The sequence below is a fragment of the Nicotiana tabacum genome, chromosome 17 (assembly GCF_000715075.1).
Source record: "Nicotiana tabacum cultivar K326 chromosome 17, ASM71507v2, whole genome shotgun sequence".
NCBI classification, from domain to species: domain Eukaryota; kingdom Viridiplantae; phylum Streptophyta; class Magnoliopsida; order Solanales; family Solanaceae; genus Nicotiana; species Nicotiana tabacum.
This window is the reverse complement of record NC_134096.1, coordinates 96560141-96632229: the sequence shown is the minus strand read 5'-3', so window position 1 is coordinate 96632229 and position 72089 is coordinate 96560141. Positions and strand designations below refer to the sequence as shown.

The window sequence follows — 72089 nt, the reverse complement described above, 5'->3', positions numbered from 1 at the left end:
CTCTCGCAGATGGTGAGAACACGTAATACCTCTACCGATGGACAGGGACCAGAACCCCTGGTGGCAACTACGGCCAGGGGTAGAGGTCGAGGCCGAGGTCATGTTAGAGGCCGAGGCAGAGGCCGAGGTAGAGCTCAGTCTAGAGCTCGAGCAGCTGCACCTGTTGAAGAACCTCAGGTGGACCTTCAGGAGGAGGTTCCAGTTCAGAATGTACCAGTTGGACCAGTTCAGGTCCCAGAAGGATTCATAGCCACTCCAGTACTTCAGGACGTTCTAGTCCGTTTGGTAAGTCTTATAGAGGGCGTGGTCCAGAATGGTACATTTCCAGTGGCACCAGCCATCTCACAGGTTGGGGGAGGAGCACAAACTCCCACTACTCCCGCTCCGGAGCAGATAGCTCCCCAGAATCAGGCTCCAGCAGCCCCGCCAGTTGGGGTAGTTCAGCCAGTTGTTGCGGCACGGATCGGTGATAGGCCCACCATGTCTTTTGAGGCCTTATTGAGACTGGATAAGTTTACCAAGCTCTTTCCAGTTCACTTCAGTGGTACACCTTCTGAGGACCCACAGGATTATCTTGAACGCTGCCATGAGGTGCTGCGGAACATGGGTATAGTTGAGACCAATGGGGTTGATTTTGCTGTATTCCAGATGACGGGTTCCGCCAAGAGGTAGTGGAGAGATTATATATTGACCAGACCAGTTGGATCGCCTGTACTTACCTGGGAGCAGTTCTCTCAGCTATTCCTGGAGAAGTTCCTTCCTATCACACTAAGAGAGGAATTCCGCAAGCAATTTGAGCGTCTACAGCAGGGCAGTATGACTGTTACTCAGTATGAGTCCTGTTTTGTGGATTTGGCCCGTCATGCTCTCCTTTTACTACCTACGGAGGGAGAGAGAGTGAGGAGGTTCATTGAGGGACTCACACACCCTATCAGACTTCAGATGACCAAGGAGACCGGAGGTGATATTTCTTTTCAGGCGGCTGCTAATGTCGCAAGGAGGATCGCGATGGTTCTTGCACAGGAGAGAGGGCAGAGGTCCGATAAGAGTCCTTGTCAGTTCGGTGATTTTAGTGGTGCCTCGTCTGGAGGAAGGGGTAATTTTGGTAGGCGTCATCCTCCCAGACCGTTTCATTCAGCACTTCATGCATCTCCCGGTGCTTCAGGGAGTCACGGTCCAATTATGCATTACTCTGGGCAGCCAGCATTTAGTGCACCTTAAGGTGGTATCAGTGCACCACCACTCCAGAGTTACTACAGTGGTTATCCGAACCATCTGGGTCGGCTTCATTGGTCACATCAGGAGGTATTGTCCTAGATTGGCGAGTAACAAATCTCGGCAGGATTCGCGTGCCATCACATCGGCACCGGTTGCTTCACCGCCTGGTCATCCAGCTGGAGGTAGGGGTCAGGCAGCTAGAGGTGGAGGTCAAGCCATTAGAGGTGGAGGTCAGACCGTTAGAGGTGGAGGCTAGTCAGTTAGAGGCCGTCCCAGGGACGCAGTTCAGAGAGGTGGGGCCCAACCTTGATTTTATGCTTTTCCAGCTAGGCCTGAGGCCGAGTCATCTAATGCTGTGATCACAGGTATTATTTCAGTTTGCCATAGAGATGCTTCAGTTCTATTTGATCCAGGATCTACTTATTCCTATGTGTCCTCCTAGTTTGCTTCATATTTGGTTGTGCCTTGTGATTCTCTGAGTGCTTCTGTGTGTGTATCTACACTGGTGGGAGACTCTGTTGTAGTAGATCATGTTTATCATTCGTGTGTGGTTACTATTGGTAATCTTGAGACTAGTGTGGATCTTCTACTTCTTGATATGGTAGATTTTGATGTCATCTTGGGTATGGATTGGTTGTCCCCTTATCATGCTATATTGGATTGTCATGCCAATATAGTGACTCTAGCCATGCCGGGGTTACCTCGGTTAGAGTGGAAAGGAACTCCTGGTCATTCTGCCAGCAGGGTTATTTCTTATATGAAATCTCGGCGTATGGTAGAGAAAGGGTGTCTAGCCTATTTGGCTTATATTCGTTATCCGACTGCGGATGTTCCTTCTATCGACTCAGTACCAGTTGTTCGTGAATTTTCAGAAGTATTTCCTGCAGATTTGTCGGGGATGCCACCCGGCAGAGATATTAACTTCTGTATAGATTTGGCTCCGGGCACTCAACCCATTTCTATATAGCGCGTGAGTATGGCCCCGCCAGAGTTGAACGAATTGAAAGAGCAGTTACAAGACTTGCTTGATCAGGGATTCAATAGACCTAGTGTCTCGCCATGGGGTGCACCAGTATTATTTGTAAAGAAGAAAGATGGCTCTATGCGGATGTGTATAGACTATCGGCAGTTGAACAAGGCCACTATCAAAAACAAATATCCGCTGCCAAGAATTAATGACTTATTTGATCAGCTTCAGGGTGCCAAGGTATTTTCGAAGATCGATTTGAGGTCTGGTTACCATCAGTTGAAGATTAGGGCATCTGATATCCCTAAAACAGCTTTTCGAACTCGGTATGGGCATTACGAATTCCTAGTGATGTCATTTGGGTTGACAAATGCCCCAGCAACATTTATGGATTTGATGAATCGGGTGTTCAAGCCTTATTTAGACTCTTTTGTGGTTGTATTCATTGATGATATCTTAATTTAATCCAGCTGTCAAGAGGAGCATGGGCAGCATCTTCGAAGTGTGCTTCACACTTTGAAGAATAATCAGTTATATGCCAATTTTTCAAAATGTGAGTTTTGGTTAGACTCAGTTGCCTTTTTGGGGCATGTGGTATCGACAGAAGGCATAAAGGTGGATCCTAAGAAGATAGAGGCTGTTCAGAATTGTCCTAGACCTACTTCATTACAGAGATCCGGAGTTTCCTAGGTTTGACAGGCAATTATCATCGGTTCGTGGAAGGGTTTTCATCTATAGCAAGCATATTGACCAGACTAACCCAGAAGGGTGTCCCATTCAGATGGTCAGACGAGTGTGAGTTGAGCTTTCAGAAGCTCAAGACCACTTTGACTATGGCGCCAGTGTTGGTATTACCCACAAGTTCAGGATCGTATACGGTATATTATGATGTATCTCACATTGGTCTTGGTGCAGTATTAATGCAAGATGGCAAGGTAATTGCATATGCATCGCGACAGTTGAAAGTTCATGAGAAGAATTATCATGTTCATGACTTAGAATTGGCAGCCATTGTTCATGCGCTGAAGATTTGGAGGCATTACCTCTACGGTGTCTCGTGTGAGGTATTTACTGATCATCATAGCCTTCAGTATCTGTTCAAACAAAAGGATCTTAATTTGAGGCAGAGAAGATGGTTGGAGTTGTTGAAAGACTATGATATCACCATTTTGTATCACCCCGGAAAGGCCAATGTGGTGGCCGATGCTTTGAGTAGAAAGGTTGTGAGTATGGGAAGTCTTGCGTATATTCTGGTGGGTGAGAGGCCATTAGCTGCAGATGTTCAGACTTTGGCTAATCAGTTCGTGAGGTTAGATGTTTCAGAACCCAGTCAGTTTCTAGCTTGCACAGTCGCTCGGTCTTCTTTATATGAGCGCATCAGAGAGAGGTAGTATGATGATCCTCACTTACTTGTCCTTAAGGATATGGTGCGGCACGGTGATGCCAAACAGGTTGCTGTAGGGGAAGATGGGGTTCTACGAATGCAGGGTCATATTTTTGTGCCTAATGTGGATGGGCTTCGTGAATTAATTCTTGAAGAAGCACACATTTCCAGGTATTCTATTCTTCCAGGTACCGCCAAAATGTATCAAGATTTGCGGCAACATTATTGGCGAAGGAGAATGAAAAAGGATATAGTTGCATATGTAGCTCGGTGTCTGAATTATCAGCAAGTTAAGTACGAGCATCAGAGACCTGGTGGTTTGCTTCAGAAGTTAGAAATTCCTGAGTGGAAGTGGGAGCGTATCACTATGGATTTTGTTGTTGGGTTCCCACAGACTCAGAGAAAATTTGACGCAGTTTGGGTCATTGTGGACAGGTTGATCAAGTCAGCACATTTCATTCTAGTGGCAGTTACCTATTCTTTAGAGAGGTTAGCTGAAATTTACATTCGTGAGATTGTCTGCCTTCATGGTGTGCCCGTGTCTATTATTTCGGATCAAGGTATGCAGTTTACCTCACATTTCTGGAGGGCTGTACAGCATGAGTTAGGCACGCGGGTGGAGTTGAGCACAACCTTTCATCCACAGACAGACGGACAGTCAGAGCGCACTATTCAGATATTGGAAGATATGCTCCGCGCTTGTGTTATAGACTTTGGAGGTTCTTGGGATCATTTCTTGCCACTTGCGGAGTTTGCTTATAATAATAGCTATCAGTCGAGCATTCAGATGGCTCCATATGAGGCATTATACGGAAGGCGATACCGATCGCCACTTGGTTGGTTTGAACCGGGAGAGGCTCGATTGTTGGGTACCAATTTAGTACAGGATGCCTTGGTAATATCAAGATTATTCAGGATCGACTTCGCACAGCTCAGTCAGGGCAAAAAAGTTATGCCGACTGAAAAGTTCGTGATATTGCATTCATTGTTGGAGAAAGAATATTGCTCCGGGTTTCATCTATGAAAGGTGTAATGAGGTTCGGAAAGAAGGGCAAGCTGAGCCCTAGGTATATCGGACCCTTTGAAATTCTTGAAAGGGTGGGTGAAGTAGCCTACAGGCTTGCATTACCACCTTGTTTATCAGCGGTTCATCTGGTGTTCCATGTGTGTATGCTCCGGAAATATCATGGTGATCCGTCTCATGTGTTGGATTTCAGCTAAGTCCAATTGGACAAAGATTTGACTTACGAGGAGGAGCTGGTGGCTATTCTAGCCCGGCAGGTCCGACAGTTGAGGTCTAAGAGTTATTCTTCAGTTCGGGTGCAATGGAGAGGTCAGCTGGTAGAGGCATCTACATTGGAGTCCGAGTCGGACATGCGGAGTAAATATCCACACTTATTCACCAGCTCAAGTACTTTTTTTCTAACTCCGTTCGAGGACGAACGTTTGTTTTAGAGGTGGAGAATGTGATGAACCAAAATGTCATCTTTGAATTTAATAAGTAATTCTGTATTTTAAGTCCCCGAAAAGCACCACTTATCATTTCTCAACTTGCGTGCGCAGTCCGTACAATGTTCCGAAAAGTTTTCATGTGAAAAATGGATTAAAATGTGAAATAGAGCCTTAAAACTGAACTGAGTTGACTTTGGTCAACATTTTTAGTAAACGGACCCGAATAAGTGTTTTGACAGTTTCGGTAGCTCCGTATCGTGATTTGGGACTTGGGCGTATGCCCGGAATTTAATTTGGAGGTTCCTATCTCAAGTTATGACCATTTAACGCAAATAGCAATTTAAATGCTAAAGATTTCCAAGTTTGACCACGGGGTTGACTTTTTGATATCGAAGCCAGAATCTGATTCTGGAAATTTGAACATCTCCGTTATGTCATTTATGACTTGTGTGCCAAATTTGAAGTCATTCCGGATTTATTTAATATGTTTTGGCACAAGATTTGCAAATTGAAAAGTTTAAAACTCAAAGTTTGAATGGGGGTGTGAATTATAATTTCAGCGTTGTTTGACGTGATACGAGACCCCGAGTAAGTCTGTATTATGTTATTGGACTTGTTGGTATATTCGTACGGGGTCCCGAGTAGCCCGTGGGTGATACAGATTGAAATCAGATTAAGAATTGGACTTAAGCAAAATCTAAGTTTTTCCTTCTGTTGTAATCGCACCTGCGGATTTTTGACCGCAGGTGCGAGCTCGCAAAAGCGAGCCTTCCATCGCAGATGCGCCCAGGCATGTCCAGGCTTCGAACACAGAAGCGGACAGCTTCTGGCAGAAGCGTGTCCGCAGATGCGCACCAAATCACGCAAATGCGGGACTGGGCTGGCCTGGGGTCTTCGCAGGTGCGGCCATTTTGCGCAGAAGCGGATGTCGCATGTACGACAGGAGTGTCCGCAGATGCGGAACTTCACCTGGCAGCCTGGCATCGCAAATGCGAGCTTTGTCTCGCAAATGCGAGTCTGCAAATACAGAACTTTTATCCGCAGATGCGAAAATAACTGGGCAGAGCCCATAAATTCGGAAGTCGCCATTTTAACTCATTTTTGAGTTTCAAGTCTCGGATTTGGGCGATTTCAAGGGGAATTTTCACAACTTTGAATTAAGTAAGTGTTATTTAACCAAAAGTGATTATATTTCACAAATCCATGTCTATATTCATCATTTATTTCTGATTTAGATGGAAGAAATTGGAATTTTTGTAAAACTTTCCTAAAAACGAAAATTTAGATTTGAAGGTCCATTTGACATCGAAATTGGATAATTTTTGTATGGTTGAACTCGTAGCGGAACGGGTGTTCGAATTTCGTGAGTTTTTCCGGGATTTGAGACGTGGGTCCCACTATCGAATATTTTAATGAATTTCAGATTTTATCCGAAAAATTATTAAATTCATATGGAATTAATTCCTATGATTCGTATTGAGTATATTGAATTATTTATGAATAGATTTGAAGCTTTTGGAGACGAATTTAAAAGAAAAAGTTGTGGTTGAGTAATTGATTGAAATTTGCAAAGCGAGGTAAGTGTCGTGGTTAACCTTGACTTGAGGGAATAGAACCCTTAAATTATTTGTTATGTGAAATGCATATGAGCGACGTATAGGCGAGGTGATGAGTGTCTATACGTCGTGAAATTAATTGTTTGTCTGCTTATTTGAAAATTCATACATTATTTTAAATCATAAATTAATTATTATAATAGTTATTTCTCTCTTATTCTTTGTCAAATATTAATTCTTGAATTCCTGCATTAATTGTTACATGCTATTTGAATTATGTGTTTTAATTGTTATTTGACATTTAGCATATTAAATATTAAAGTGCCTATTTTCTCCCTGATTTCCATAATAATTTGCTATTTGTCATTGTTTGTTTCGTAATTAAATCATAATTATTGTATATTTGTTGTCTTATAATTTTATATTAATTGTTGCATTTATTGGGAAAATTTCTTCTATAAGAATTGATTGAAATGGCTATATTGGAGGATCGGGTTGTACGCCGCAATAGACTTATTAAAAAGTCCATATTGGAGGATCGGGTTGCATGCCGTAACAGACTTATTAAAAAGTCCATATTGGAGGATCGGGTTGCACGCCGCAACAGACTTATTAAAAGTCAATATTGGGGGATCGGATTGCATGCCGCAACAGACTTATTAAAAGTCAATATTGGGGGATCGGATTGCACGCCGCAACAGACTTATTAAAAAGTCTATATATACTTGATTGAAATAAATATATGAGAGACTTGATTAAAAGGAATATATTGGGCGAGCGGGTTGCATGCTGCAACAGAATTGAATGTGAATATGTTGTAAGAGCGGGTTGCACGCTTCAACAGATTTGATGGAAATGATAATTGGTTACGACTGCTGAATTGGCTTCAATTATTATAAATGAGTTACCTAATTTATTTCTATTATTAATTGTTGTTACTAATATTGCGTACAGGTTAATGTACGTGACCCGCCTTAGCCTCGTCACTAGTTCGTCGAGGTTAAGCTCAGCACTTACCAGTACATGGGGTCGGTTGTACTAATACTACACTCTGCACTTCTTATGCAGATTTCGGAGTTGGTCCCAGCGGCGTACTATAGGCTTGCTCGGATTTCAGCTACCAGAGGAGACTTGAGGTATAACTGCATGGCGTCTGCAGTTCTGAAGTCCCCGTCTATTTTACTTTAGCTGTGTGTTTATTTCCAAATAGCTTTATTTTATTCAGACCTTTATTTGTATTTATTCTAGAAGCTCGTGCACTTGTGACACCAATTCTGGGATGGTATTTAGACATCGTGGTTATTATGGATTATTTCACTATATTTCAAACTTTGCTTCCGCATTTGTTTCTTTGATTATTAATAATTTAAAGATTGTTTAAAAATTGATTAATATTATTCTAACGTTCGCTTGCCTCGCAAGTGAAATGTTAGACGCCATCACGGTCCGAAGGTGGGAATTTCGGGTCGTGACAACCTTCACGAACGCGAAGAAGGATATGCCAGACACCAGAATCTGCAAAAAACCAGATTTTTCCAAAGTCCAAAACATCCCATGGCCTATCCGAAACTCACACGAGCCCTTAGGGCTCCAAACCAAACATTCACGCAAGTCTAAAAACATCATACGAACTTGCTCGGGCAATCAAATTGCCAAAATAACACATAGAACTACGAATTTAGTACCAAATCAAATAAAATTTTCAAGAACACTTTAAAATTCCTATCTTCTCAACTGGACGTCCGAATCACGTCAAATCAACTCCGTTTCTCACCAAATTTCACAGACAAGTCTTAATTATCATAATGAACCTGTACCAGGCTCCGGAACCAAAATACGGAGCCGGTACTCACAATGCCAATCATCAATCAATTCATAGAAATAATTAATTTTCAGACTTTTAATTTTCATCAAAAATTCATAACTTGAGCTAGGGACCTCCGAATTCGATTCCGGGCATACGCCTAGGTCTCATAATTCGATACGGATCCACCGGGACCGTCAAAACACGGATCCGGGCCTGTTTACCAAAAATGTTGACCGAAGTCAACTAAAATCAACTTTTAAGGCAAAAATTCTTATTTTTATTAGTTTTTAACATAAAAGCTTTTCGGAAACATGCCCGGACTGCGCACACAATGTGAGGAGTGTAAAAATGAGATTTTTAAGGCTTAAGAGCATAGATTCGAGTTCTAAAACATAATATGACCTTTTGGATCATCACATTCTCTACCTCTAAAATAACCGTTCGTCCTCGAACGGACATAGAAAAGTACTTGGAATGGTGAAAAGGTGGGGATATCTACTCCGCATATTGGACTCGGACTCCCAAGTAGCTGCCTCAATAGGCTGACCTCTCCACTGCACTCGAACTGAAGGTCAACTCTTTGATCTCAACCAGCGAACTTGTCGGGCTAGAATAGCCATCGGCTCCTCCTCGTAAGTCAAATCCTTGTCCAACTGGACAGAGCTGAAATCTAATACATAGGACGGATCGTCGTGACACTTTCGAAGCATGGACACATGGAATACCGAATGAACAACTGCTAAATTAGGTGGCAACGCAAGCCTGTAAGCCACCTCTCCCACTCTCTCCAGAATCTCAAAAGGTCCAATATACCTCGGGCTCAACTTGCCCTTCTTTCCGAACCTCATTAAAACCTTTATGGGTGATACCCGAAGCAACACTCTCTCTCCAACCATGAATGCAACATCACGAACTCTGCGGTCGGCATAACTTTTCTACTTGGACTGAGCTATGCGAAGTCGATCCTGAATAATCTTGACCTTATCCAAGGCATCATGTACTAAGTCTATGCCCGACACCGCCTCTCCTGGCTCAAACCACCCTACTAGCGACCGGCACTGCCTACCATATAATGCCTCATAAGGAGCCATTTGAATGATCGACTGGTAGCTGTTGTTGTAGGCAAACTCTGTAAGGGGCGAGAACTAATCCCACAATCATCCAAAGTCTAACACATGCGCGGAGGATGAAATGATGTGCTCAACTCAACCCGCGTACCCAACTCACGCTGTACTGTCCTCCAGAAGTGTGAGGTGAACTGCGTACCTCGATCAGAAATAATAGACACGGGCACACCATGAAGAAGGACGATCTCACGAATGTAAATCTCTACCAACCGCTCCGAGGAATAGGTAACTGCCATAGGAATGAAATGCACTGACTTGGTCAGCCTGTCCACAATGACCCAAACTGTATCGAACTTCCTCTGAGTCCGTGGAAGTCCAATGACAAAATCCATAGTGATACGCTCCCACTTCCATTCAGGAATCTCTAACCTCTGAAGTAAACCATCAGGTCTCTGATGCTCACACTTTACCTGCTGGCAATTTAGGCACCGAGCTACATATGCAACTATGTCTTTCTTCATCCTCCTCCACCAATAATGCTACCGCAAGTCCTGATACATCTGGGCGGCACTCGGATGAATAGAATACCGGGAACGGTGGGCCTCCTCAAGAATCAACTCACAAAGTCCATCCACATTAGGCACACAAATACGACCATGCATCCTCAAAACTTCGTCATCTCTGACAGTAACTTGCTTGGCAACACCGTTCCGCACTGTGTCTCTAAGGACAAGTAAATGAGGGTCGTCATCCTGCCGATCTCTGATGCGCTCAAACAAAGAAGACTAAGCAACTGTACAAGCTAGAACACGGCTAGACTCAGAAATATCCAACCTCAAGAACTGGTTGGCCAGGGCCTGAACATCTAATGCAAGCGGTCTCTCACCAACTGGAATACATGCAAGACTACCCATACTAGCTGATTTTCTACTCAAAGCATCGGCCACCATATTGGCCTTCCCGGGATGATACAATTTGGTGATATCATAGTATTTCAATAGTTCCAACCACCTTCTCTGCCTCAAATTGAGTTCCTTCTGCTTGAACAAATACTTCAAGCTCCGATGATCCGTGAATACCTCACACGGCACGCCGTAAAGATAGTGCCTCCAAATCTTCAGTGCATGAACAATGGTTGCCAACTCTAGATCATGAACAGGGTAATTCTTCTCGTGAATCTTCAGCTGCCGTGAAGCATATGCAATAACCTTGCCACCCTGCATCAATACCGCACCCAGACCAATACGGGATGCGTCACAATATACCGTATAAGATCCTGAACTTGTGGGTAACACCAATATCGGTGTCGTAGTCAAAGCTATCTTGAGCTTCTGGAAGCTTGCCTCACACTCGTCTGACCACCTGAACGGGGCACCCTTCTGGGTCAACCTGGTCAACGGGGCTGCTATGGATGAAAATCCCTCCACAAACCGACGATAATAACGTGCCAATCCCAAAAAACTACGGATCTCTGTAGCTGATGTGGGTCTAGGCCAGTTCTGAACTGCCTCAATCTTCTTAGGATCCACCTGAATACCCTCTGCCGATACAACATGACCCAAGAAAGAACCTAAACTCAACCAAAACTCGCATTTTGAGAAATTAGAATATAACTGGCTGTCTCTCAGAGTCTGAAGAACGATCCGAAGGTCCTGATCATAATCCTCTCGGCTGTGGGAGTAAACCAAGATATCATCAATAAACACAATCACAAAGGAATCCAAATAGGTCTTGAACACTCGGTTCATCAAATCCATGAATGCTGCTGGGGCATTTGTCAGCCCAAATGACATCACTAGAAACTCATAATGCCCATACCGAGTCCGAAAAACTATCTTAGGAACATCGGATGCCCTAATCCTCAACTAATGGTAGCCAGATCTCAAATCAATCTTCGAAAATACCTTGGCACCCTGAAGCTGATCAAATAAATCATCAATCCTCGGCAATGGATACTTGTTCTTGATGGTGACTTTGTTCAAATGTCGATAATCTATACACATCCTCATCGATCCGTCTTTCTTCTTTACAAACAACACAGGTGCACCCCAGGGCGAAACGCTAGGTCTAATGAAGCCCTTATCAAGCAAATCTTGTAACTGTTCTTTCAATTCTTTCAACTATGGCGGGGCCATGCAGTATGGCGGAATAGAAATGGGTTGAGTGCCCGGAGCCAAGTCAATATAGAAATTAATATCCCTGTCGGGTGGCATCCCCGACAGATCTGCAGGAAACACCTCTGGAAACTCACGAATAACCGGCACTGAATCCATGGAAGGAACCTCCGCATTGGAATCACGGACATAAGCCAAATAAGCTAGACACCCCTTCTCGACCATATGCTGAGCCTTCACATAAGAGATAACCCTGCTGGTAGAATGGCCAAGAGTCCCTCTCCACTTTAATCGAGGCAACCCCTGTAAGGGTAAGGTCACCATCTTGGCATGGAAATCTAATATAGCATGATAAGGTGACAGCCAATCCATACCCAGTATGACATCAAAATCAACCATATCAAGAAGTAGAAGGTCTACACAAGTGGTGACCACACACGAACGATAAACACGATCTACAACAATAACATCTCCCCACTGGTGTAGACACATACACAAGAGCACTCGAAGAATCACGGGGCACAACCAAATAGGAAGCAAAATGGGATGACACATAGGAGTAAGTAGACCCCGGATCAAATAGAACTGAAGCATCTCTACTGCAAACTGAAACAGTACCTGTGATAACAGCGTCAGATAACTTGGCCTCAGGCCTGGCTAGGAAAGCATAACACCGGGGCTGGGCCTCACCACCCTGAACTACGTCCTTGGGATGACCTCTAACTGGCTGGTCTCCACCTCTAACTGCTTGACCTCCACCTCTAACAGTCCGACCCCTACCTCTGGCTGTATGACCCCTGCCTCTGGCTGGCTGAGTAGGTGGTGCAGCAACTGGCACCGGAACCATGGCACGAGAACTCTGATGCTGTGAGCTGCCCGTTGCCCGAGGGCAAAATCTAGCAATGTGCCTCGGGTCACCACAAGTATAACATAACCTTGGCTGCTGTGACTGCTGACCCTGAAACTGACCCTGTCGACCTGAATAGCCACCCTGATAGCTCTAGGGTGGAGGTGCACTAATAGAAGCTGGTGGTGCACTGTAGGCTAGCTGGTCAAAACAAGGCATATAAGGACCACGACCACCTGAGGCACCGTGGGATGCCTAGAGTGCTGAATGAAACGGCCTAGGAGGATGGCCTTTACCAAAAGTACCCCTGCCTCAAGATGGGGCACCGTTGAACTCACCGGAATAACGAGGTCTCTTGTCAGACCCCTGACCTCCCTGAGTAAGAACCATCTCAACTTGTCTGGTGACATTAGCAGCCGCCTGAAAAGAAATCTCACTCCCAGTCTCCTTAGCAATCTGCAATATGATAGGCTGAGCAAGTCCATCAATAAACCTCCTCACCCTCTCTCTCACGATGGGAAGCAGAAGAATAGCATGACGGGCCAAGTCCACAAAACAGGTCTCGTACTGAGTAACAGTCATACTGCCCTGCTGGAGACGCTCAAACTGATGGCGACGCTCCTCTCTCAATGTGATAGGCAGAAACTTCTCTATGAAGATCTGAAAGAACTGGTCCCAAGTAAGATCAGGCGACCCAGCTGGTCTGGTCAGCAAATAATCTCTCCATCATTTCTTGGCAGGACCAGTCATCTGGAATGCAGCAAAGTCAAGCCCATTGGTCTCCACTATACTCATGTTCCGTAAAACCTCGTGACAGCTGTCGAGATACTCATGGGGATCCTCTGAAGTAACACCACTGAAGTGAACAGGAAAGAGCGTGGTAAACCTGTCCAATCTCCACAAAGCCTCAGAAGACATAGCTGACCCATCACAAGTCTGCGCCGCAACAACCGGCTGAACTACTCCGATTGGCTGAGCTGCTGGAGCATGATACTGGGAGCTATCTGCTTCGGAGCGGGAGTAGTGGGAGTCTGGGCTCCTCCTCCAGCCTGAGAGACGGCTGGTGCCATGGGAAATGCGCCAGTCTGGGCCACACTCTCCATAAGGCCCACCAAACAGACCAAAGCATCCTGTAGTACTGGGGTGGCAATGAACCCCTCCGGAACCTGAGCTGGTCCGGCAGGAATAGTCTGGGCTGGAATCTCCTCATCAAGATCTATCTGAGGCTCCATTGTTGGGGCTGCTGCTCAGGCTCTAGGCTGAGCCCTGCCCCTGCCTCGGCCCCTGGCACGGCCTCAGCCTCGACCTCTGCCCCGCGTAGGAGCTGCCACTGGAGGCTCTGGTTGATGCTCAGCAGAGGAAGCAGTACGTGTTCTCGCCATCTGCGAGAGAATAAGAGCAGAAGAGTTCAATCAGTATTGAAAAAACAACATCTCACGATAGAGGAGAATAGAAGTGAAATATATTCCTAAACTTTATAGCCTCTGGAAGATAAGCACAGACGTCTCTGTACCGATCCTCCAGACTCTACTAAGCTTGCTCGTGAATCGTGATACCTAGGCAACCTAGGGCTCTGATACCAACTTGTCACGACCCGAAATTCCCACCATCGGGACCGTGATGGCGCCTAATATTTCACTTGCTAGGCAAGCCAACGTTAGAGAATCATTAAACCAAATCCTTATTTTCATTCAGTAAATAACAATAATTAGCTAAGATAAAATATAATAAGTGCGAAATAATATAAGAACTGCCTTAATGACTACCACCTGGATCTGGAGTCACAATTCACGAGCATTCTAGAATTCACTACAAGTAATAGTCTGAAAGAAATACAATTGTCTGATTGAAAGAAATAGTAAAATTGAAAAGATAGATGGGGACTTCAAGGTCTGTGAATGCCGACATATCTACCTTGAGTCTCCAGATAACGGGTCCAACAGCTAAAATCTCGATCAACCCGAGCCGGTACCAAAATCTGCACGAAAAGTGCAGAGTGCAGTATTAGTACAACCGACCCAATGTACTGGTAAGTGTCGAGCCTAACCCCGACGAAGTAGTGACGAGGCTAAGGCAAGGCACCTACAAATCAATCTGTACAATTTAACAGTGTATATACAAATAATAGTAATGAAAAATCAGACAAGAATTATCGGGAGGGGATACATGCTGGGGGAAAATACGAAGTAAAGAGCTATAGCAGAATGAGAACTGAAACAACCAACATAATATGAATTGACAGGAACACGAATACAGTAAAGGAAAAATGTACGGCATCACCTTTCGTGCTTTTACTCTCAATCTCACCATAAAATTAATAAAGACGGCACGGCATCACCCATCGTGCATTAACTCTCATATCATGGCACGGCATCACCCTTCGTGCGTTACCACTCACAATATGGCACGACATCACCCTTCGTGCATTTACACTCATAATATGAAACGGCATTACCATTCGTGCATTAACACTTTCCCTTACCATAATGCAATGAATAAATAATAACAGGGAGATAGAATAACAAGTACAAACCTTACTTCAAGATTTGGTTCCACAATATCAATCTCAACTTTGAAATAAATACTCAATTATCACCAGAAAATCCGTAAACATGATAAGAACGATCAATTTAACAACACTAGTATAAACACTTAGCAATTAGACATAGAAAAGAGACAATGTAAGGGAAAAAAATGGTAGAAACATGAAAAAACAGGTAATTTGGCGGCGCATAAGTACTCGTCACCTCAAATATATTCCTACATTTACAAATACTTTTTCAAATGTTTGGCAGCAGTCCGACAATTTTGGCTAGCACATTTGCTCGAACAAAATGGATTGCATGTCCGCATTACTGAAAAGAGAGAAAACTAATTATTAACTACATACCTACTAATTAATCACAATTTAATGCGTTCAAAAAACAAATATCATCAACTTGCAAAAGTGCAAAACACTTGTTCTCACGAGGACAAGCTCACATTTTAAAACATAAATATTTTGTTATGCATTTCATAAAATACTTTAAATTCATACGTTTGGAAGAAAATAGGTGTTACTATGTAGGGGATTGGACAATATTTGGTTTAATTAAAAAAAAAGTATTTGAAGTTGACATTGAAAAGAGAGTATTATGTCACTTGAATATTCTTCAAATCAATTTTTCAAACTTTAAATTCACTATTTTAAGTGGAAATTGAAATGATAAACCAAATCAAAAAACAAAACATTGATTTGCAAATCATACTAGTATTACTCATTCTGATCACACAGTTTGAAAAACTCTGTTGAACTTCAATCCAATACAAAGCAAGATGAACTTAAAACTCAAATCCATAAGTACTAAGTAAATACAAGCTTTTCTAATAATCCACAAGATTTAATCATAATCAAGGGCGAAGCTAGAATTCTAGTTACACATTCGGTATAACTTAGTAATTTTGGCCAAAATCATGTATTTGTGTCAACAAATTCACAAAATATGTAAACATAATTTATTTAGTTTTTTAGAATCCAAAGCTCGTAAACTCAAAATTCTGGATCCGCCTTTGAATAGGATGAGCTAAGAGTGTGTTATTAATTTCTAAAGGATACTGATTAATGCTACTGCTAACTAATTCCGGTATCTCCACGGGCATCTTATACCTACAAACTGGACATGATCCATGTATCTCCAACCACTTGTTAATACAACTCGAATGATAACGATGTTTACATGGCATCTCTTTAGCTTTTTCCCCAACTTGAAACTCCAACAAACAAACAGCACATTCTTCTTCATGTTTTACAATATGAATAATTGGCAGTGCCTCTATTGAAGCCTTTATCGCTGGTGGTGAAGGCCTCTCATTCTGTGCGGCTTCGAAATTTGGCGGTGATGGTCTTCTCGGAACCACATCGATTATTCTAGTTCTGGTGAATCCATTCTGACGAAGCCGTTGATCTGATATACCCACACCTGATAAATCCGATCTAATGACTGTGACCGTCGGCGTCGCCATAGTCTATAGTTGCAGATATGTAATGAAGGGCAAAGGTAGTAAGTATTTTGGAAGGCAACTTGAGAAGGTAGGCCGTTTGTGTATATATAATGTAATGAAGAACCTAGTTTTGGTTGGATTTGGTATAAGTAATTCTAAACCAACATGTAATAGGAGAAACTTTATATGGAATTCTAAACCAACGTTGTAATTGGAGAACCTTTTAAACACTCCGAAGAACGTCTCTGTTTTTTTTATTTTTAGCAGAATGCTCTTTTTATTTCCTAGTACCTTGTAATGGAATTTTAATAAATAGATACATAAGGGAGGATGGTCAAATCTTGTAAAATTCGAAATAGCACAATCTTAATGAAGCTCCAACTTGAGGAATAACTAGTCACGTAGAGGGTTAAATTTGAACTTTTTTTCTCAAAAAGTGGCAAGCTAATAAATGCCAAAAGTATATGGTAACTTTATTCCATATTTGACTATATTAGTCAAATATATATTTATTCTATATTTAACTATGTTAGTCAAATACATATATATCTAAAAAAAACTGAATATGAATTAAAGGATATTTTGAATTTATAGATAAAGTTTTTAAATTTGAATTAAAATAAAAAAGAAATTTATCTTTTATTATCATGTTATCATACTTAATTCGGTTAATGATCATATGCAATCATGTTAGGAACTTTTGTTATCTTATCTATGCAATCATGTTAGGAACTTTTTTTTATCTTATCTAATTATTTAAATACTACTTCGGCTATGGCAAAAAAGAAAAAAAAAACTACTCCATATAACTATAAAACTCTTTCACATTTAAAATCCTATACTTATAGTTCTTTAAAACAATATAGCTAGATTTGAATAAAGCGAATTTCTTTTAAAATAAATGTAATATATAGGGTACACGTCTATGTTTATCCAGATAACAAAAAGAAGTTTAAAAATCGAATAAAAATTTACTTACATATATAATGAAGTAAACCTACATGCTGGAGAAAGAAACATCACAAAAATTAGTCAATATTAATTTTTTTTTTCCTTTTCTTTTTGAAGAATGTTACTTTGAAGAGTCAATTTTTATAAATGGACATCAAACAAATTGTAACGACCCAACCGGCCGTTTCGACTTTTAGAACCCCATTCCCTTAAATAAAACTCTCCGAATATATTTTTAATAATTTATGACTTGCGGGGATGATTGGTTCGGGATTTCGACGCGTTTGGGTTGAAATCCGAACACTTGGTTCCTTAAGTTAACCTTAAAAGGCAAAGTTCGGTCAACATTTTGAGAAAACGACCTCGGAATCGTGATTTGACGGTTCCAATAGGTCCGTATGATGATTTCGGACTTGGGCGTATGTTCGAATCGGATTTTAGATAACTCGGGAGCGTTTTGGCGCTTAATAGTAAAAATTAACTATTTGAAGGTTTAAAGTTCTTTAAAATTGGTTTGGAGTAGGTTTTTGAGTAATTGAAGTCCGTTTGGAATTTTGAATTTGGGAATAGTTCTGTATAGTGATTTAAGACTTATATGCAAATTTCCGTGTGATTGTGAGTAGTTAAGTATATTTCGGCGCATTGGACGTAAATTGAAAAACTTGAAATTCCTAAGTTTAAATCAATTTGGTTTAGGGTATAATTCTTAGATTTGATATTATTTTACGCATTTCGAGAGTTCGAGCGAGTCCGTTTTATGATTTCAAACTTGTTGGTATGTTCGAACGGGGCCCCGGGGGTCCCGAGTGTTAACCGAACGAGGCTCAGACCAATTTCGGACTTGGGAGAAAAATGCTGAAGCTTTTTGCTTCTGGTACGTTCGCACCTGCGGTTGGACAGCCGCAGGTGCAACCCTCGCAGATGCGAGCTTCAATCGCAAAAGCGGAAGGGGGAAAGAGGGCCTGACATTGCAGGTGCGGAACATTGGGCGCACCTGCGAACGCGCAGGTGCGAGAATTTTGCGCAGATGCGACCTTGGCCCAGGCGAGTGGAACTCGTACCTGCGAGGAATTTCCGCAGGTGCGAAAGCCGCATGTGCGGTAACCCTCCATAGGTGCGAAAAAGTTGTTCGGGCAGAATGTTAAAAAAGGACGAGGCTGAGCCATTTTTGTCCGTGTTTCCTCCATTTTTGGGCGATTTTGGAGCTGTTCGAGAGAGGATTTCAACTATCAACTTGGAGGTAAGTTAATTCTACACCCTTTGAGTTAAATACATAGATTATAAATAGATTATAACTAGTAAATCTTAAAAATCAAAGAGTTAGATGAAAACCTTAAATTTTTATAAAAATGAGATTTTGACCACGAAAATAGTTATGAAATTGGGTAAAAATTATATATTCAAATTCTTAAGATTATGGGTAACGTTTTCATCTGAAAATTTCCAGAATCCGAGCATGTAGGCCCGCGATGAATTTTAGAAATTTTATCATTTTGGATAGGGTAATTAATTTAATAGATAGATTTCGAATCATTTAGCATATATTAATAATTTATTTATAATATTTGGATAGTTTCGGATTTTCGGCGTCAAATCGAGAATTCAACGCAACGTGGTAATCGGAAAGTGGACTTTGAAACGAGGTAAGTCTCTTGTCTAATCTTGTGAGGGGAAAATTACCCCATAGGGATTAAATTATATAATTATTGCTAATTGCGGGGGGTACATATGCACGAGGTGACGAGAGTCCGTGCGTAGCTACTATAAATGCTAAAGTCCGGATAATTTAGGACTCAAAGCATGAATTACTTGTGTAAATTGTATTCCTTGATTAATTAATATTAATTGATATATATGAATATATTGTGAATTGTTAGATAAAGATATCAAATGATGGAAATCTCATATGCTTGATTTTCTGTTTAAATCAATTAATTGTTAAAAAAAATTATTTTTCTCCCGAATTTATCTCATAATAAATATACTCTCCTTCCGGAGGTACATAAGAAAATGTCCTCCTTTCTTATGGAGGGGGCCGAACGCCTCGGCAGGATAGATGCATCTATGGATCGTGCCGCACGTCCCTCAGCAATGTACACGACACTCTGGATCGGGTCGTACGTCCTCGACAGAAATCGTGCTTAATAATAATAATTACATGATACCTTAATAGTTTATTTCAATTTGCGAAGCTAATTGATAAATTAAAAATCTTTGAAATTTAATAAATTATTATTCCTGCTTGTTAAGAAATTATTGTTATTCCTGTAAATGAGACTAATTGATAAATTGAAAAATTTATTGAAATTGAATTGCAGCTTGTAAAGCTATTGGTTAAATTGAAAGTTTTATTGAAATTTCATGATTTAATTAATAAATTGGAAAATTATTGCATTTGAAGGATTCTTATTATTTCTCCTAATTGAATAAAATTATTGTTAACTCTGTGAACTATGCTGATTTGAATAATTATAATTTATTCTAATTTTTATTATTGACCCATAGTGAGTGTCAAAGTCGGCTATCTCGTCTCTACCACTTCGAGATTAGGCTTGATACTTACTGGGTACACGTTGTTTTCGTACTCATATTGCACTTGTTGCATATTTTATTATGCAGGTACATATATGTATAGCGGCCTTGTGAGTGCAGAGGTGTGGTTAATAATTATGGGGATATAGGTGAGTTGCATTCTATATTACGATCCGCAGCTAAGAGAGTCTCCTTTAGAGTTATTATATTTTCCTGTCTAATTTGTATTCTGGACAGATGCTGTATTTTATTTTTAATTCCCTAGAAAATGATCATGCACTTGTGACATCGGGTTTTGAAAATGGTTGTGAATTATTTAAAAATTTAGTTGCTAAAAATATTTATCATTTACTCTATGAGTTTTATCTTTACAATTTCATTGAAGAAATTTTTATTTCAAAAATACTAAAATGGGTAATTAAGTTAATTGATTATGGTTGGCTTGCCTGACAGTGGTGTCCGGCGCCATCACGGCCTTTAATTGGATTTTGGGTCGTGATAACATGGTATCAGAGCACTAGGTTCACGTAGGTCTCACGAGTCATGAGCAAGTCTAGTAGAGTCTTGCGGATCGGTACGGAGACGTCTGTGCTTATCTTCGAGAGGCTACAGGGATGTTAGGAATACTTTTCTTTTTGATTCATCATCGTGCGATTCGATTCCTTTGAGGCTTATGCCTACATTTCCTTCCTATTCAATCTTATGCAACGTGAAGCGCTTGTTATAAATTGGGGATCGAGGAAATTTTTAATGGTACTACAGATGTAGTGCGGGGTGCTTCTCCCTGTGTAATTAATTGGGCTATTGTCGTCGCCTTGCGGAAGGCCGCTCTATCGTTTCAGTTCAGTACCAATACTACCTAAGGTTTTGAAATTTGGCATTGATTGTTACGACGATTCGTGCGTTATTATCGCACAGTGTTTATGTAATGGTAGAATGCTTGTCTATGTGTCAGGGCAGTAAACGACTTGAAAGAAGGTTTTCTCAGTACATGATTCAGAGGTTCCATGTTTTAATTTCAGCGGAGAAAAGGCAATCGGACTATGAATGTTCAGGTTTGGGGTTGATGGAGTAACGAAGTTTGATATTTTCAAGTGTGGTAGAGTTCTCAATTTTGATGTGGTGTCATAGCCTTGTAAAATGCGTTAAGGTTCGCCGGTGTTATGGTTTTATTCAACTCGCCTTCACGACGGGGTGTTAGGAATTTGTATATGGGAAGCAGTCGTTAGAGATCGCGGTGTATAGTGATTCAGGATCGAATCAGCGTTTCTAGTGTTGATGTCTCAAGAAGGATGATCGTCAGAAAGGTTTAAAGCTGGTAACGAGCTATTGGTTCAAGTGCTATAGAGACGGATTTTGAGTTAAGACAACAACTGGGCAGCGAAGGATGAGGAAGGACATGTGGTAGGTGCCTTGCGGTGGTTAGGCTCCGAAAAGGCCAAGTATAAGAAAACAGAAGTAGAGTAGTTGCTTAAAGGAGATGGTTGACCAAAGTGGGAGAGTGCCAAGGTAGCACATGGGTTATGTGGTAGGATGATTACACGTCTTGAGGAACGTTTGGAGTAATTTGGGATGTAGAATGGACAATGACTAGGTCTACGGACTTAAGTTGTAATATTAGCTGCTATATTGAGGAAGATTGGATACAACAGGAGGGAGTTGCTTGATATGAAGAAGGATACAACATGACTTTGGATTGGAATGTATTGTCGCACCTCTAGTTGACGTCCATGAGGAGTGAACGGACTGGTGCAGCTGGTGAATGAGCTCGGACTCAGGATGATCTACTGATTTCGTGGTAAGTGCACCCAGTGCACCAATGTTGGAATATGTCAACATGTAATTTCCACAGGTGGGTTATCTCCTGTAAGCATTAGCGGTCGCGTGGTGTTGACGAAGCTTCTGCAAAGAATTCTACTGGCTACCCGGTAAGAGATTTAATATGTAAATGTGGCTAGTGGTTCAGAGTGTTTATTAAAGGTTAGTAGAAGGATTTCGAGAAAATTTGGCGAGTTGCGTGTGCAGGATCATATCAACAATAAAGAAAGAATCTCGGTGGATTCCAAAATTTTGTAATTGTAGCTTCAAGCTAAGTGGGAGAGCCCTACCGTCTATGATTGGATTAGGTAGTGTCAACTTGTGTGGTTTCTGGTTATCGGTGTATGGGTGGGTCATTGCAACTAAGGAAAGAAAACATCAGTGGTAATTTTGAGCAAAGTATTTGGGGAATGTGTGCCATATTTGGCCTTATTAATCCATATTCAGATTTTTGGAAGACTCAGAGTTTATGCTTCGTGTAGATGTAATGCACATGAAAGTGAAATAGTCGGATGTTTCCTTGATAAAGTATCCATGTGCTAGCAGGGCCTTGGAATTGATCATGTTTGGGAACAAGTCAGAGCAAGTGGCTCTCAATAACGGTCCTAGTGGATTCAAAATTTTAAAGTGTGGTGTCTAAGGATCTCGAGTCTATAGTATGGTTGAGTATCGAGCTTTTGCAGCAGATTATGAAACGGGGCTTGGAGTACTCTGCGTTATCTTCAGGTTGTGGTGTAGCATTAGAAAAATGGAAGAAAATAACTTCGGATTCATAAAAAAAGTACTAGAATGGGTGTACCAGTTGAAGATGTGAAAAGTGCGCACAAGAAGGGATATAAGATAATTAGTGGGTTTTGAAATAGCGTGGTCTCGTGAAATAAGGTCACTCGGGATGAGTGTGGATTTGAGTTCATGATGTAATGAATGGAGCTATTATTATTTCTAAGGCAAGTTGAGAATAAATTGAGAAAAGACGGATCGACTAACAATGGTTGAATCGGCACGATGGTGGAAATGATCAGTTCCTTCAGCGCATTGAATTATGCATGTGATTTGTGGCGGTACATGCGAGGCTTGACGACCGCCGTAATTAATTTTATTTGGAGGAATTCAAGTATTATGACATGTTATGTACAGAGGGATCCCGGAAGAGTTATGGTGGTTTAGACCACTACTTGAGGCCGGTATTTTCTACGGATATGGGAATTCAGTCACGTGTTGCAATGGTTATCTTGAAATGAGTTAAGAAGAAGGTTTCTATATGATGAAGTATTTACCCTATAAGTGGTTCGGGAGTTATGATGGAATTCTTGTACTCCTGCGCATTGGCGTGGTTAAGTGCACTAAGTAGCATGGGATTTGAAAGTTGAGGATTTAAGATTTCTGTTCGGTGTTGACAAGGATGTCAGGAGCTCGGATGAGCAGGAAAGGGATTTAGATGTTTAAAGTAAGATGGTATTGCTTTTGGCATCATCTAAGGTCGATGTCAGGTGTAAGAGACCTTGTGTATTGATTTGTGGATTCTTGATATGCTTTACAATATTAGTGTAACCGGTAGAATGGATGTGCAGACTTGTTACCTGGTGCGGAAGGTCGTGGGAGCGTGTCTCACGGAAAGATTGTGTAATAGTGACATGTAGTCACTTGATTAAGTGAAGATTGAAACCAAGTATGAAGATTGGGGTAATATCGTTGATTCGAGAATTTATGGCTGAAGGGCGCTCGGTTTATTTGGTTGTGGATTGTGGAAGTTTGTTCCAATTATGATGGCTATTCTCGTGTGTTATGGGGAAAAAAGGGTTATTATGGATCCTTGAAAGGTTATTAGCCTAGTACGGTGTGATCAGAATCGGCTTGAGGCCTGTGGATGGATTTAAATATGAATACAGGCTCTATATCAGGCCGGATGTGTTCATTTCAACATAAAAGCTCCCTATGGAGGAGTATTCGGACGTTGGATGTCGTTTCGTCGTCGGTTATTTCATGTAATACTATATTATGCCGTGTGAGTTATGAAACGACTTGATAAAATTCTTATGTGTTCCGCGTAGCGATGGTGTTATGTGAGCAGGATGGCTCTCGAGATTCAGATCATATATCGCACCTTAGTTGTGCTTGAGTTTTGTAGCATATGGTACTATCGGTCCTTCCAAGGATGGTATTATGCACTTAGCGTGCTTGTGTCCGGTGTTCGGATATTTTGTAAGTAATGAGCATTCTAGCTCGGTAAGTAATTTTTTTATATATAGATTCTTTTTGTGTGGATCGGGTTGCACGCCGCAACAATGTGATGTTGAGTACAAATCCCTATATTATATTTTGTGTGTTTTTGTGTCCCATTTTTCTGAGCAAGGTTCATGACACCTTTTCAGTTGTTTAATTAGTCACGTGGATTGAGTAATCCTTTCCATAGTCTGTTTTCCTTATGTATCGCAATCGAGTCCGTAGCTTATTAGCTCATTGCGGCGTCATAGGAGACTTTTTCTCATGTCTGAGGTGGCTTATTGCCTGAGCAGCTTATACTAAGTAAGACGAGGTTATTAGATCCGGGATCAGTACGATCGGATTATATGAAGTATAATAAAGAGCAAATACCATTATTTGGTCCATAATGAGGTAATGGTTCTTGTCAGAAGGAGAAACTCAATAATTTGTTGACTCAGCAGTTGGTTATGAATTTTTACACATTTCTTCCATCGTGGAAGCAGTTCAAGAGTTGGAACAGGAATTATAGGTATCATGAGGTGTGTTGTGAACATCAGATTCGTGGAATTTGGTTATTGTTATCGGAGGATGATATTATGATCATGTGAATGGTGCGGTACATGATCTAAATTCAACCAAGGTATGCAACCCTGTATTGGTGCATCGTGTAGTGATTGATACAGTATTTGTAGGTTGGAAACAGACATGGTGAAGAATTCTGGATGTTAGAATTTGACTCTAAGACTTAATCGCCTAAATAAAGGGGAGAATCTTTAGATTGGCTCGAGCTAACGTGCTCAATTGGGTGCGATAGCACGGGTAAGTGCTCGAAGTGTTAAACAGTAATTTTGGATAACTCCGGAACACTCCTTAGCACGTTCGAGGACGAACGTATATTTAAGTGGGAGAAAATATATTGACCCAACCGATCGTTTCGACTTTTAGAACCCCGTTCCCTTAAATAAAACTTCTCGAATGTGTTTTTAATAATTTATGACTTGCGGGGATGGTTGGTTTGGGATTTGGACGTGTTTGGGTTGAAATCCGAACACTTGGTTTCTTAAGTTAACCTTAAAAGGCCAAGTTTGACTTCGGTCAACATTTTAAAAAAATAACCTCGGAATCGGGATTTAACGATTCCAATAGGTTCGTATGATGATTTCGGACTTGGGCGTATGTTCGAATCGGGTTTTAGATAACCCGGGAGCGTTTTGGCGCTTAATAGTGAAAATTAACTATTTGAAGGTTTAAAGTTCTTTAAAATTGGTTTGGAGTAGGTTTTTGAGTAATTGAAGTCCGTTTGGAATTTTAAATTTGGGAATAGTTCTGTATAGTGATTTAAGACTTGCACGCAAATTTTCGTGTCATTGCGAATAGTTTAAGTATATTTCGGTGCATTGGAAGTAAATTAAAAAACTTGAAATTCTTAAGTTTAAATCAATTTGGTTTAGGGTATGATTCTTAGATTTGATGTTGTTTTACACGATCCGAGAGTTCGAGCGAGTCTGTTTTATGATTTCAAACTTGTTGGTATGTTCGGGCAGGGCCCTGGGGATCCCGAGTGTTAACCGGACGAGGCTCGGATCAATTTCGGACTTGGAAGAAAAATGCTGAAGCTTTTTGCTTCTGGTACGTTCGCACCTGCGGTTGGACAGCCGCAGATGCGAGCTTCAATCGCAGAAGCGGAAGGGGGAAAGAGGGCCTGCCATCGCAGGTGCGGAACATTGGGCGCACCTGCGAACGTGGTGCGAGAATTTTGCGCAGATGCGACCTTGGCCCAGGCGAGTGGAACTCGCACCTGCGAGGAATTTCCGCAGGTGCGAAAGCCGCATGTGCGGTAACCCTCCGCAGATGTGAAAAAGTTATTCGGGCAGAATATTAAAAAGTGGCGAGGCTGAGCCATTTTTGTCCGCGTTTCCTCCATTTTTGGGCGATTTTGGAGCTGTTCGAGAGAGGATTTCAACTATCAACTTGGAGGTAAGTTAATTCTACACCCTTTGAGTTAAATACATAGATTATTAGTAGATTATAACTAGTAAATCTTAGAAATCAAAGAGTTAGATGAAAAACCTAGATTTTTATAAAAATGAGATTTTGACCACGAAAATAGTTATGGAATTGGGTAAAAATTATATATTCAAGTTCTTGAGATTATGGGTAACATTTTCATCCAAAAATTTTTAGAATCCGAGCACGTGGGCCCGGGGTGAATTTTAGAAATTTTACCATTTTGAATAGGGTAATTTATTTAATAGATAGATTTCGAATCATTTAGCATATATTAATTATTTTTGTATAATATTTGGATAGTTTCAGATTTTCGGCGTCGAATCGAGAATTCAACGCGACGTGGTAATCGAAAAGTGGACTTTGAGACGAGGTAAGTCTCTTGTCTAATCTTGTGAGGGAAAAATTATTCCATAGGGATTAAATTGAATAATTATTGCTAATTGCGGGGGCTGCGTACGCACGAGGTGACGAGAATCCGTATGTAGCTACTATAAATGCTAAAGTCCGGGTAGTTTAGGACTCAAAGCATGAATTACTTGTATAAATTTTATTCCTTGATTAATTAATATTAATTGATATTTATGAATATATTGTGAATTGTTAGATAAAGATATCAAAGGATGAAAATCTCATATGTTTGATTTTCTGTTTAAATCAATTAATTATTAAACGAAATTGTTCTCCTCCCGAATTTATCTCATAATAAATATACTCTCCTTCCGGAGGTACATAAGAAAATGTCCTCCTTTTTTGTGGAGCGGGCCGAACGCCTCGACAGGATAGATGCATCTATGGATCGTGCCACACGTCCCTCGGCAGTGTACACGATACTTTGGATCGGGTCGTACGTCATCGGCAAAAATCGTGCTTAATAATAATAATAATTACACGATACCTTAATAGTTTATTTCAGCTTGCGAAGCTAATTGATAAATTGAAAATCTTTGAAATTTAATGAATTATTATTCCTGCTTGTTAAGGAATTATTGTTATTCCTGTAAATGAAACTAATTGATAAATTAAAAAATTTATTGAAATTGAATTGCAGCTTGTAAAGCTATTGGTTAAATTGGAAGCTTTATTGAAATTTCATGATTTAATTAATAAATTGGAAAATTGTTGCATTTGAAGGATTCTTATTATTTCTCCTAATTGAATAAAATTATTGTTAACTCTGTGAACCATGCTGATTTGATTAATTATAATTTATTTCAATTTTTATTATTGACCATAGTGAGTGTCAAAGTCGACTATCTCGTCTCTACCACTTCAAGATTAGGCTTGATACTTACTGGGTACACGTTATTTTCGTACTCATATTGCACTTGTTGCACATTTTATTGTGCAGGTACATATATGTATAGCGGTCTTATGGGCGCAGAGGTGTGGTTAATAATTATGGGGACATATGTGAGCTGCATTCTATATTACGATCCGCAGCTAACAGAGTCTCCTTCAGAATTATTATATTTTTTTATCTAATTTGTATTCTGGACAGATGCTGTATTTTATTTTTAATTTTCTAGAAAATGCTCATGCACTTGTGACACCGGGTTTTGGGAATGGTTGTGAATTATTTAGAAATTTAATTGCTAAAAATATTTATCATTTACTCTATGAGTTTTATCTTTACAATTTCATTGAAGAAATTTTTATTTCTAAAATACTAAAATGGGTAATTAAGTTAATTGATTATGGTTGGCCTGACAGTGGTGTCCGGCGCCATCACGGCCTTTAATTGGATTTCGGGTCGTGACAAAAATAATGCAATTTTGGCTATACAATTGCTATCATTAATTTCAATTTAGCACCTTCTAGTAATTTAAGGGTATAAGCTGAAACCTCTTCATTTACCTGCAGTCAATCCAACATTATAAGGGTATAATATTTTTTTCATTGAAGAATATTAGTTTTGAATTATTAAATTATGTGAAAGATTTTTTTTCTCGAATTCAACGAGATGGTTATTGGTTTCTAATTGATAGTTTCTATAGCGATTTTCAAGCGTAACAAAAAGTATATTTAAAAAAAAAAATTAGTATGACATAAATTATTTTTTTAAAAATGTAAACAAATTATTCGAAATGGGATTATATTTTAAAATATAATTTAATTTTAAGAATAAAAATATAAGATATTTTTAAATTTTAGTAGAGAGTTTTTAAAATTATTATAATAGAAGTCATATCATGGATAAAATCAAGAAATCGAAATCTTATAGAATATTTACATAAATATCCGGCCAGATTTATTGTTTACTTCCTATAGGTAATATACATAGATGATATACCGATAACACACGATTATACACATATTATATATGGATTATATATAAATTATACATCCTTCAATTTTTTAATTTAAGTAGTTGGGTGAGTACCTATTTAGGTTGATTAGATAAAACCAAAAGAAAAATATGAAAGAATTTCAACGAAAGACTAAAAATATAAATAAAATTCTTAGGTAGACAATTTCTATTAAACTCATCCTTTTATAGCGAAATAAATTAATTTTTTATAAAAAAATAAAGAAAGATATAAAAAATAAGATAAAAGAAAACAAATATATAAAAAAATGTATGAAAAATCTAAAAACCAGAAATAAGAGATGACAAGGAATTTCTTCTTCTGTTTCATCTTTGTTGAGTATAAAAAATTTAGAAGCTGATCTCATCAATTTCAAATATTTTTTTCAACTCAAATACATAGATTATAATATAAGGATATCTTAGATTTTTTTTTTAATTTACATTGTATGTCGTTTTTAAAAAAATCACTATTACTAACAAATTGATATGATATTTGAATTTGAATTTAAATGCAATTTGAGTAGCTTGCATTGAGGTTAAGCCAAGTATAGTTCGAGAAAAAAATTACTTAGTAATTTTAACACAATATATACAATATTATATAATAACAAATCAATTAATTTAACATTTAATGATTCAAAGAACAAAAAATCTGTATACATAGGATATTCAAAATTCAAAATATGTGGTTAGAGATATCGATAAACTCAAAATGGAGTCATACTGAAATAAAGTTTTACCAGCTAAAGAATTATTTAAATTTTTAGATAGCTGATTAACGTAAATTTTAAATTAAGGATAATATCTTCACTTGCATCATTATAAAGATAATCATTATTGAAGTATATATAAAATTTTAAAAATTGAAATTTTAAAATAGAAATATTTTTTGAAAGATAACAACATACCAAATAAGAGTTCACGTCGTAGTAAAAGAATCACGTCGTAACCAAAGAATCGTTCATATTGTGTCAACCTTTGTGCTTTGCCGTAAATATGAGTTATTATTTCGCTTTGTGGCTATTTTTAGGTTCCAATGACACCAATGAGAATGATGCAAAAATAAAATTATCACTATGAGATTTGAGAAAATGTTAGTCTTTTTTCATGTAGTGTTTATTAATTAATATCTAACGATTATCTATAATTATCTAGAAGGTTTAAATTTTAAGGTTATTTACATATAATTCAAATAACTCAGATATTTAATATGGTTAATGTCAAATATCAAAATAGAGTCATACTGAAAAAAAAAAAAAATTCACTGGCTAAGGAATTTTTTAAATTTTTAGATAGTCGACTAAAATGAATTTTGAATTAAGGATAATATTTTTACTTATATTATTATAAAAATAATTATTATTGAAAAATAAAGTTTTAGAAACTGAAAATTTAAAATAGAAATATTTTTTAAAAGATATCAACACACCAAATAAGAGTTCAAGTAATAGTAAAAGAGTCAAGTCGTATCCACAAAGTCCTTCATAGTCTCAACCTTTGATTATTTTGCTATAAATATGAGTTATTGTTTTGCTTCCTGACTATTTTTAGGATCCAATAACACAAGCGAGAATGATACCAAAAAAGAAAAATAGAATTATAACTAGGAGATTTGAGAAATAGTTAATCTTTTTTCATGTAGTGTTTCTTAATTAATATCCAATTATTATCTATATTTATCGAGAAAGTTTAAATTTTAAGATTAATTATATATAATTCAAATAACTCAAATATTTGATATGATTAATATCCGCGCATACACTCGGATGCTAATACTAGTGATAAGAGTATAGGACAAATACACAATGATTCGTAAACGACAAGGAATAATACGCCAAAGGTAATACTCCTCTCGAATGTTGTCAAAAAGTTTGTAGACTTAAATGGACCAGTTATATATGCTTAGGCTACCTATAAAGCGCTCCTAAAATTCAAAGAAAAGTATTACTACAAGTTTGACACTCTCTAAATAGTTTTTTTTTTTGGTACGCGGTCATTGAGGAATATTTAAACTTAGAGGGTGGTACCCCTTGGACAAAAAATTTAATGGAGAATCAATTTGAGCAATTTTGAATAGTACAGGAATAAATTTAAACGTTTTCCATGTATATTGTTGGCCTACCATTGGAATGTTACAACTTTCAATGAACTACCAGAGCTATTAAATGACTAATAATGATATCTTAAGTATAAATTTTGAAATATTTGTTCTAAAAACATGTCTTTTTTTTCTTAAATAATTTACCTTAACAATTAAAAACTAAAGTGAAAAAAATAATCCCTTAACTATAATTATAAGTGGTAAATATGTATGTACGAATCACATATCTTGCATGTATTAGTTAGTTTGCGTTTAATATCTCTTTTTGTGAAAGAATTTCAATTTAATTGAAATGCCATTTTTGACATTTGACGCCCCAAGAGCGACAATAGTTTATGTTACTCCATTAAATAGAATGAATATCTCGTTGGGTTTAAACGTAAATAATGAAGCAAAGTTTTCATGGTGTCACTTTTTGACTTCAACTTGAAGACGGAGTGTGGCTGTAAAATTTTAATCTAAATTTCGTATCAGAATATTCGTATACCGTTAAACCTTGCAGCTAAGTTGCGTTTAATATACAAAAGAAGCAAAACTGAAAAAGGATAACACCATCACTACTGGGGAGAATCGCAGCTTGTGTTGCTTTCTTTGGATTAGGGTTCAGAGTCCCGAGCGAACCCCAAAACCATTCTGTTGCTATAGTCATGGACTCCCCCGCTGTCAATCACTTGGATATCTTCGATATTTATCGCCGATATTGTGGTTAATTACCTTTCTCCTTTTTCTACTTTTAATTTTCATTTCGTAATTTTGTTGCTATTTATAGTTTGTCTAGTGCTATTAATAGATCGTGAGATGAATCTTATGTATGTCTGAATTTGGTAATATTCAAAATTAGTCAGGGTCGACTTTAAGAATCCTTAATATCCATTCAGTTCAATTCGGTCCTATTTCATTCATGAAATTATGTAAAGCGCCATACTTTTGTCTTTGATCTGGATGTTAGGTTTAATTTATTAATATAGGTCAGGTTTATATAATTAATTGGTGTTTTTAAACTTAAGTAGCTCTGATTACTGATGGGGTTTCCTTTGCAGATATCATGTCTGGAACATATGCTGCTGGGAGCGTAGAAGATGAATTGCAGAAAGCGAGATTCTCAAAAGAGGCATTGAATCAGCTTATGAAGTTCGTGGAGTCAAGTTTGCACATAAGGCATGTATTCGGTAGGACATGTAACTACCAGCATTTTTTGGGTCTTCATTCAAGAATAGAAAAAAAAATACGGTTTTTCATTTTTCTGTAAGTACAAATAGATTTATTCACTATCAGCAAAAAAAAAGAATTTTTTTTATGAATAACTGCAGCACGAAGGAGTAATGGCAAAAGAGTTTGCTGGACTTGGATCCTTTATGTATGTAACGAATGCAAGAAGTCCATTACTATACAAGAATTGCACCAATATGCATTTCAACTTAATACGAGAAATTTTCTGTTTTCCCCTGATATCACCTGCCCGTGAAAGTTGCAAAGGCTTGACTAATATCAAAGAATAGTTGGGACTTCTCTAGACGCGATTCATTTGAAAGTATAAAACTTTTAGGGCAAATATATTCCCTAGATACTATCCTTCAACCTTCTTTTGCTGATTTAGATTTATATATGTTGGGGTAGTAGGTAATTGCAATTACAGATAAGAGAAGACAGTGGGTGACAAAAGCTGTTTCTGGCTTGCAAAAACAAAGGTTCGAAGGCTGCATGGTTGAGAGAATAACATTAATAAACAAGTCAAATTTGTGGTTCATAAAAAAAAGATCAAATTGCTTGAACGGGACAGATTTGTGGTTGAATCTACTAGTAATGTTACTTTGGCCATCAGTAAGAAATTCTCATATCACTTCTCTTTTGAGTAGGAATATATGTGCGATATTATATTGGAAAGCCAAATACGTTTACCAGGTGAACTAAGTGTTTTCTCTCTACATTCTTTTGTGATCACGTTGCTTAGCTGTGTTAGTCTTAAATCACCTTTCATTATGTGGGGGGTAGATAGATGGGTCATATGAGGTTGATAATATTGAGAAATCTGTTTTCATCCATGGCAGGGCGGCTATCTTTGAAGAAGTGTACAAGCTTATGTTGCGGTTAAATTTGGAGGTTTGTTGATTAGATGATGTTATGATGACTGAATTTGTTTCATTTGAAACTATCTTATATTGTTAATTAATATGGGAGCTTTTGTTGGGAAGGGGGATTTCTTTTCCTGCTTTTCTACTTCTTTTCCTCTTCTTTTGTGTGCACTGAGTTGGGGGGAGGTGAACATTATGGGCTCTGTTCCATATTCATGATTCATCCACGTCCATATCTTTTACTGTTAGCCTTAAAACATTATTAAATTTTTTTTCAATCATCAAAAAAGGAACTTACATTGTATTTCCTTTTTGTAGGCCGACTTCTCTGAGTTCTCGCGTTTCTATGATTTTGTCTTCTTCATTTGCAGAGAAAATGGACAAAAGAACATCAGTAAGTTGATGACTTGTAAATGATCTTTCAAGCGAGCTTGCTCATGCTTCATAAAGCATTTACGAAGCATTTAGCTCCATGTCAATCTTATTTTGCATTCAAAAATATTTTCAGCTATAAGCAAAGCTGTTACTGCCTGGAAATTAGTTTTAGCTGGAAGGTTTCGGCTACTTGACCACTGGTGCAACTTTGTTGAGGTAAGTGTCAGTGCTGCTAATTGATCTCTTATCATGTGTTCGAATTGCATTGTTCATCTGTTCGTATGCCTTAAGAATTGTAGAATTCTAAGAATTAATAAAATTTATCAATTACACAGGTATGTGCTTGCTCAAATCTTGGCTTCTCTTAGATTAATTGAGTAGAGAATTAGTCTGCTTTGTAAAGTTTGTCTTAAATGTCAATGTAATACAAACAAAAGGTCTTGTCATCTGATGAAGAGAAGTCGAAGATCGTGGATGTCGCACCATTAGCACTCATGTGGGTCGAATGGAAGGAGAGAAATAGAAGAGCTTTTGAAGGGATAGAGAATGTCTACATATATTTGAGGACAACCTCTCATTCCTAGTTTCTTTCCGTACCCATGAAATTCCTGTTTGTGTATAACGTTAAATGTCGTTAGTAGAGAATCATATTATGTTATAAATTCTCTACCTTTTTGTGTACTGCTTGTATTCATGAAATTTTCCAAACAACAACAACACCACCTTTGTGCCAAACATGTGAGGGTTTTTCGTAAAATTGACTAGTTTTACGCTGGCTGCTCTGTCTACCGCAACTATTCTCCTTTATTCAGGCTTGGGACGGGCAATATGAGCAAGCTCACACCAGGGGAGTTATAGATGAGATTTTCCCATTATTAATACAATTATATACCTTGCAAAAGAAAAGAAAAAAAACTTTGCCATCTGATAGAGGATTTATTCTTTTTGTCTTTCCTCATGATTGTGTTCTTTTTCTTATCTGTGTTTTTGGTTTGGGCATTGGGGTTTTTCTATAGTAGTGGGATTGACAGTCAATTCCTGAAAATTTTATGCATTACTTAACTTGTCTTTGTCAACTTCAATGAGCTTCCAGGGTGGTGCCTTACTTCCCAAAGAATGATATTCTACTTTATGGTTGGGTGACTCCAGAATGTTGTGAACTGCTAATTTTCCTATATAGTGACTTGTTTACTGTCTCGATTCGCAGAAAAATCAGCGATACAATATATCCGAGGATACTTGGCAGCAAGTTTTGGCCTTTAGCCGTTCTGTGCATGAAAATCTTGAAGGGTATGATCGGGGAGGTATTAAATTTTTGCAGTTGCAGCTTTTCAATTATCACCATCCAGAACCTGTCAATGTGACCCTTATTCATACTTAATAGAGACGTATTGCTCAGTTTGGTTCCTGAAGATCCTGTGTTTTGCTCGCATGATATGTGCTGATGCTTAATGCCTGAAAATAAATATCGCCAGTAAAAAGATGTTTATCGACTCTATATTAACTGAACTTCCAATCAATTTGTGGTTTTTGATTATGATCTTAATCATGTTATTTAACATTTTTACTTCTTGCTGATGCAAATTTGCAGACTATTCTCTATACACCTGTCTGCTTCTGTCCTTTTGGAGGATTTAGGTGATATTTTTCTAAAGAAATCAAGCGGGAATATATTCCCCAGATAAATTTGTATGGGATATGCTTCATAAAAGCTTCCTGTAAACTTTGAGTCATGTTGGCGTGTGATTAAGAAGCTTCCTGTATATATGGTGGCGAAATGTGATAGAAAGTCCTGCATATTTAGCGGAGAAATCTGGAAATGACCTCCATCGTTCTGTGATCTAGTAATCCACCTGTTGTTTACTTTCTAATAATAAAAATCATAAGCTGTTACTGAAGATACTGAAGAAACAGAGTGAACTTAAAGCCGGTAGTAACATGAAATCTTATTTAGGCTGGAAAACCAAGAAGCATAATTAATTGGAGTCTTAAGAACAACAACAACCCAGTGGAATCCCACAAGTGGGGTTTGGGGAGGGTAATGTGTACGCACACCCCTACTTGGGAAGTAGAGAGGTTGTTTCCCAAACACCCTTGGCTCGAGAGGAATTAATTGAAGTCTTATGTGTCCTATGTATCAAATTTAAAGCTTCCATTGAGGGGGTCCTATCATATGTTCCTAGGGCCAGTGCATCTGTGAGATCTGGGAATACTGCATATGCAGGAGTTATTCTCTAGCTATAGGAGATTAGAAACACAAAAGAGCTATGGATTTGCAATTTCAGTGGTCCGTTAGATAAAATGAGAGCGTTTGAAGGACGTCATGTCCTCCAGAGGACAAACGCCAGGTTACTTGCTGAGCTTATCTCAAGTCTTTATACTACTTGAAGAAATCCCACTAATTTGGCATTTTGGGTGTTTCCTATTACCAAATCACCCTTATAGTTCGATGTGGTATTTATAAGAACTTAAGAAGTACTTTTTAAAGTTCGATGTGGTACTTATAAGTTTTGTTGCTTATAAGTTTAATATGATATCTCAATCAATCTACAATCCCTCAAACAAATTAGTTGAGGTATCTGAATCATATGTATAAATTCCACTCTACTCGGATCCAATTCATTCTGATATTACATAATATTTTTTCAAAGCAAATAAGGGGTATTCTAGAACTCTATACTTATTAGTTATTTCTACGCTGACCTTTGCGTCTCTATCCATAAGAAGCAGATGGTCAAATACTGAACCAAATGTAAATAGACAACTGAGTTTTAATCCCTAACTTGTTGGTATTGTCTATGCATTCTCTGCTTCCGTGATGTTCTATTTGTACTATTATCAGGAATTCGAACTAAATTAACTTGCAAGACGATAGGAGCAAAATGTGGGTCTTAGTTTAGAAAGAATGGTAGTTAAAAGTTACTCAATTCCGCGATAGGTCGACCATCAAAGTTTAATTTGTGAATTTGATTTGTGCATTAAATTGGCAAGATCATGCGAGCATAGTTAATGGTGCAAAAGCATCACTTCATTGTTTAACTGAATCTGAATTTTCAATTTTATATGGAGTGAGTTCCATATAGAATATTATTATTTCTTGGACTATGTCAAGCTTTTTAAAGTGTCCTAAGATGGAAATTGGAACGACTCTCATATAAACCGGTTATGAAGGAGAAACATTTTTTAGCTTCCAAAAAGTAGAAGGTTAATTTTCCTCCCACTGCCTCAGTTATTTCCTCACTTGTCTTGTCTTTCTTTTCTGTTGAGTAATTATGTCCTTTACGATATACAGTGTGGAATGAATTTGGACTTCTTTGATATCATGGAACGATGATGATGTTTAGAATACCAGTTTCCTTTTTTGTGTATTTGTTCTTCGATCTTACTCCTTGCTCCTCCCTCCCCTTCCTAAACTAAAAAAACCCACTCTGTTTAATTTTTGGGTTATTCTCCGCAGGAGCTTGGCCAGTTTTGATTGATGACTTTGTGGAGCACATGTACAGGTTGGCCATTAACCAATTTCGTTGTGGAAATCAGAATTCTCATCTGCTGCTGCTTCTGTTGTCTAGATTAAATTGGTCTTATTTATCTCTTCCTCTTTTCTTCATTTTTGGGGCACAAAGAGGTTATTCCATGTATGACGTGTGTATGTTGGTCCATAGAAAACGGCCTAGTGACAAAAACTCATTGCTTTGCTATTACTTTCGGGTTCATTTTATGTAGGGGTGGCAAAATGGTTAAAAGAAAATAGTTAACCACCCATATTATCCACTAAAAAATGGGTTGGATAATGAACTTTTTAAAAACGGGTCAAATATGGATAAGAACCATATTATCCATTTAGAAAATGGATAACCAATAGGTAACCAATGTATAACCAATGAGTCTAACTTTTACATTTGTAAAGCCTCAAATTGAGGGTTCTTCAAGTTAGGGAGACTAAGAATTCTCCCAAAAGTGATCATGTGCAAGAAGGCATGGATAATATGGTTACCCATATTATCTGCCGGTTAACCTGTTTTTTATCCGTATTAAATATGGGTCGGGTCGGATAATTTATCCGTTTTTCATGACCCATTTGACCCGAACCATATCCGACCCGACCCGCCCGTTTGCCACTCCTCATCACATGTATCATTAAAATATTCATCTTATAGACAAGGTATCAAGAAATTCTGGGGACTAACTGAGGTGATTGATTGTATAGAACTTCGTGGACTTGGTATCTTTCTTGGACCATCATGGTTGGTAGTTCATGGCTACACAAGTTGTGGTTGGTTCCTTCCCATGGATAATTTCATTACATGATCTATTTTCTCTTTCACTGAGGATATGTCTAGATTTAGGTTCAGACCGCAGCATAAACTGATAGAGAAACCTTGGCCTTGCTTTTGCATTCTGTACCGACCCAATGTACTTTCTGAGGTCATTAACAGTTTGTACTTCATTTTTTACTAGATTTGACGAGGCAGCTTTGCTATGCAGGATTGGAGGAGTCGATACTATTTCTAACTCATTCTGTAGCTGTGGTGAATCAAGAGCCCAGCCATTTGAGGATTCTTTCCCTGGTAATTGCTGCTGAAGAAACTTTCTTGGATAACACTGCATTATCTTTTCGATTATTCCATATTTATGTTTTTGGTGCAGGATTGAAAGCTTTTCCTGGTTTGAAGAGGAAGTCTTGTGGCAATTCGCAAAGAGGAGAAGAATCATATGATGGATATCCTGTCATGGATGTGATTGTCAATTCCAAGAGGAGGCACATTAAATTTGCCAACCAAAGTTTTCAGTGGACTGACAACCAATCACATGGTTGCTTGGAAACGGTTAAACCAAACTACCCCTTAAATCATTCTGCATCTCCATGCGCTGTTGAAGGTTGTCTGTCCAAGAGTCTTGCGGGACTCTTCTCAAGTCCTTCACGTTTGCAGTTTGATGAAGAAAGGAGAGTCTCCTATACATAAAAGGAGTGTGATCTGACAGGTACTCGGGGTAACATATTTTGTTCCTTTTTGGGTGTGTAATTATTCATTACTGCAAGCTTAATGGAGCGACGTAAACGATAAAGATTCATATAGCCGACCACGTGCTTGGGATTGAGGTGTAGTAGTTAGTTGTTGTACTAGTTCATTACTGGAATATATCATGAAGCAGTGTAATCGGACTTTGTTTTTTCTTATTCAGTTACTTCTGTATGTTGATACCTTTCTGGTGCCTAATTCATGGTTTTCCTAGCAGAATTTGTGGTTGATCTGGAAGGAACCTGTTAGTGGTCATTGGTATATCTCCTGGAGTTCCATTAATCACGGGATATCAGCGCTATGGTTGCAACTATATGCTGAAAAGCATGCGATTAATTGCAAGTATTAGCTTGAAGTTGAGTGGAACTGGGAATCTCTTGGTTTCTTTACAGATCACAACCAGAAAGCCACATCTTTGGACTTGCACCCATAGACTGATTACTGGGATTGTGATAGTCACCAGGGAAAAAGTGCGACATGCAAGATTAGATTTTTTTATAAAAGAAATTCAATTTGAACTTTTCTATTATTATCGTTCTCCTGGGCGGGGAGATGGCAGTGTTAATTACAGCTATGTTCTTAGCGCAAGGCTTTGTGCTTTCTTTGAAGTGATTTACTGATGCTTCTTCTAACCCTCTCTTGGGTGTGTGCTGTTGTCCAACATTTGACGTTTCTGATCAGCAAATCTAAAGGAGTATTTTGTGGTCATTAAATTTTAAAATTTGTACATCTGAATCAATAAGACTCAATTAAATTTAGAACTGCTTGACTAGGAGATCGTCGTGTGTACCATCATTGCTGCAAGTTTCAACAAAATGCGCGATGCGTTGTATTGGGTTGCCCTTCCCATCAAATTGCTGTGACTTTGGTAGCTGATAGCCAGTTGGCGTTGATAGACAATAAATCCGCCAAAAATAATCTTTTAATTTATTTCAGTTATCATCCTATTTTATCTCAAGTGCCTATCCTTTCAAGTTGAGAGGGAGACCCTTAGCAGTAGATTCCGAAATAAGATTGACTTCCTCAAGTGTCAAGTATGATTGTTTTGTGAATATTATACAGGACTGCTTACATTTTATTTTTGGGCTAACAAAAAGATTGACTAAAGGAAATACCCTTAACAAAGCTCTATCGCTCAAATACAAATGCCAAGAAAGGGATTCCTTGGAACAGTATCAAATGATAAAGAAACTTACTGAAAATACTTGAAATGCCATCATGCCTATACGAGTGTACCGTAGCGGTATATATGTACTGAACGTCTCGGTTCAATTCAAAATATTACTTCTTATGTAGCATGCATTCAATTAAATTGATGTTGAAACCCTCGAGCATCATGCTCATATACTAGAAAACCGGTTAAGTGGAATGTTATGAGCCTAATTTACTCGCTTCAGAAAAAATTGGGGTCACTGGTCACTGATTTTATGCTTGATATTTGACACTAGCTGATTCCTTAAAACTTTCAACAAAAAAAGAGTAGAGATTGGCTATATATAATTAAATCTTGGTAACTGTAAAGAATATATACATGATGATATATATAACCAAGTACGACCACCATACGTGAAGTAACCAATATGTTGCATCCTCTCAGTTTCATGACCAGAAATCGGGCCCTGAAATTCAGTCACCTGAGAAAGACAAGGTTTTAGAACTTACCTTGGATAAGCAAAATTGGAGCAATGCGATATACCCAGCAAAACTCAATATTTGGACCCTTGAGGGAAGAGCTGAAACACCTTCATTAAACCTGACAGTATGGCCACAAGTTGACATATACAGACGCGTAATGAGTCTCACCACTGATACTTAGCAGCAACAACAACTTCCTCATAGTTATGAGCAGCATTATCCCAACTTAGGTCTTGTGTCATACCGCGTCTCTGAAGCCCCTCCCAACTCTGTTTGTACTCGCGATAAGTCAGTAAGCAATTTCCTAATGCGTGGATCAGCTGGTTAGCTTCAGCCCTACTGAAGGTCCATCCTAATCCCGACTCATTAAAAGGATCAAAAGGCTGCACAGTATCTTTAAGTCCTCCTACAGCATGAACAACAGGAATAGTCCCGTATTTCATCGCATAAAGCTGGTTCAGTCCACAAGGCTCAAATCTAGAAGGCATGAGCAGAATGTCTGCACCAGCAGTTATACGATGAGCAGTCTTCACGGAGAAACCAACCCATCCTCTAATTTTATCATTGTATTGGCACTCAAATTGCCTTAGCATCTGTTCAAGGTCAGGCCTACCCGTCCCTAACATGACCAGTTGTACATCCTGACCCATCATCCAAGGCACTGCCTCAGCTATCACATCAACGCCTTTTTGGGGGTCAAGCCTCCCGATGAAACCGATTAGTGGGACATCGTCGCGAACTGGTAAACCAAGTTCCTTCTGCAATGCAGATTTACATTGAGGCTTGCCAGTCTGCAGTGTGTCCAGGGAATAGTTTACGTAACCATCTGACATTAAGTGAACATCCAACTCAGGGTTCCACTCTTTTGTATCAATCCCATTTACAATACCCCGGAATTTCCAATCATTCTCATTAATTATCTCGTGCAATCCCCAGCCGCCTTCGGAAGTTTTTAGTTCCCATGAATATCCATGACTAACTGTAACTACACGATCCGCTGTCTTTAGACCAGCTGCAAAAATGTTGAAATGCTCACCTCCTACTGGGTCATACAACCTGAAAATGTCCATGTAGTGTGGTGGAAGATCTACATATGAAAAATCATCCAAAGGACCACGACCCTGCACGCAATGGAATAAATTATAGAGATGAAAAAAATTAGCCGGCTAAGATTGCTATAACCCTTATTTACTTTACTGAAAGAAAAAAGAAATTATTCAAATCAGGAAATACTAACAATTGCAGAATTTGGGAAGAGAGTACTCCAACTACTCTACTCTTTTACATTTCAAACCATTATTTTACGCTCTTCATATCAAACTTAAAGTAATAATCTACAGGTCAAAGTAGGTCATATTTAATTGGACGAACAGAGTATTTCTAGTTCTCTGCTGCTTACATGAGAAAATCTTGCTTACCCCATAACCCCTCCTCTGTCTCTTTCATGCAGCAAATTCTTTATCAGATGAAAGTTGTATCCAAATACACATCATATGAGGCAAGAAAAATAAAGAAAAAGATGATAACTAGTAGCAGAAGAAAAATGCATCATTGTGCTTAATCATAGCACATGGGGAAAAGGTAGAATTGTACTTTGTTAATATAAAACGTCAAGTACGACATATAATTTGGAAACTTAAAGAAAGAATTTTCTATTGTTCTTCGCTGGGTTGATCTCATATTGTTATAGATCATTATGAATGAAGCATAATCCAGACTCCTTCCGCTGTATCAAATATTTATCGCTCTTCTCTTTCTGTATCAATTAGCTTCTAGATAAAGCCACTCCAACAAAAGCATCAATTGTCTTGGTCATGCCCAGAGCAAAACTTTTCATCGAATTTCACATATCAGGAAACACTGCTATACAAGTCTTAAGGATTGGTCTTTGCATGAGAAAAATGCTACCTGTAAATAAATTCACTGGGTATGGTACTCCTGGTGGTTCTAAGCTAATGGAACTTGGTGACACAAAAATAATAATTATGTCCCAAGAGCACCTAGTATATGTACAATATCAAAGTAGTCATTTTTATTTTTATTTTTTGATAACCGAGAAATCCCGGAGAGCTAGCGGGTGCACAGTTTGAATTACTTTGAAACTTAGTGGATAATGGACCCACCCCTCTACCCTTCTATCAAAGTAATCATTTATTTTAACCCTATGCATTAGTAGTCGTAGAAATCATGATTTAAGATCAATCTCCGTTGGAACTTAAAATTGGTTGTACTGTTCAATTGTTGCAAATGAAAGTGCACAGGTGGACTAGGAAACTGCTATAGTTGCTGATGAAACTGACCTGGTGAGCGATGTTATGAATGACTAGGAGAGATCTTGTATATTTCATCATTCCATTGTCACGATAATAAGCTTTCAGATAAACTGGCAATAAAGCAGTATGCCAATCATTAGCAATAAACACTAAATTTCCATCTCCATAGCAAACCCCACCACACGGCACATGCCAAGGAACCTGAAATTGCAAATCAGCCATGTTAGAATATCATCAAAAAAACGTATTTTAAAATCATAGGAACACTACAACAAAAACAACAACCCAGTGTAATAAACATGGATAAATAGTGCTCAAACAGCATGGCTAAGTTTATTTTGAATGTCAGCAACAAAGGTGGAAGCAGTGTCTTTTTTCTGGCATTCATACCTCAATAGCTGCTTTGCAAAATAAAACCATGCGCTTTAAAATATCCTGCAACAGAAAGAGTAAAATAAGAAGTTAAAAGATAGCCAGATAGGTATGAACCAAAACTATTTATGAAAAAGGGACTTTGTAATAAACATATCAAATACGACATCAAGACTGCTACATCAATAAATTGTGATACAATGCAAAGAAGGTAACTGAAAGTCAAGATCAGTGCTCAGCAAACCGATCCTTATCAGAATCTCTGAGTTCCTACAGAACATAATATTAAACCACATAAAAAAAAACACTCTCTCTTGAACTCCCCCACCCAGAAAGAGAAAGGAAAGGTGAAGACACAACCATCTAAGACATCCCAATCCCATAAGGCCCAGATTTTGGTGACAAGGGAAAACATTATGTCGGCCAATCATTTAGAGGACTCAATAATAGAGACTTCACTGTAAATCTAGGAGTCAGAAATTTGGGGATTAGGATGAGATTAGCATGAAATTAGTGGAAAAGTGGGGGCAGGGGGGGTATACCACACGGTTCCCTCCGTAAATGTTGTTCTCCAAGTGCCTAAACATGTGACTGTCAATGAAAACAAAATCCACACCATCAATAAAGGCTTGGAAGTAAGTCACTTCTACATCCTGCACAGTTTAAAAATTAAATCCTTAGAAATGGATAGTCATGGCGATAAAATCACAAGCAAAAGTTAAAAGCTATGTCTTATTAATGCAGTCAAACATACCTGACCATCAACTTTATAAATTTTTCTTACACCAGAATCTTGAGGTTCAGCATAGTTGCCATAACGAGGTGCCACAACCTAAGTTTCAGGAAAATGGGGAGAAAAAGGAAACTCCATCGTCAAATAACATTACATCCTATGCATCTTGGAATGAAAAGGCAAAATTGGAAGAACTAAACAATCTATAGCTTTGCTGGCTGTTTGATGTGTCAAAAAAAAGAAAATATCGTCACAAGATTTTATTCTATGATGTGATCTTTCAAGTGGTTTATCTGGTCTTGATCATCTGGATAGACAGCATATGTTCTGGAAACATTGTGAATTTATATCATAGACTAACTTGTCCAATGGTTGGAAAGATGATGGATAGAGAATATAACACCTCGTGCAGAACATTCGGAGACTTTTTTGTGAAACATACTGGTACTTCATAGACAGAATTTTTCTGTGTACATTCTGCTTGAAACATGGTTCTTTATGCACACGCAAATTAAAACGTGAAGATTTAAACTAGTTACCATAACTCTGTGGCCACGTCGAGCCAAAGCCTTGGGTAATGCTCCAGCTACATCTCCAAGTCCACCTAAAAAACTCTTCACAAGTAAAAGAAATGCTTGCACTGATATGTATCTAGATGCATAAATACAATAAAAAATCATGCAACATTAAAGTGCAAAAAATGTGTACAAATCATGAATATTTGTTCGTGCACAGACAGAACTAATAGGCTGTTTGACCAAGCTATAAAAATCTTCTTATTTTGAGAAGTGTTTTTCCCCAAAGTGCTTTTCGGAAAAGTTCTTTTGGAGAAAAGTAGTTTGTATTTGGCTAATTAATTTGAAAAGTACTTTAGAGCAATAATTTGTGTTTGGCTAAGCTTTTCAAAGAGTACTTTTAAGTATCAAATTACGAATAAAGATACAAAGAGATTTACTTAATAGTTAATATTATATAAGTAGATAAATGATCACAATTATTTATTATTAAAGACAATAATAATTATTTATTTATTTATGTAAAATGTAAAAATAAAATTGTAGTACTTTATTCTTTCAAGATGATTTAAATATATCAAAAAGTCATTCAACAAATATGAAAGTTCTTCCCAAAAGTCATTATTTATTATTTAATAGTTTAAATATAATAAGATTATTTTGGTATATATATAATATTTTGCTAAGCGTAATTTTGGTAAGAAAATAATTAAAAATTGCTCCTGCTTCTGAGGAGAAGCTCCTTTTTTCTGCTTCTCAAAAATTGCTTCTGCTTCTACCCAAAAGCACTTCCCCCCCTCCCCCCCCAAAACGCTTGGCCAAACACCTGAGGTTGAGAAAAAAAAGCACTTTTGGCTCTGGGAGAAGCTTGGCCAAATAGGCTATAAGACTGGAGGATGTACAAGTTAGACGAACCAACAAATCCTCCGTCCATCCTCAACCATCCAGAAGAGGATAAAACGACAATAGTTGAAAAGGCAAAATAAATATAGATATTCCTTTTCATTTGACATTCACCTTACCATCTCACTTTGGACGATCAGTGATGGTTTTTCATTTCATTATATGTCTCATTTCACGTGAGTAAGAATATGTCAAATAATTATTTTGATAGGTATGAGAATATGTTAATTCTTATACTAATTAGTTATCCAGTTTATTCCAGAGATCATGGAATACTGGAAACTTCATTAACACTATAAGTTGGTGAAAAGAAACAACAAGCACTTCATTATGAATATCTTAATGCTAGTCTTACTCTTTTGCAGTTCCTATGAATTTGAAGTATCATAAACTGAACTAGAATACAAGCTTACATAGAAACTTCAAGTGTGGATAATGCACCAACTTACACATTTGTTCCTGGACAGAAGATACATATTTAGGGTAAAAGATACCTGTTTTAGACCATGGAGCGCATTCTGCAGCAACCAAAATAACGTTCATAGCATTCGTTCCTGCCAATGGAGGGGGTTTCTCATCTACATTCTCGGGGTCTTCAGTCTCTATGTTTGCCTTCTCAGCACTTGATCCTTCAAAATTTTCACTCTTCTGTTCCATGTAGGATTGTGCTGAGGATTCTTTAAATAATGAAGGCACATCAGACTGGATCTTCTTTCCAGGAATGTCGACAAAAGTTTTGCCTGTCTCTTGATTGAACTTTGGAGTTTCTGGAGGGACATATAATGTTCTTTTGGCAGAACTTACGGTAGAGGAAGTCTGATGACTGGGTGTGACAGATGATCTTGACAGTGGGGTAGCCCTTTCATCGGATTGAGCTGTTTTCGACTGCCTTTCCTGAGCTAGGTCCCTTTTAACTTCTCTTTTACTTTCAACAAAATCTTGGCTTCTAGCTGCCGGTGTATTTTTCAGGTCATCAACAATTGGCGGAGTAGCAGTACTAGGTAAAGTACTATTATAGTCTTTATCCACGCCACGGACATCAACATTTGATAAGCTACCATTTCCGTTGTCATAAGTACCTTTGGCATCTTCAAGGCTGCTTTTTATTGAAGAGACTACTTTTCTTCTTTCTGCAATCTGATACATAAGGAATTTAAGGAAGAGGACATTCCAGGAATGAAGATAGTTTTTCTTAACACACTATAATGCAGTACAAGCCAAAAACAATACCATGCGCAGGAAACGCAAGTAAACCAAACAAGCCATATTAAATAACAAATTATTCTACAGACAAACTTCCTTTTTAAAATCATAATTTGGTTCCTATCTTTATCCACAACATCCTGAAAATTATTCTCACAGCCAGATCCTTAAGTTACTTAATCATGGATTTATTTTCAAAATTGACATACTTCAAACTAAGAGATGATTATTACATTTACAGAAGAATGAAACATGTCCAACATCCTAAAACAGAATTTGTATTATTCATTAGCATATGGCTGGTAATTGCTGAATGGTTGATTTTTCTTTCTGCTGTGACATACAATATCATATCTATCCCCATTTGCGAAAAAAGAAAAAGAAAAAAGGTAAAAAAGCATTGGATCACTAAGGTCAAAGGCCCTAAAACAAGTAGTACTCCTTTACTTCTCCTTTATCTTACTATAAATTACAAAAAGAAGCAATTATTTGTCACTTTCTGATTGAATACTAAAGAATTACTACCTGTTGAAGTAGGTCCTTTTGCATGGCTAACACCTTTTTGCTCTTTTCAATTGTAGCCTGTAAAGCATCATCCGATTCATCATCTATATTTGTAGCTTCCCCAGAGTTTTTTCCTGTGGCTTTAATCCTCCACATTTGCTCTCTGCTGGAGCCATGAGCTATAGATAACTTGACTATATCTTCACCCAAAACTCTAGAACACCCAACTACAAAAAAAGGAAACTTTTTGGGCTTAAGTGCAAAGAAAGGAAACTTGGGCTGGAATTGATTTCCACTATGAAGAAGAGTGCAATTTTCCATTACAGAGAAGGGAAATTAATCCAAGATTTCAAGAACCAGAGTGATCTAGTGGAAATAAGAGTCGACCCAGTTGAGATAATTGATAAATATAGAAACCCAATTGAGATAAATGATTAGTACAGAGAAATCAGACAATGGAAGTCACTATTTGAAAGATTAGGTGTATATATGAGACCCAACAAAGCAAAAATCATGAGGGGATTTGTGTGAGGTTCAGATTGACTGAGAATCGCAAGCTCAGAGTAGAAACCAGAAACTTAGTTTTAGTTTGGGGCCCTTTGTTGAATTTATGGTATTGGGAATATCACGTGTTAATTATGGCTGTGTCACTCTACTAGCTACTGAATTTGTTTTTGAGAAAACAACATTGGACGGTCCAATATCCAGCGGTCAGCATCCATTACAAAAAAGGAAGAAGAATCATAGGCTAATTGCCATTTTTTTTTTCCCTCAAGCTAATTGCCATTCACAGTCGTAAATTCTTGAGTTTAAATCATGGTATAGATTTTTTACATGGTAAAAGCTTATTTTACTTATACTAAGCTAATAGATGCATTGATATGTATTCATGTACACTTTTGTCATTTGATCATGATTAATTAATCTCAGCTTATTAAATTACTTAGTCAGAATAAATTAATATTAAATTTATATAAGTACTGATATGAATAAATTATTATTGTTTTTAAATTATTGTATCTTTAAGCTATTTTAACAAACTATCTGGTTATCATTTTTACTTGTTATAAATAATTACATGTTATTATCTTTTAATTAATCTAATGGAAGCTTCAGCTCTGGGGCGTAGCCACAATGTTGGTTGCGGTTCACCCGAACCCAGTAGCTTTTGTTCAAATTCTGTATTAGTATTAAAAATAATAATAAATATTTATAAATTATTAATTTAGAACTCATTAAATTAAAAAGATTATAATCTCAAATCCATAAGGTTCAAATCTTAGCTATGTCTCCGCTTCAACTATGCGTTGATTTACTGAAATAACCTATGATGTCTCACTTTTTTATATCAAACAAAAAGTCGAGTGACTTTTAGAAAAACAAAGACCTTAAGAAGGTTCTTTAAGTAGGAACCAGGCATTTCTAAGGAGATGAAAGAAAAGAGGTCAAGCTAGTGCGGGAGAAAAAAAAAAGAAGATCAAGAGAGAAAAGCGAAAATCTTTTAGTTATTGACTTTTCTTCGAAGTAAAACGTTAATATGCTGAATTAGGAGGAAAAATAGAACTTTATGAGTCCCACTTATAGCAGGGGCGTCAATGAATATTTAAAAACCGACTAAATCGACCGAATCGTACCGTATTGAATCGATTTTTAGGTTTCTTTTAATAAAATCGTAAATTTTTATATAAATCTATAATCTCACCAATAATTAGAGTAAGTTTTTTATTTTATGAAAATAAACCGAAAAATACCAAACCGTACCGAATAAATTTATAATATGAAAAAATATTTATATATTAAGTTTAAAATAATAAAGCATTAATTTTTTTGGGGGGCCTTGAAATTATGAAACCGTTATGAGCCAACAAGTAATTAAACTCAAAATCCTAATTTTCAAACCTATTATGCTACTCCTATTACAACTAAATTATTTTCCGGATATTCACTAGCAAGACACAAGGTGTCGTAGCGATTATGAGTAGTAAATTACAATGTATTGAATATATTTTCTTTTGTATAATTTAAATTTATCTTTTTGAATATGTAATCTTCTATATACTTATTCTTGAGTCCCTGTTTGATTAATATCTTTAGTATTTGCTTACATTATTGTAGAATAGTTGATGAATCTATACCTTAGCCATCGTTCATATTTTTTTAATTCATCACATTTTAAACTGTAAAAATGTCTAGAGAATTTTGTCAAGTCTTATAAAAGTGCATATGTTATTGTATTTTACTTCTACTAGTGACTTTTACATGATATTTAAAAAAAATACCGAAAATTAACCGAACCGTACCGATACCGAAGAGAAACCGACATGATTGGAACGGTTTCAAAAAGTCTAATTTTGATTATATATAATAGAATAACCGAAAATTTGGTATGATATAAATTTTATAAATTATCGGACGAACCGAACCATTGACACCCCTAACTTTTAGTTAAGCTATGATTGCGCTTTACCTTTATTTTCCAGTGATCGATTTATCCATTTTGTCTTTGGAAAGTGATTAACTTTTTGGGCGAATGACATAATTATCCACAAACACAAAAATATTTATCCTTGTCTATCTATTTACTTTTCTACCAATCAAACTAATTAACTTTCCTGACTATTGTAGCTTTTGTGGATAATTTCTTCTTTTTTCTCCTTTCTTTTTTATTTCTCTACTTCTTTACTTTTTTCCTTCTTTTCTTTCTTTTCTCCTTTTCTTTTTTCTCGTTTTCTTCTTATTTTTTTCTTCTTTTCAGATCATTTATTTTTTGCCCAAATCATATTATTATTATTATTATTATTATTATTATTATTATTATTATTATTATTATTATTATTATTATTATTATTATTGTTGTTGTTGTTGTTGTTGTTGTTGTTGTTGTTGTTGTTGTTGTTGTTGTTGTTGTTGTTGTTTATTTATTCTTTTATTTATTTTCTTTATTTGTTGCTCCTTTTCTAATTTCATTTAACTCCTTTTTCTTTTATTTTCTTTTTCTCTTCATAATCTAATTTTATTGACTTTTTTTGCTCCTTTTTATTATTCTTCTTTTTTATATAATAAAAAAAGATAACTGATAAAAAAAAAAAATTCACCATTTTGTTTAAATATAACTGGTATAATATACATTTTGTCTTTTTAAAAAAAACAAATTCAATTATTAGAATAAATTATACATTATAACTGTTTTCTCTTCTCTTTTTTGCTTTCTTTCTATTTTTTTAATTTCATTTATTATTATTCCAAATTATTTTTTATTTTCGTTTTTATAATCTAATTCTGCACATATTTTTGGATCCTTTATTTTTGTTCTTTTTATTTATTTATATTTTTTATATATTAATTATTAGAAAACAACTTACATTTAGCATATAATATATAAAAATAATATATTTGTAGAAGTTGAAATATATTATTGCAGTATAATATGATACCCACATGCTATACATCATATACTGACTGGGTATATGGTATCAAGAACTCTGTTAGAAAATTAAAAAAGGACCCTTTTTTTTTGGAAAAATTAAAAAAATATCAAATTTAACTATATTGTTACATTATACCATATATTGTAATAGTATATTGTTGCAATAAATTATATACTATTGAATTAAATATTATATACCAAAATGATATATAGTATATTATTGGGAAAAAAACATAAGTAGGCACTATTCTAGAAAATTTAACATAATCATAGCAGTATGCCATAATTAACAAAAATGGCAGCAACTTAATGTCAATCTGGAGCCGTTAGGCATTTATTATGGCAATTAATATAGACAACACCATAATAGATTCCTAAATCAAAGGAGGGAATCAGGTATAACAAGTATAATCCCATATATTAACTTGATAATTTGATAGGATACATGTATCTTATTTTTTAGTCAATCTTGTACACATAACCTTTCCCATATCCTATATATATATATATGTGATATCCCATATATATCAACATATTTTATATTTAACAGTTGCATATTAAATTATATATCATCTTGTATATTTTTAAAAAAGATATGTAAGGTATATATGTGGTATATATACATTATAAACCATTTATACATATGGTTAATGTATAATAAAATATTTTAAGGATATATATGTTATTTATACAGTATAAACCAGTATGTTCTAATATATATATATATATATATATATATATATAGAAGAAAATGTACCAAGGTAAGTGGTTTCTATATAATATCATCAACAACAATAATATACCTTGAAATATACAGGTATATTTAAATTGGTAAATGAATAAAATTTTGAAGTTAGTAAGAGATAACCCCAAAGTGGTTGCTAGAGAGGAGTTTTCTGTAGATTGAAACCCTTATAGACCGAATAAGAGTTTTATGCTTAATTCAAATCTTTGATTTGAATGTATGGTGTCAAAATTATAAATAAATATAAACACGTGTATAAGATGAATTAAGAGGTGAAATTTAGAAATTTAGAGTAGAAGGTGAGAGGAGAGAGAGAGTGAAAAAAAATCAATTCCGTGATTTGTGCCATGCGTTGACTAATTAAATGTGCCCATAATTTTACAATATCCTAATTATGTAAAAAAATCTGCTATTTGTGGAATAAACAAGAAGTAATATTATTTTCTTAAATAATTTTTAGAAAGTGCTTAGCCGGGTAGTTGGTATATAGTACAAATTAGTATTTTTTATTTGTTTAACTCAATTTCAACCTAAATTTCAAAAATCTATTCCAAACTTTTCACCAAATTGACTCACACTTTAGCCACAACCTCCAATCAAATATTTTAGACTAAATATTTTGGTTTAAAAAAAATTAAAAACATGAGAACTCTGTTAAAAAGATGAAAAAGAACTCAATAAAGAATTTAAAAAATTCTAAAAAGACTAATTTGTAATAGCATACTGTTATGTTCTATAGTATACTAAAATAGTATACCGTTAGAATGAACTGTATACCAAAATGGTATATAGTATATCATTTTGGCATACAATACAAATTCCTCTTCGCCAGTTCAATGGAATAAATTATACACTATTGAATTAAATATTATTTATCGAAATGGTATATAGTATGTTATTTTGGTATATAGTACAAATTAGTCTTCTCCGCTAGTTCAACTCAATTTCAACCTAAATTTCAAAAATATACTTCAGAATTTAGCCACAACCTCCAATCAAATATTTCAAACTAAATATTTTGGTTTAAGAAAAAAAAAATTTAAAAATATGAGAACTCCGTTGAAAAAGAACTCAATAAAAATTTCAAAAAAATTCTAAAAGGACCAAATTGTAATAGTTAGTGTAACAACCCGGCCGCTCGTTTTGAATATTGTAACCCCGTTCCCCCATTTACTGCTCAATTTATGTCTTGTAATTGATTTATAACTTATTGGGTTAGTTAGTTCGGGTCCGGAAGGAACTCGGAGTGAAATGAGACACTTAGTCTCATAATTAAAAATTTAAGTTAGAAAAGTGGACGGGATATGGACTTATATGTAAACGACCTCGGATTTGAATTTTGATGATTCTAATAGCTCCATATGGTGATTTTGGGCTTAGAAGCATGTCCGAAATATTATTTGAAGGTCCGTAGAGGAATTAGGCTTGAAATGCCTAAAGTTTAATTTTTGAGAAGTTTGACCGGGGGGGTTGACGTTTTGATATCGGGGTCAGAATCTGATTCTGAAAATTGAAATACCTCTGTTATATCATTTATGACTTGTGTGCAAAATTTGAGGTCAATCGAACGTGATTTGATAGGTTCCGAAGTCGTTTGTAGAAATTAGAAATTTCAAAGTTCATTAGGCTTAAATTGGGGTGTAATTCATGATTTTAGCGTTGTTTGAGGTGATTTGAAGATTCGACTAAGTCCGTATGATATTTTAGGACTTGTTGGTATATTTTGTCGATGTCCCGAGGGGCTCGGGTGAGTTTCAGATGGTTAACGGGTTGGATTTTTGACTTGGAACTCTGCTGGAATTTTTCTGATGCACCATCTGGTTTCCTTCATCGTGTTCGCGAATGGAGCCTCGCGTTCGCGAAAAGGAACTGAGAGGCTGGCAATATTTGCTCTTCGCGTTCGCGAAGAGAAGCATGCATTTGTGAAGGGTGGACTGGGTGTGCATCGCGAACACGAGAGGTGTTACACGTTCGCGAAGAAGAGAGGAAGCAGCTGAGGACCCCAGGCAATTGGTCTACGCGTTCGCGTAGGGGGTGTCGCGTTCGTGTAGTGAGGGGGAACGAATCATCGCGTTCGCGAGGGGTTGAACGCATTCGCGTAGAAGACATTAAGGCAGAGACATTTTTGTGCTTCGCGAACGCGAGGGTGATGTCGCATTCGCGAAGGAGGAATTTGGACAAGAGCTATTTTGTGCTTTGCGAACGCGAGGCACTGACCGCGTCCGTGAAGAAGAAAAGCCTGGGCAGTGAGTTTAAGTTCTGAAAATGGGACGAACCCATTTTCAGTTTTTGACGATTTGGAGCTCGGATTTGAGGCGATTTTGGGTAATTTTCAGAGAAAACAACGGGGTAAGTGTTCTTAACTCAATATTGGTTAAATTACCCGAATTCATGGTTGTTTTTAATTATTTAATTGGTGAATTGAGTTGGAAAAAATTGAAAACCCTCTTGGTTTAAATTGAAGATTTGAGGGTCGAGTTGGGGTCGGATTTTGGTAAAATTGGTATGGTTAGACTCGTGGTTGAATGGGCTTCCGGATTTTATAACTTTTATCGAGTTCCGAGACGTGGGCCTCACGGGCGATGTTTGAGCTAATTTTTGGTTTTTTATGGAAAATTATTATTTTCTTATGGAATTAATTTCAATGAATTTTATTGACTGAAACAAATTATTTATGGCCAGATTCGAGGCGTTTGGAGACCAATTCACGAGGAAAGGACATTGCGGAATAAGAATTTCACGACTTGAAGTAAGTAACAATTTTAAATCTGGTCCTGAGGGTATGAAACCCCGGATTTTGGTATCATGCGATTATTTTGGAGGTGACGCACATGCTTGGTGACGAGCGTGTCGGCGTGCACCGAGGAGATAGTAACTTGGTCCGTCCCGGAAAACTGTAAAGTTGAATAAGTTATTGTTAGCTATATGCTCTCTATGTGTTGATAAAATTTGACTGTAAATCATGCTAGAAATCATGCTTAGGCTGTGTGATAGTACTCTTGGGACCCACTCGCGTACTTGTTGAATTGCCTGCTAAATGCTATATGTACTCAGTCTTAGTTTTTACTTGCACATTTTATCTCAGTCTCTGTTATTATTATTGATGCATCATATCATTGTTGTTTGGGCTGATTTCATAATTATTGAGAGCCTGAGAGATTGGAGATATTTATGACTAAGTGAGGCCGAGGGCTTGATTGTGAGATATTTATACTATAGCATGTGAGTTGTCCGTGCAGCACGTGTGTTGGCAGTGAAGATCATTATATTATACTATAGCACTTGAGTTGGCCGTGCGGAACCTTATATTATACTATAGCACATGAGTTGGCCGTGCGGATCCAGATATTTATATTATGGCACGTGAGTTGTCCGTGCAGCACGTGAGTTTTCCGTGCAGATTATAGCGCTTGGGCTGTAGGAGCCCCTCCGGAGTCTGTACACCCCCAGTAAGTGCGGGTACCCATTGAGTGAGTGATGAGGGCTGGGAGCCCAGGGAATGATGAGGGCTGGGAGCACAGTGAGTGATTGTTGCTCTGAGAGGTTGTACTTGAATTCCAATTATTGCATTTAGTTGATATCTGTCATTGTTGTAAAATTTCTGAAAAATTATTGATATACGGATTACATGAACAGGAACTGTATAAAAATTGATTTGACATTAAACTGCCAGATTTGATAGCATGTCTATTCTTTGTTGGGATTATTGGAAATGATTCATAACTGTGTAGCTCGTTACTATCTTCAGTTCCTTATTTATTATGGTTACTTGCTGAGTTAGTTGTACTTATACTACATCCTGCACTTCGAGTGCAGATCTAGGTATTTTCGGACATAACGGGTGTTGATTCTTCTGTACAACTGATTTTCTGGAGATTCAGAAGTAGCTGTCATGTTTCGCAGACTTTGTCTCTCCTTCCCTATCTCTGTATTACTGTACTTTTGGTCTTAGACTATTGTAGACCGTACTTTTCCAGATTTGTATTCATATTAGATGCTCATGTACTCAGTGACACCAGGTTTTGGGGAGTGTTCGTATTTATATTTAGGAGATTTTGTATTATATTTAAATATTATATTTTCAGACATAAAAAAAATTGTGGTTTAGTGACATTAACGGCTTGCCTAGTATCGAGATAGGCGCTATCGTGACGGGTGAGATTTTGGGTCGTGACAGTTAGCTGTTACATTATATAGTATACTGTTGAAATGAACTGTATACCAAAATGGTATATAGTATATCATTTTGATATACCGTTGATAAGTGGAGATTTTGACTACTTATTAGCACCTTTTAGCTTTGTTTTAATCTAAAAGCATTAAATTACGTTCCCGAAACTAATAAAATGTGCAAAATTATATGAATATTGAAAATTGGACTCCTGAGATGAAATTCGGCTCAATGAGGAGTAGTCTGAGCACAAGACAACAAAAGGGCACATCAACATACAAAGTGCGGTTCACAAAAGAAATTCTGCGACCACAGAAGAAATTGCGGTCCGCAAAATTCCATCTGCAGCCGCAACCAAAGAAGGAAAATCCAGTAGACTTTCGTGCAAATTGCGGACCACATATGAATTGTGCGGCCGCAAAAGAAGGGCTCAAGAGCAAGATTAGAGAGATAACAAAACAGCTAAGTCCATAGCTTCATTGAATTGCGGTCCGCATAAGATTTGTGCGGCCATAAAAGATTGTCTTGCGGCCTCAATCATAATATTGCAGACCGCAGAAGAGGGCCTTGCGATCGCAGTGTTAAATCTGCGGACCGCTGAAATATTGTCTCATGACTGCAGTTCATAATTGTGCGGCCGCAAAATACCAGCTCCTGCCATATGAAGATTTCTGCGGATCGCACATGGAATTATGCGATCGCAGAACCTCCCGAAGGGCATTTTTGTCCGAAATTTTTAGCCTTGTATAAATATACGAGTTTCACAAAATTAGGTGAAGTTTTGACATCAACAAGTTCTGTAGCCGTTTTTCTTTGCCTCTTTTGGAAGTTTTCTATGTTTTGGTATATTTTACTATAGATTTTATCATTTTAACTTTACATTATGAGTTTAATTAGTATTTCTTCTTCTTTTTCTTCAAATCCAAGCATGAATAGCTAGATTTTTACTAAGGTTGTGAACCAACCCTAGTGTGTTAACCTTATGGGTAATTAAATTAGTGCTTGTTTATGATTGGGTATTTATTATTTAGCCTAGTTCATGCTTTAATTTGTGGAATTAATGGTTGCAAACATCAGTTCATGCTTATTTGACTTAGTCTCTACTTGAGAAAGAGAGACTTAGTCTAGGAAAACTTGGCTAACAAGGAATTGGGTTAATCGAGAGATTGATTAACCCAATTAAAGGTTCAACCTAGAGATAGTAATAACCCTACTTGATCTTTTATCAACTGCTTTGTGTGATACCCATTTGGCCTTGAGAAAGCCAAATTGGAAAAAATCACTCTCTGACCGAGAGGTATTGAGAGTTGATAGCTATAATACATCCCGATCAACAAAATAAGTATTAAGATTTTTATCCCGTTAGGCAAATACCTAGGTGATGGTCTCAGCCCTAGGCTTTTTACCAAGCTGAAAAACATCAAAAACAATCATCCTAGTCTTATTTCTTTATTCTCCAAACTTTAGTGTAAAAATTAAAAATAGAAACAAAACCCTTTCTGTGGATGTGCAAATAAAGATAATTCAATTTCACGCATTAGAATATATACCTCTAACTCCCATCTAGCTCCCAGTGGATTCGACCCCGACTCTTCGTTGGGTTACTATAATTGCAATCGACCGTTTCATATCTTGTTTAGAGGTGTGCATTTGGACGCGATCAACTGTACAAATTCTTCTTCGCCAGTTCAACTCAATAAATTATACACTATTGAATTAAATATTATATACCAAAATAGTATATAGTATGTTATTTTGGTATATAGTTTAAATTAGTCTTCTTCGCTAGTTCAACTCAATTTCAACCTAAATTTCAAAAATCTACTCCAGATTTTTCACTAAATTAACTCAAACTTTAGTCACAACCTCCAATAAAATATTTCAAACTAAATATTTTGAACTTTAAAAAAAAAAATATGAGAACTCCGTTAAAAAGTTGAAAAAGAGCTCAATAAAATATTATAAAAAATTTAAAAAGGACCAAATTGTAAGAGTATACTGTTATATTATATAATATACTGTAACAGTATACTAAAATGGTATATAATATATCATTTTGGTATACAATACAAATTCTTCTTCTCTAGTTCAACTCAACTTTAACCCAAATTTAAAAATATACTGCAAAATCTCCACCAAAATTCACTCACTATTTATTTACAACCTTTAATTAATGTTTCAAACAAACCCAGACAAAATTAGATCAAAACAACTACAAACTCAATATATGAGTTTCAAACTTCAAGGTCCTTCAATGATAGATTTGCTTTTTCAAGAAAAAGAAAAAGAAAAAAAGGAAAAAGATAAATTATATCAAATGGCAAAAAAGAATAAAGAAAAGAAGAGCCGGGGAAAAATAAAATTTCTTAAAAAAAAGTTTCTTGGCATACATTGAAATAAAATTTAGTATTAGCTAATTTACTTTCTAAATATGCTATTAAATGTGTGAGCATAAACATTGATTTATATCTTTTTTAAATAATAATAATAATATCCTTTTGTGTTCTCCAAATTCATATATTTTTATAATATTATATATTATTTGATAAATATTATATTATATTATTTTTTAATTAGTATTATTATGATAAGATGATGAAAAATATTGAAAAAATGTGATGCACTTAAAAGATATAAAAAAGGTGCATTAATGAATTTATGAGAACATGAGCTTTCATGCTAAACACTAGGAATGTAAGAATGGGTAGAGCGGGTAAAATAAATGTGCCGCATAGGTATAAAATGTAAAAGAAATGAACGTGGGTAGATACATGTAATTGTTTTTTCTTCTATGGGTATATAACATAATTTACCCTAACTTTTTGGGAAAACTTTTTTGCTTTACTCCCTCAAATTTAGTGAAGAATAACATTTTTTCTAAGGTGTACTTTTCATAGAGTCGATAACCTTGATAGCACATCACTATAGAATGGTTCCACAACTATCGCTAAAAAGAAACATAACTATCACTTGGGAATTGTTTGTGTAAATTGTGTTTGATCAGAAGAGTGTATTCTATGTAATAAAACAAGGTATGAGAGAATAAATCGATATTCTATTTGATGGAGTAACAAACATATATAGCTGTAAATGGAGTCCTAACTATGGAAAGGAATAAAGAGGCTATATGTCACGATCCATTTTCTGAATAAGCCGTGATCGGTATCCGGTCGTTAAATTTGACCGAGCGAACCATCAGTACTTATCAAAACTATTATAACCTCAAACTTTATATGCAACAAAGGAAATACTTTAACCAAATACTTTTAATTAATTTGAATATCTAAAATAAACAAACTCCAAAACTTTATTCGTAATAACTACTGAAATACTGCTACGTTATTATCAAAACATCCGAATCTTAACCCAACGACTGTGTCTATGAAGCCTCTACTGATAAACTGACGCACTGCTCAGGACATGAGATTGCCTGGCTAGTTCTCTAAGTAAACAAAGAAATATAACTACATAAATATGACTCAAAGGAATACTCCACGAACAAAAGCGGAGCTCACCAATAACATTGGAAGAGAGGAAAGTCCTAACCCGTAGTCTGCTCGCCTGCAAAATCGGTTCCTACGTTGTACCGAAGACCAACGTAGGTTCCCAAAAGAGAACGTCAGTACCATCCATTGTACTCAGTGAGTCTTAACGACAGGGGACGAAATTTTAATAAAATATACATAACGAGTAAAGATTCAAAAGGCGTGGAAACATAAAGCTTCTAAGAACAATTCTAAAATAATTACAATATACCAATTTATGAATATTCTAAAAAAAAAAAATTTCTTTTTCTTTCTTAAAAAAAAAATACTTCACTTTATAGTTCGGGAGTTCCAACTATCCTGACTTAATTCTGTCTCAGTCACCGTGTGATCGGCACGGGTTCGATCCCAACTTGATCGAATAGGCCCAATCCACGAGGTGCCACTCGTTTCATGGTTCTCAGCGCTCATGTACCATACCTTAGCTTGGCAAATTCTCAACAACGAGACCCCTGGCTTGTGTGCTCCCTACTTTGGCACAAGTAGTTTTAGGAAGTCAACGCCTTGATCAGGACCCTCGGCCTGGACGATGACCCCTTCTCAGAATAGAGGATACTCCCAAAAATCTTTTCTTTCTAAAACTTCTTCTTGTGACTTATCAAGTCTAAATCTTTTCTGAAACATCCTATACATACTCATAGTGGTATCTTTAAATGTAAAGCATGACATAAGAATGAAACAATTGATTCTACAACAACTAGTGCATTTGAATTAATTTAAAAGTTTTACACCTAAACATGGAACTTACTATTGATACAGAGGAAAAAGGGAATTAAATACTCAACTCTTACCTATTACTACTGTAGGATAATTGACAATAAAAAATTTTATATACCCGAATTCAAGAATAAGTGAGTCGTAAAGAACCCTAAAATTTTCCGTGCGTGAGCAATTTCTGGCTGCCTATGTTCGTATAAGGCTTTAAGCGTTTTTCTATGTGTCTGCTAACGTGACTAAACAGAACTAATGTTCTGTATTGCTTTAAGGCTTTAAGCCTTTGCTTTTTGAAAGAAGTACGTTTCTGACCCTTTCAAGGCTTTAAGCCTTTTTTTAATTTTTATGTTTTATTATTTTTCTCTTTTTGTTTTGTTTTGCTTTAACTAATAATTAATGATATTCACTTTTAAATATTACTAATATTAAAATTATTAATATTCCCCTAATTATATATCTAATTCTTTATAAATAGAGAAGTAACTCAAAAATCAATCACAAGGATTTAAATCCGTAATAGAAGTATAATTTAAGATAAAAAAAGATTAAATTCTATATTTAGCGAGTTTTGAAACTTCTACAGATTTGAGAAGTGTTACAATCTTCCCTCCTTAAAAATATTCGTTATCGAATGCTGCTAGGGCCTTATTCTTAAGCTAATAATCATTCCTTAAGTCCTTAAACTTCTTAAGTTTTCTTAGCACTACTAACTTTTCCAAGGGACTCAAAATTTTGGCTAACTCCCTAAATTTTCAAAAATTTCGGCAGAGTCTCCCCTATAAATTGGACTATCCAAAAACATTATCTCTGTCACCAATACCACCACCACAACAACAACAACAAAATATACCGTAACATGCAATTCATAGGCACCATACATAACTCATAAACTAATTACTTACATTCCGGCAAGGAGGTACCACAATAACCAACCCAAATCTAAAGCACAACACTTCTGCAAAAAGTAACTAACTTTAATGAATTAAATATACTCTGGCATAGCACTAAATTATTAAATAACTAAATATACTCTGACAGAAACTAAATTACTTCAACAACTAAGTATAATCTAGCAAGGACATAAACAAATGCTAATTTGTATTTAATAAATAAAATATAAATGCCAAACCAAACCTAGGTTCGCGTACCTTTTTCCTCAAATAAATATGGATATTTCTTCCTCATATCTTCCTCGACCTCCCATGTAGCCTCTTTTAAATCATGATTACTCCACAAAACTTTTACTGATGCTATATCTTTTGTTCTCAACTTTCTTACTTGCCTATCGAGAATTTCTATAGGTACCTCTTCATAAGTCAAGCCTTCTTTAATTTCTATGGTATCGGCAGGTATTATATGCGACTCATCATGAATGTACTTTCTAAGCATAGACACATGAAAGACAGGATCAACAGAGGATAACTCAATGGGCAACGCTAGTTCATAAGCCACTTTCCCCTTCTTTTCTATAATCTCATAAGGTCTGATAAATCTAGGACTAAGTTTCCCTTTATTACCAAACCTCATAACTCCTTTCATTGGTGAAACTTTCAAAAATACCTTATCACCAACCATGAACTCTAAGTCACGATGCCTCTTGTCAGAATAAGACTTTTGAGGACTCTGAGCCGCTTTCAGTCTTTCTCTGATTAGCTGAACTTTCTATAAGGCCTCACAAACAAACTCTGGACCAATCAACGGCACCTCTGCTGGTTCAAACCAACCCACTGGAGACCTACATCTTCGCCCATACAACGCTTCATAAGGAGCCATACCTATGCCGACCTGATAGTTGTTATTGTAAGCAAATTCTATAAGTGACAAGTGATCATCCCAATTACCTCCAAAATCTATAACACATGCTCGCAACATATCTTCGAGTGTCTGAATCGTCCTTTCTACCTAACCATCGGTCTGTGGATGGAAAGCGGTGCTCAAATTGACCTTGGTACCTAATCTTTTATGAAATGCCTGCCAAAAATGCGCTGTGAATTGAGGGCCTCTGTCAGATATGATTGAAACTGGGGTACTATGCAATCAGACTATTTCTTTGATGTACAACTGCGTGTACTGCTCCGCAGAATCTGTCGTCTTTACTGGTAAGAAATGCGTGGACTTTGTCAGTCGGTCTACAATAACCCAAATTGAATCATGCTTACGGTATGTGCGAGGTAGACCTACTACAAAATCCATATTAATCATCTCCCATTTCCACTATGGTATCTCTATATCTTGAGCTAGGCCACCAGGCCTCTGATGCTCGGCTTTGACTTGCTGGCAATTCAAATATTTAGCCATATGATCTGCTACTTGCTTCTTCATGCCTTTTCACCAATACAACTCTTTCAAGTCCAGATATATTTTAGTAGTACCTGGATGGATAGAGTACCTCGAACTGTGAGCTTCTTCCATTATGGCCTTCCTAAGCCCATCTACATCAGGCACACATAACCGATCATTTAACTTCAAAACTCCATCATTTCCTAGGGTGAAAGCAGTGATTTCTTTGTTTCTAACTCCTTCTTTTAAATTCACTAAGTACGGATCTTTATTTTGCTTAGCCTTAACATGTGCAACAAGGGAGGATTGCGCTAAGGCATAAGCAGTTATACCTCCTTCTTCAGTCTCATCCAATCTAATTCCATCATTTGCTAGTTTTTGAATTTCTCAACCCAAAGATCGCCTTTGTACTGCAAGATGGGCCAAGACACCCATTTACTTCCTACTAAGTGTATCTGTTACCACATTAGCTTTGCCCGGGTGATAAAGGATATTGATGTCATAATATTTCAATAGCTCGAGCCACCTTCTTTGTCTCAAATTTAATTCTTTTTACTGGAAAATGTACTGGAGGCTTTTGTGATGTGTAAACACTTCAGAATGCTCGCCATAAAGTTAGTGTCGCCATATCTTTAATGCAAACACCACTGTTGCAAGCTCCAAGTCATGTGTGAGGTAGTTCTTCTCATGATTCTTTAATTGCTTGGAAGCATAAGCAATAACTTTTCCATCTTGCATAAGAACACAATCGAGACCAACTCTGGAGGCATCACAATACACTGTAAACCCACCCGAACCTGTCGGCAAGGTTAACACAGGTGCAGTGGTCAACCTCTTCTTTAACTCCTGAAAGCTCTGCTCACAAGTGTCTGACCACTGAAACTTAACTATTTTCTGAGTCAACTTAATTAATGGAGCTGCAAGTGAGGAAAACCCCTCTACAAACCTTCTATAGTAGCCAGCTAACCCCAAGAAACTCCTGATTTCGGTTGGCGTTATAGGCCTTGGCCAGTTCTTGACTGCTTATGTCTTCTGAGGGTCTACTTTTATGCCTTCACTAGATACCACGTAGCCTAAGAATGCCACTGACTGCAACCAGAACTCACATTTAGTAAACTTGGCGTAAAGCTCATTCTCCTTCAAGATCTGCAAGGCTATCCTGAGGTAGTCTGCATGCTCATCCTTGCTCTTAGAGTATACCAAAATATCGTCTATAAACACGATAATAAAGGTATCAAGGAATGGCTTGAAAACTCTATTCATGAGGTCCATGAATGCAGCTGGAGCATTTGTCAACCCGAAGGACATTACTAGAAATTCATAGTGCCCGTAGCGAGTTCTAAAGGCTGTTTTAGATATATCCTATTCTCTGATTCTTAACTGATGGTACCCCGACCTCAAGTCTATTTTTGAAAAGTACTTTGCACCCTGAAGTTGATCAAATAAATCATCAATTCTTGGTAGTGGGTACTTGTTCTTAATGGTAACTTTATTCAACTGCTGATAGTCAACGTACATTCTGAGAGACCCATCTTTCTTCTTGACAAACAGGACCGGGGCACCCTACGGTGAAACATTCGGCCTGATGAAGCCCTTGTCAAGGAGGTCTTTCAACTGTTCTCTCAACTCATTAAGTTCTGCTGGAGCCATCCTATAAGGAGGTATAGATATGGGCTGAGTGCCTGGCATGAGATCGATGCCAAAGTCTATGATTCTTTCAGGAGGATGTCCGGGAAGGTCATCTGGGAAAACTTCTGGGAATTCTCTAACAACTGGCACAGACCGAAGAGCTGGTGGTTTTGATTCTGGATTAATGATGTGAGCCAAATAGGCGAGACATCCCTTACCGATCATTCGTTGTGCCTTGAGGTAAGAAATAAACTTACCTACAAGCGATGATGAACTAACCTTCCACTCTAAGACTTCTTCATTTGGAAATTGGAATCTGACTATCTTGGCACGACAATCTAACATGGCATAGCAGGAAGACAACCAATCTATACCCATGATCATATCGAAATCCACCATTTCTAACTCTATGAGATCGGCCTCGGTGCTGCGACCTTGGATTGAAACTATACAACCTCTATAGACTCTTATGACTTTCACTGACTCGCCAACTGGAGTAGATACTAGGAATGGCTCACTAAGCTATTCCGGTTCTAGCCCGAGGTTAATTGCAAAGTATGAAGTCACATACGAAAACGTTGAACCTGGATCAATTATGCCATAAGCATTATGTGAGCAGACTAGAAGTATACCTGTAATAACTTCTACAGATGCCTCTGCACTCAGACGATCAAGTGTAGCAAACAAATGGGGTTGTCCCCCTCCCTGAGTAACTCGATCTGCACCTCTGCCTGCTCCATGCCCTGCCTGATTATGAGAACCACGAGCCAGTGGTGGTGCAACTGTAGTAGCTGAGGAACTAGAAGGACGAGTTGATCCTCCAATGAAATTACGTCACAACTTTGGGTAGTTGGCCTTTATATGACCAATGTCTCCACAATGATAGCAACCATGAAACCCGAGCTTGCACTGACCTGAATGTTGCCGCTTATATGTTCCACAAAGACCTTGTTGTTGTGAATGTTTCTCTGCTTAACTCTGGCTATGTGAGGATGATGTCCTAAAATTCTGATTTTGGCAAGACTGGTTTCCATATCTTTGAGTACGTCTGAAGGAAGACCCACCACCTGACTGATGACTGGACTGAGCTGGTGCTAATGACTCCTTATTGGAGGAACCCCTTCCACCTTCTCTGGATGTACTATTAAACCTGCCCGTTGTCCGGGCTTTCTTGTTATGCTCTTTTTCTTCTCTCCTTTGTTGTCTGTCTTTTTCTAAGTGCTTGGCGAATCCCACAACAGAGGAGAAAGCTGTCATTCCTACCGCTGCGGCTGATGTCGTATCCTTAATGTGGTAAGCCAAACTGCCAACAAACCTACGAATCTTTGTTTTTTCTATCTTAACCATGTGGGGAGCATGCTTAGCCAACCTTATGAATTCCATGTAGTACTCTTGCACGCTTTTATTCCCTTGCTTGAGCTGTTCAAACTCTATAGCCTTAGCTTCCCTATCCTCTTCCTGGATAAAGTTAGTCATGAAGGCCTCTTCAAATTCTTCCAAAGTAGGAGGACCATCATCTTCATCTCTTTCCTTTTCCCACATCTTAAACCAAGCACCAGCCACATCTCTAAGCTGGTAAGCAGCCAGCTCCACAGCTTCATCATCAAATGCCTTGATCGCTTGGAGGGCTTTCTTGACACCCTCCAGCCACAACATTGGATCTTCATCAGCTATAGTACCATGGAACAATGGAGGACTCAACTTTAAAAATTCATTCACTCTTGAGGACTCGGAATTGTTCTGTCTATTTGATTGAGGTGGAATCTCATCTCTTCTCTCGTTCTGGTTGGCCATGAAGGCTTTAAACATCTCCATAGCATCATTGACAACATTAAACATCTGACCCACCTCTGGAGATATAGCTGTCTGAGCTGGAGCTACTGTTGGGGGCGGCACTGGATCCTGAGGTACTGGATCATCATGCTCCACCCCTTCTTCATGTTCAACCCTGGGTACTTGAACCCCCTTTGTGGATTTACCCTTCCTTTTCTGAGTTGAAGCCTTTTTTGTTCTACCTTGAGCCATAATAGTAGCAATAGTTTCTTGAGCAGCATCCTGAGTGTCGGTGTCAGAGTTGCGAGTACGAGCCATTTCTGCGAGTTTTGGAGAAACAAATACATTAGATAATTTCTTAGAGGTAAGCTCTATTGCACGATCTAAAGTATGAAAAAAATGAGACTTTTCCTAAATGCTTGTAGCCTCTTGTTTATAAGTATGGCGCGCTTCATGCCCATAAACAAAACTCTACTAACACGGATTCATAGATCCCTAGGACTCCATAAACCTGCCGTTCTGATACCAAGGTTGTCATAACCCATTTTCTGAATAAGCCGTAATCGGCACCCGGTCGCTAAATTTGATCGAGCGAACCATCCGTGCTTATCAAAACTATTATAACCCCAAACTTTATATGCAACAAAGGAAATACTTTAACCAAATACTTTTAATTAATTTAAATATCTAAAATAAACCAACTCCAAAACTTTATTCATAGTAACTACTAAAATACTGCTATGTTATTATCAAAAATATCTGAATCTTAATCCACCGACTGTGTCTATGAAGCCTCTACTGATAAACTGACGCACTGCTCAGGACATGAGATTGCCTGGCTAGTTCTCCAAGTAAACAAAGAAATATAACTACATAAATATGACTCAAAGAAATATTTCACGAACAAAAACGGAGCTCACCAATAACACTGGAAGAGAGGAAAGTTCTAACCCATAGCCTGCTCGCCTGCAAAATCGGTTCCTGCGTTATACCGCAGACCAGAGTAGGTTCCCAAAAGAGAACGTCAGTACGATCCATTGTACTCAGTGAGTCTCAACGACAGGGGACAAAATTTTAATAAAATATACATTACGAGCAAAGATTCTAAAGACATGGAAACATAAAGCTTCTAAGAACAATTCTAAAATAATTGCAATATACCAGTTTATGAATATTCTAAAAGAAATTATTTTCTTTTTCTTTCTTAAAAAAAATACTTTACTTTATAGTTCGGGAGTTTCAACTATCCTGACTTAATTATGTCTTAGTCACCGTGTGATCGGTACGGGTTCGATCCCAACCTGATCGAATAGGCCCAATCCTTGAGGTGCCACTCGTTTCATGGTTCTCAGCACTCATGTACCATACCTTAGCTTGGAAAATTCTCAGCAATGAGACTCTCGGCTCGTGTGCTCCCTACTTTAGCACAAGTAGTTTCAGGAAGTCAACGCCTTGATCAGGACCCTCGGCCTGGACGATGACCCCTTCTCAGACTAGAGGATACTCCCAAAAATCTTTTCTTTATAAAACTTCTTCTTGTGACGTTTCAAGTCTAAATATTTTCTGAAACATCCTGTACATACTCATACTGGTATCCTTAAATGTAAAGCATGACATAAGAATGAAATAAATATTCAAAAGTATATCTAAAGATTCTTGCTTATTCATGAAATTTCAACATGAAAATGGCATATAAGAATAACACAAAAATCTGAAAATTTATGCACATATATCATAATAAATCATCTAAACTTTAGCTAGAATAATTCCAAGTTAATAGGTACTCACTCGCTCCAATTAAGTACATATAAACTCTTTTAAACAATTCATCAAACACCTTGTATGCGTGCTTTTGTGAGTTAAACCACTTTAGTAAAGGGTTATATCAACTCACTTCAAAACTCCTTGAGCCAATACGTAGGCCCCAATCCAATTTATACCTGTCAAACAATTGATTCTACAGCAACCAATGCATTTAAATTAATTTAAAAATTTCACACCTAAACATGGAACTTACTGTTGATACAGAGGAAGAAGGGAATTAACTACTCAACTCTTACCTATTACTATTATAGGATAATTGACAATAGAAAATTTTATATACCTGAGTTCAAGAATAAGTGAGTTGTAAAGAACCCTAGAATTTTCCGTGCGTGAGCAATTTCTGGCTGCCTCTGTTCGTATAAGGCTTTAAGCGTTTTTCTATGCGCCTGCTAGCGTGACTAAACAGAACTTATGTTATGTATTGCTTTAAGGCTTTAAGCCTTTGCTTTTTGAAAAACGTACGTTTCTGACCCTTCCAAAGGCTTTAATTCTATGTTTTATTATTTTTCTCTTTTTGTTTTGTTTTGACTTAACTAATAATTAATGATACCCACTTTTAAATATTACTAATATTAAAATTATTAATATTCCCCTAATTGTATATCTAATTATTTATAAATAGAGAAGTAACTCAAAAATCAATCACAAGAGTTTAAATCTGTAATAGAAGTATAATTTAAGATTAAAAAAAATTAAATTCTATATTTAGCGAGTTTTGAAACTTCTACAGATTTGAGGAGTGTTACACTATACAAGGAATCCCTAACTAAGGAAAGAAATAAAGAGAAAAATCCTACAGATTAATTATCAATCCCTATAACTGTACTATCTATGTATAGTTCAAGGAATATGACTACATTTATTCTTTATCACTCCCCCACAAGCTGGAGCATAGATATTTTTTTTTCTAATGAAAGGAATACTTTATATTAAAAAGCATAATAAGTTTAGTTATTACATAGCATAGGGGTAGATCGCATAGCGATTGTCCCCGATCTATCTTTATTGAAAGCATGAAAAATAAAGTCCGGAGGGGTTTCCTAGAATATTGCATTGTCTCCCTCTGTTGTTGATGGTTGCTTGGAGCGTACGTACTTTGCTTGTTGCATAGATATTGATCATGCCCAGCTTGTTGCAAAGATAATCCACTCGAGTTTTATTTAACGCCTTTGGGAACAAATTAGCTGGTTGCTCTCCTGTCTTCACGTAGCTAGTGGAGATCAAGTTTTGTTGAATCTTCTCGAAAATGAAATGACAGTCAACTTCAATATGCTTAGTTCTTTCATGATACAACAGATTTGACGCTATATGAAGATCAACTTGATTGTCACACTACAGTTTTGCTGGTATTGGATGCTCCAACCCAATTTCAGTCAAAAGATGATGTATCCACATAATCTCACACATAGACTGTGACATAGCTCTGTACTCAGATTCTGTACTAGATCGAGATACAACACTTTGCTTCTTACTCCTCCACGATACCAGGTTCCCTCCAACAAAGACACAAAAGCCTATAGTAAATCTTCTATCAATTTTGGATCCAGCCCAGTCAGCATCTACAAAACACTCAATACGAGTATGAAGTGATTGATATATAATATGCCAAGTCCATGAGCTCCTTTTAAGTAACATAAAATCTGTTTCAAAGCTACCCAATGTTTGATCGTTGTTGCGGACATGAACTAGCTAACAACACTTACAGTAAAGCAATATCTGGACGAGTCACAGTGATGTAGTTTAATTTTCCAACTAACCTTATGTATCTCTCTGGATCATTATAAGGATCACCATCATCTTTCATAAGGTGCACATCAGGAACCATTGGAGTACTGCTGGGTTTAGCTGTCAATTTCCCATTTCTGCAAGCAAGTCAAGAATATACTTTCTCTGGGACGAAAAGAATTCCCTTTTTGCTTCTATTTACTTCTACTCCCAAAACGTATTTCAACATGCTTAAGTCTTTTTGTATGAAACCTGGTAAGCAGGAAATATTTGAGGGAAGAGACCCCCGCATAGTCACTTCCTGTGATAACAATATCATTAATATATACAACAAGGAGAATAATGCTAGTTGCTGATTGCCGATAGAAGACTGAGTGATCACATTTGCTCATTTTCAGCCCAAACACCTGAACTACCTCACTGAACTTTCCAACCCAAGCTCGAGGATTCTGCTTCAAGCCATACAAGGACTTCTTTAAATGACAGACTTTCCCATACTCCCCTTGAGCAGTAAAGTCGGGTGGTTGCTCCATATACACTTTCTCCCGAAGATTACCATGCAGGAACACATTATTGATATCCAACTGATGTAAAGGCTAATTTTTGTAAGCATCTAAAGAAACAAATAAGCGGACACAAGTGAGTTTGGCAACTGACGAGAAGGTGTCAGAATAATCCACCTCATAAGTTTGAGCATACCCTTTAGCCACAAGTCTAGCCTTAAGTCTTGCCACAGAACCATCTGGATTAACTTTAACCGTGAAGACCCACTTACATCCCACTGGTTCCTTTCCCATTCTTATCCTCTAGGACATGTATTTCCTCAAGCATTGCATCAGCCCATCCAGGATGATTCAAAGCCTCCTTTACTATTTTGGATACCGATATGGAGTATAGAGAAGTAATCATAGATCTAGACGTAGAGGATAAGTGGTCATAGGAAACAAAATTAGTAATGAAATATGTGGATTTTACAAGTACGTATACCTTTGCGAAGAGCAATAGGATGGTAAAGGTATTCTGTAGGTTCAGGCAGACGAGGATCGGATGAGAAGGAATTGTTGTAGGATATTTATCATTCATCTCTCACCTCTACGAATAAACTTGAACAATTGGCGGTCTTGCTAACACAGTCGGAGCAGGTGCTGAAGGCACAATAGTCGATTGGTGCTCAATAGAAGAACTAGGTTAATGAGAAACATCATCTGGTTGTTCTATCAAAGCACGAGTAACCTTATATACTTGCCACTCATCTTCGTCCCCCTGGCTTGTAGAAATGGGAGGTGCATAGAAGAATGATGTAGTCTCTAAAAATACCACATCAGTTGACACCCGATATTTGCCAAGCTTAGTAGAATAACACCGAAACCCTTTCTGGAGGCGAGAATAGCCCAAGAAAACAAACTTTAACGCCTAGGCATCCAACTTGGTAACGGATGGTCAAACATCTCAAACATAACATGTGCATCCAAATACCTTAGGTGTAAAGCCCCGTATGTTTTTGCAAATGATTCGGGTTTATTTCAAGCTTAAAGAATACAATTTAGATATAACGCAAGGCTAGCACGAGTGGAACAAGTCCATTGGAATACTTAGATATGAAGGTCATGAGGCTCGCAGGTCCCTAAGTTAAGTGCCTAAGGAAATAACTTTGGAAAATCAAATAAAAAAGATCAGAAAAATCACGAAAGCCCTGCGTGGTCCACGCAGGCTACGTGGCCTATTCCAGAAGAAGGGAGGAAGAGGAGAAGAAAGGGCTCAAGCTGCATGGCCAGGTTACGTGGCCCACACAGGCTGCATGGCCCACGCAGCCACCCACGCAGAACCCTGTGCTATAAAATAGGGGGAGTTCGGGGAGAAAGAAAGAGATGATAGTTTTGGCTAAGTCATGGGTTCTAGAGAGAAGGTGGAGTATCCCAACCCAAATATACTTCAAAGGTGAGTTTCATGATATTTTTGTGAAAGATTAACATTGATTAATGCTAGTATTAATATTTACATGGATTGAAATCCATAGGAATTGGTCCAAATTGTCAAGAATACAAAGTGAACCCTAGTTAGGATTTTGACTTCACGAGGTTATTTGTCTACTCTATACTTGCATACAGTTATGGTTTAAGTATGTGGATGAGATTGTGGTTTAAGAAATGCTACTTGTTTGGAGTATTACATGAGTTTTGAAAATATGTATTGTGAATTAGGGTTCTTGAAAGAGGAAGATGGTGAATAATAAAATTGTAAACTTTGTTAATTTGTTTGGTAGTTATTTAGTTAATAATACTAAAGTATTCCATGGATTGAATAAGACCTAAAATATATAATTCTTCACCATTTTTGAGCTAAGCGAAGAAGACGATGAATAGTATTGATTTGGTAAAAAAATGAGTTAAATTCTACTCTTTATAAGCTTGTGAGCAATTCACTATTGAGTAGTGTTGTTGACCTCAAAATGAGAGAATTAGAGTTAACAACTCAAGTATCGACATCTATGATGAGAATATGAATTTTTACTAGAGTTGTGAAGTTGGACCTAAGTGTTGGACACTTAGTTGACTTAGTTGGTATTGCCATAATGCGTCGTTGATGCATATGAGTTCATTATGTAGATATCAGTTTTTTGTCAACATTTAAGCATTTTAGTCAATTTGAAGCTTGGAATTGAGGTAAGTTGATTAAACTTATTTTTCTCGAGGGACTTTCTCTAAGAGCATGATTTGGGTTAAGACATGAGTTATTTATATATATGTGTGTCCGTACCTGTAGGGACAAGTGGGTACGGATATCTCCATGTACTAAAATATTATATTTTTTTTGGCATAAACCCCTAACATGTATATTAATATCATACAAAATACAAGGAGGGGGACATAAACCAAAACCTCCGCAAAACTTAGTACAGAAGTAGCAAAACCTATCCTGAACATTAAGTAGAAACCTTGATACGTGATGATGTCGAAACTTAAAGATGGTGTGCAGTGGGGCACATCTATGATGCAACTATAACTTTGTGCCCAAGGCACTATGCAACATGAGGTTGTATAGCGTAAGACGATAACACTATCATACCTCCATGTGTGAGAGCACTATCCGAAGGTGGATCAAAGTTCCACCCTGAGTGTTTAGTAGTTTTAATTTTGAAAGAGGGGATTTGCATTCTATCCATCCTTATTGCTCCTCTAGCTTCACTAGGGAGGTCAGCTTCATGAAAGTACATGCATCCATCATCCAAAGTTATTGCATATTTGGCCAAGGAATCTGCCACATGATTTCCTTCCCAGTAACAATGATTTAGATTAAATCATTGTTAGTCATGTGTCCACATGATTTAGATTAAATAGTCGACCCCTATTGTCTTCGACAATTTTCTCAGCAGCTCTACGGGCTGCCTCAGATGCTATCCTTGCAGCTTCTTCTCTATGCTGCGCTGCCTCTCTTGTAGCTGCCTTTACCTCGTCGTCACCGTTATTAGCTATGTGTTCTTGGGTTGAAGGTTGCCCCAAGAACTTTACGGTGAACTATTTCTCCTTCCTTAGTTGTTGTAGGTGTTTTTCCAATTCCGATTTGTAGGGTATTATTTCTTTAGAATAAGAATGTGTCATACACTACGGATTTAACTTGTTACCTGCACACGGAAGAGAAACCCGTGAAGAACAAAATAAAAGTAAAAAAAAAAATTTAAAAAAAAATTCCTGAATTATCACTACAAACTATTTCAAACACTATTGATTGACAATCCCCGGCAACGACGCCAAACTTTGACGAGCGCAAAACACACACTTAAATTGTGCTCGCTAGTCAAAGATAGTATAGTATAATATCGTATCCACAGGGATTGGATTTAAATAGTGTTCTCGTAGTTTCTTGCTTGATTGCTATCCAGGAGGATCAACAATAGAGATTTATATGATTTCTAACTACAATTAACTAAGAGCCTAAAGCTATTAACTAATGACAATCGCAACAAAGGTAAGCAAAGAAGTTATCAAAGGGAGAAAATAGGGGTTGATAGGATATGTACAAGATAATTATTCGGGAGCTAACTCTAGATAATTCATTTCTAATGTTCAAGTGAGTCTCTCGAATTCACGTAATTATCAGTACAATTGTTTAGTAGAAACTCCTCTCTCGATTAAGTCTCAACCTCACAATATGAACCAATTTAAGCTATGTGAAGATATGCAAGAATGCGTAATGGATTGGTATTTAGGAGAACCTCTCTCGATTATCCTCCTAACTAGGTTTAATTAATGATTCAACTAGCCTCTTTCGATTACTCAGAAGAATCTATGAACTCAACCAACAATATAATGCAAAGATATCACAAGTTATGCC

General features: G+C 37.2%; 3 protein-coding genes across 3 annotated transcripts; 1 reads left to right on the top strand and 2 right to left on the bottom strand.

The window, feature by feature from the left end:
- Nucleotides 1-15919: 15919 nt before the first annotated feature.
- Nucleotides 15920-16414, bottom strand: LOC107812613 (uncharacterized). Its single transcript, XM_016637756.1, has one exon. It carries the CDS (start codon nucleotides 16412-16414, stop codon nucleotides 15920-15922), a length of 495 nt encoding a protein of 164 aa, XP_016493242.1.
- Nucleotides 16415-30815: 14401 nt separating this feature from the next.
- On the top strand, nucleotides 30816-38312 carry LOC107812616 (defective in cullin neddylation protein AAR3). Its single transcript, XM_016637761.2, has 10 exons — nucleotides 30816-31023; nucleotides 31359-31476; nucleotides 32367-32418; nucleotides 32709-32784; nucleotides 32899-32981; nucleotides 33973-34069; nucleotides 36223-36268; nucleotides 37251-37333; nucleotides 37413-37748; nucleotides 38004-38312. Exons 1-9 carry the CDS (start codon nucleotides 30966-30968, stop codon nucleotides 37727-37729), a joined length of 930 nt encoding a protein of 309 aa, XP_016493247.1. The 5' UTR covers nucleotides 30816-30965; the 3' UTR covers nucleotides 37730-37748; nucleotides 38004-38312.
- A 937-nt stretch (nucleotides 38313-39249) lies between these two features.
- On the bottom strand, nucleotides 39250-46570 carry LOC107812614 (granule-bound starch synthase 2, chloroplastic/amyloplastic). The gene is made up of 8 exons (XM_075234693.1): nucleotides 45946-46570; nucleotides 44712-45354; nucleotides 43339-43403; nucleotides 42821-42898; nucleotides 42609-42719; nucleotides 42085-42129; nucleotides 41722-41895; nucleotides 39250-40542 (listed from the first exon to the last, which is right to left on the bottom strand). Exons 1-8 carry the CDS (start codon nucleotides 46243-46245, stop codon nucleotides 39586-39588), a joined length of 2373 nt encoding a protein of 790 aa, XP_075090794.1. The 5' UTR covers nucleotides 46246-46570; the 3' UTR covers nucleotides 39250-39585.
- Nucleotides 46571-72089: the final 25519 nt, after the last annotated feature.

Coding starts and splice junctions, on each gene's coding strand:
- LOC107812614 (XM_075234693.1), bottom strand. CDS start 46,245: ATGGAAAATTGCACTCTTCTTCATAGTGGAAATCAATTCCAGCCCAAG. Junction 42,130..42,608: donor TTTACGGAGGGAACCGTGTG/GTATACCCCCCC, acceptor TTTCTGTTGCAG/GATATTTTAAAGCGCATGGT. Junction 41,896..42,084: donor TTTGCAAAGCAGCTATTGAG/GTATGAATGCCA, acceptor TTGCAATTTCAG/GTTCCTTGGCATGTGCCGTG.
- LOC107812616 (XM_016637761.2), top strand. CDS start 30,966: ATGGACTCCCCCGCTGTCAATCACTTGGATATCTTCGATATTTATCGC. Junction 31,024..31,358: donor TATTTATCGCCGATATTGTG/GTTAATTACCTT, acceptor TTTCCTTTGCAG/ATATCATGTCTGGAACATAT. Junction 37,334..37,412: donor ATTTGAGGATTCTTTCCCTG/GTAATTGCTGCT, acceptor TTTTTGGTGCAG/GATTGAAAGCTTTTCCTGGT.
- LOC107812613 (XM_016637756.1), bottom strand. CDS start 16,414: ATGGCGACGCCGACGGTCACAGTCATTAGATCGGATTTATCAGGTGTG.